Source organism: Pimephales promelas, chromosome 21, assembly GCF_988280905.1.
Source record: "Pimephales promelas chromosome 21, fPimPro1.hap1.1, whole genome shotgun sequence".
Classification (NCBI taxonomy): Eukaryota; Metazoa; Chordata; class Actinopteri; order Cypriniformes; family Leuciscidae; genus Pimephales; species Pimephales promelas.
Window position 1 is genome coordinate 7,509,648 of NC_142789.1, and position 72,089 is coordinate 7,581,736.

Sequence of the window (72,089 nt, forward strand, 5' to 3'; positions counted from 1 at the left end):
TGTTTGTTTGTAAAGTTTGACCAACTTTTCCACTTTAATGTCTAGCAAAAAAAAAAAAAAAAAAGTAGGCTACTCCCTATATTTTTTTTGTAGATGTTTAAGCCATTATGCTTCTTCAGAAGTCTATCCAAAATCAGTTTCATGCACAAACACTACCTGCAGTCATTGCGTGAGTGAGGCAAAAAGCCAGCTGCCTTAGCTTTCGAATGTAGACTTTTTTGTGTGTCTGGCATGTGCTCCCCTTGTCCCTCTCTCCCACGTTTCCTTTTTCCATGCACCCTCACTTAACCCTTGTCTAGTTCACAGTCTGTTAATTGCCAGCACCTGTTTCTTATGGTTTTCCCCCTATATTTATTGTGTTTTGTGCAATATGTCAAAATGTGCAATATGTCAAAGTGGATTGTGCCCTTTGCTCTTGTTCCTGTGTTGCTTCTAGTCCTCTTTTGTGTTTTGCCCCAGTTCTATACCCAGAAGGGCCTGCCTACTTGTTTCAGCTTTGTTTGACATTATTAAATATAGATTCAGATGTATTAACTCTGCACTTGGGTCGACATCAAACACATCAAAGGAGATAAATGTTTTTATTAGTCCATAATGCAGTACATAGAAAGTCCTTTTAGACAATCAGTTGTCAGAAAAAAAAGAAATATTTTGCTATTGATTGTAAAACGTATAGATGCTGACTGCAACTGGTTTTAAAACTTCTACATCATATAATTCAGTAATGTTTTAGTTTTTATAACATTTGGATTCTTTTCTCTCAAAAAAATAAATATATTGGAATTTTTGCACACATTTTAATAAGTACATCTCTATAGTGCTTAGATTTAAAAAGCATTTGTAAACTGGCGCTGAAGTTAATGTCTCTTGATAAAGTTTATCGAAGACACTCAAAACAACATGGAATATTCTTGAATAATCTGTAGTACTCCTCTTGAATCTGATGATAAAAGAGAAAACATATGCATTTAAAGGTGTAAAATCGTAAACATAACAATGAAAAATAAATGTAGATCTCTGGTTACATAGGTAACCCAGTTCCCTGATAAGGGAGATGAGACACTGCATTATGATGTTGACGATATGGGAACACCCTGTGCTGTTTAGACAGAGCTGCTGTCTAAAGCATGTGTGGAAACACAGCAATTTCATTGACCAAAGGTGAGGTCAGATGACAGTGTAATCACATCATCAAGACTATAAATAGGCACTTGAAATAAAATTCCTCAAATTCTAATTATCTGAAGGAAGATGCTGAGGCATGCATTAAATATGGCAAAGTGATGCAGTGTCGCATTCCTTTCATGGAACGTCTCAAAACCAGAGCCGTTCACTTTCGAGGGAATTCAACGCTGTTGTTGACGCTATGCGAATGTTTATACCCACATTGCCACACTGAAAAATGCTTGACCAGCAAGGTTGTGAAGTACTCTAAACAAACACCATGTGGTCCACTAAAAGGATTAACCCAAAAGGACTTGAATGCCATGAATCCAAACAGTAAAACCCTATGAATGTGTGCTGAAAGCACCACCCTACCACAGCATAAACATCTTGTAAAGTCGCAGCCATGAAAAGTCGCAGCCATTTGTCATGAAACTGCACATGGAACATGGAATAAGGTGATCCAAACGCAGGCTTTATTTAGAGGAGAATCCAGAGACAGGGACAGGGAAACATGCAGGGGTCAAAACCAGGTAAGCAATCCAGATCAGAAAACATACCATGCAGGGATTAGGCAAACGGAAAGACCAGATACAGGCAGGAAGTCCAGGAACCGTGAAACTAGAAAATACTCGAAAACACTAAGAAAACAGGAAACGGTAACACTTTACAATAAGGGTGCACTAATAAGCATTAATTCATGCTTAACTAATGCACAGATAATACTGAATTAATGTGTAAGTAATGATTATCTAAGCTATTCATTAATGATTACCACATTAGGAACTAATTAAAAGTCTGTAAGGTTAATGTATTAGTTCATACATGAATTGTTTTTAATTAAATATGTAATTGTGGATCAATTCCATAATAACTCATTTTTTTAACTAATAGTGTTAATTAATATGTTAATTACCAGAATGAGCCAAAGCCTTGTATTTCAACTTCCAGATAATATGACAGGTACACTAATATGCATTAATACATGATTACTTACTTAATTGTTAGTGCAAATTCATGTGAAAATTACTACAATTACTAAATAACTAGTTAATAATGATGTGCCTCAACAAGTAAAGTCATAACATAATGATACCTTTGCAAATCATTAGCTAATGATTAATTAAAGCAGACAACTGGAAGTTGAAGTGCATAGCTTTGACTAATTGTGGTAATTAACACATTAATGTACACTATTAGTTAATAAAATATGTTATTAAGGAATTAATACACAATGACACATTGAATTAATAGCTATTCATGTATTACTTAATCTATTAATCATATAGACTCTTTATTTGTTGCTGATGCAGTAATCGTTAATTAATGGTTTAATTCTTCATTAGTTATACATTAACTCATGATTATCGGTGTATTAGTTAAGCATGAATTAATGCATATTAGTGCACCCATATTGTAAAGTGTTACCCAGGAAACCGCTCAAATCAGTCAGACACTTACAATACTGAGCCCTGAACAAAGGGAAAACTCAGGCTTAAATCAGGGAGCTCAATCTAAAACAGGTGCAAAAAATAAACCATAATCAGTCCAGGGTAAAACATGAATGAAACATTAAACTAGGAAGGAGTGCCCCCCAGAGGCTCAAGCGGGCACTCAGCCGCAGATCGTCATTCTTAGATAATGCTTTAGAAGAGACCAGACTCCTGGTTGAGTGGGCCTTGATGCCAAGAGGTAAAGCCATTCCATGCACAACATACTGTAGGCAAAATAAATTGCATTACAACCTCGGTTGAGAGACTGGAATCTAAAAGTTGACACCCTTGGGGCCAAACCACAGATTCCAAACCTTGGGTCAGGGGTGGAGAATCCTGAGCCTAAGACTAAAGGTCCCTCCTGTTCGGAACTCCAGTGGAGAGCCTTCCAAAGAGATTTTGTGTCCAAACACTAGACTTGGGGTGGCCCGAAACAGAGCCACTAACAACAGGCAAACTCCGTTCTGGCGAACCCTTGCCTAGAAGTCCCGGGAGCAGAGTGATCTGGGGAAAATGCATATAGTAAAATGCATCCAGCCATAACGGAACTGGAGGTTTGATGGCAAACCAGAGGGGGACAGTGGGTTGACTCTGCTGAGCTAAACAGGTCCACTTCCGCTCTGTTATACCTCTGCCGAATTAACGTCTCCATTCCCAGGGCCTCAACACCTGCATGTCCCAAACGCAGCCCGCCCTTGTGATTACATAGGAGACTGCAGATGTGTTATCCATCTGGACTAACACATGGTAACCCCTCAGTATTTCCATGCTCCAAAAACAGCCCTCATCTCCAGACCATTCATGTGCCATTTGAGATGATGGCCTTCCCAGAGACTGTGAGCTGGACGGCCACCCAAGACTGTACTCCAGCCTGTTAGAGAGGCATCGGTAACACTTTACAATAAGGTTCATTTATTAAACATTAGTTAATGTATTAACTAACATGAACTAACCATGAGCAATACATTTGTTACTCTTTTTGTTAATCTTTGTTAACGTTAGTTAACACAAATCCAGCTGTTCATTGTTTGTTCATGTTAGTTCACAGTGCATTAACTAATGTTAACAAGATTTTAATAAAGTATTAGTAAATGTTAAAATTAACATTAACAAAGATTAACAAATGTTGTAGAAGTATTGTTCAGTCTTAGTTAATGTTAACTAATGTAGTTACTAATGAACCTTATTGTAAAGTGTTACCGAGGCATCCGATTGGCCAACCCGGTCTCATCCCAAGACATCATATAACTGACGTTTTGGGACGTCTTTTGACCATACGTCAATATTCGCCTTTTTAGGGCCCCCTTAAACGTCGGTAGATGAGGTTATGGGATCCTAACTCTACCCCAGACCTAAACCTAACCCTAAACCTAACCCGTCACCTAACTGACGTTAAAGGTAAAGCGTCAGTTGTATGACGGCCCGGGATCGCCATCTACTGACGTTTAAGGGAGCCCTAAAAAGGCGGATATTGACGTACGGTCAAAAAACGTCCCAAGACGTCAGTCATATGACTTTTTGGGATGAGACTGTGTTAGATTGGCAATAGCCTTGCGACCGCAACATTCCGTAAGCCATCACTTCCAAACAGAAAGGGTTAAAAAGCATTAGCATATAACCCTCATGACTCAAACATAACCCTGGTTTCCTAAAGCAAAGAAGCTGATGTTCTTTATTGCAGGTGCCTATTTATGGTCTTTATGACATGCTTACACTATGTCAGCTAACCTCAACCTCAACTGGTCAATAAACACTTTCCACACCTGCTTTGTGCACTTGCTCATTCAGGGGCATTTCCATAACATCAACGTCATGACGCAGTGCTGAGTTCCATCTAAACGGAATTGTAGAAGAGTGTGCACCTTACCCTTCTGGATAGAACGCAAAGGAAAATGAAAATGAACATCCCTTGGAACACATTGGCAAAGGTAAAGAGATACGCTGTCAGGGTGGTCTCATATAAGATGTGCATGACACCAAATGTCCAGGTAACTCCCAGAACAAAAAAAAGAGCAATAGCTCCTCTTGCACAAGACCTGTGGGATAATTATTGAATAGCAAAAGTAAAATAATTATTGAATAGCAAAAGTAAAAATAATGTTTGTAATATTTTTTCAGGCTGCTGTTTGATTATTAACTATTTAGTATTTAGCTACCCTGACATGAATAAAATAAAATGTAAAGGGATAATTCACCTCTGGAAAGATGAATGCATATTTAAAATGGGTCATTTATGTAGAATAAATGTGAAATTATTTGAATTTGGAGCTTTCTAGACTCAGAAAACCCAGAAAATGTATTTTTGGCTCATGTGGATTAAAAGACAACAACTCCCAGAATGCACTCGCTTCGCTGCCCTAGGAGGCCACGCCTACTGGTAACAGAGCGCAGTAGTTAAACAACAAGTCTTGGCTACTAGCGAGTCTCCGTGATGAGTTTCGAGATCGCCCAAAACAAATGTATTTCGAGATCGGCTTTTACGTTCTACAGTCGCCATTCATTATGTTTACTGTGGCGAGTAGGACAAGGCTATTTGGGCCGTGAGAGAACAGCGCGAGGCCCATCCCACCCTCTATGGGCGGGTTGAGAACATGCGTAACAGCCTCTACTACTGACTGTAGTCTTTAGCCTCTGGCCAAAAAACCCTCCGATGACGCAAAATGACAATTTTTGCGTCATTGGAGGATTTTTCCCGAAAAAAAATACATAAATCTCTTGTCTCAGGGGGATATGATGGTTGAAAGCATGGTAATTCGAAAATACTACAGGTTTTCCACTAATACAAAGCTTAATGCTTAATCCTGAAGTATTCTAAATGATGTACAATTTCTTTACCTGATATTTTCATAGTGACTGATTTCAGGGATCTTTACTGCAGTGTGACGATAAACCTTAAAGATGATCACAGCAAATGCCAGCAGATTAACCTGGGAGGGAATAAATGGCTTCAATGTAATATTTATTCAACAAAAAAAGTACAGTATGAACTAATTCATTTGATTAATTAAACAGCATATCATGTTATCAATTAAATATGTGTTTTTTATTATTATTATTTATACATTTATTGACAGCTCTAATGAAATCACATTTTGGATATTAGTTTATTTTGATTTACAATTTATTTAGATTTATTAGAAATACTGCATAGTTCGAATGAAAAGGGTTGTATTAGCGTAACTGAGATTTGTTGCTGAGTGTACATGAGTCCAGAGTAGTGTTCATGGCTAACAGACAGTCTTGTTACTGGATGTTACACTGACACAAGAAGAAATGCTCACCAGAATAATCAGACAAGCTGGTCCTATGAAACTCCAGATGAAGTTATTTTCAGTGCTCAGCCAACACCTTAATAAAATTAATAACATAAAATAGTAATTACAATTTATTTACATTGTTTGAAGCAAAAGTGGTGCAATCCACCTTATTTAGCAACATTAAATTTAAGCTATTTTTGTGAATGTATGAGAATTAAGATTTGTTAGCCGCTATACATTAAATAACTAGAAGAATAAAGTTCAATGAATGGTAACTATTTGAGCTACAAACCTGTGTTTATGATTATAGTACATAATTTAATATGAAAGCAATTACCACTTTTTAAATCAAGCAGCATAAAATACAATATTTGTACAGCTAAAATAACTGAAGATAACGGAAGCCTTGCACATTCAAAATAATATTGGTGGATCAAAATAAGGTGGATCACTCTTACGTTAAAAATAAGGGGGATTGCTCATTGTAACTAGTAGTCATACTTTCTTTTGTAAATACCACAAAATTGTAATTATTTACATTTGCATTTATTCATTTAGCTGACGCTTCTATCCAAAGCGACTTACAATATATGTCAGAGGTCGCAAGCCTCTGGAGCAACTAGGGGTTAAAGGGATACTCCTCCGTTTTTTTCATATTAAAGGGGTGATGAACTGAGAAATCAAATTTTCCTTGAGGTTTTGACATCTAAGAGGTCATCATATTATAAGAATATCCTAATAAGTTTCAGAACCGAAAATGTCCTTGTTAGTCCAATAAAAGCTTTTATTGACACCAGCCCCAGCAAACGACTCGTTTTTCAAAGTGGGGAAATATGACGTCAAAGAGGATAAAACCCCACCCCCGCAGCAGCTTCAACACGGCCGGTTTAGCCCCGCCCACTGATTCACGCATTACACACATAGCTAAATAACATAGGCCTACCTCGTGATGACAAACCGGATCGAGCTACCGAGCAATACAGAATATTGTGCACTGCCTGGTTGTGGAAGACAGTCGCTGCATACTCTGTATTCCAATTTGTATGTTAGAAGAAGTGCAAATTTGTATTGCAAGTTTGTGTCTGTCGTTGAATCTTTGTGGCTGGCATTTTACACATTTGTGACGAATTTTCTGCAGCTTCAGATTCAGAATACAGGTTTGTGACTATTGTCTGTGAGTGCAAATCTCAGCGTTCAAGTTCAGATTTTTATTTTACAGGTTTTCACATCAGAGCTGTGAGTGTAAATGTTGGCGTTCACAAACGAATATTTATTGTACAAGTTCTCAAATTCACATCTACGTGTTCTCGAGTATTGCTACTCTTTTACCTTCATAGAATACCACAGCAAGTGCTTGGGAGCACTTCGACTCGGTACGTGCAGTAATATCATCACTCGTGAAGAGTCTTCTCCCCCTCTCACTCTCTGGAGTGATGATATTACTGCGCCCAGTCCATAGATAGGCTATATATGCGCTGAGTCGAAGTGCTCCCAAGCAGTTGCTATGGTATTCCGCCATACAATATACTGTAGTTATCCACTTTACACGTTCAGAAAAGAGCAATGTTTGATTTTGTGTGTAACTGTATTTGAATGGGGAAAGCATGGAGGTGTTTAGTCGCTTCTCTGCATGGCCTATATTGAATGAACTGGGCTAATTAAGTTAAGTGCGATCAAAGAGTCTCGCGCGCCAGAGCAATTGAGTGGACGCACTGAGACGAGAGGGGTATGTATCAACTCGTCTTAGTTAAGGGAATTTAATATGAAAAAAGGCGGAGTATCCATTTAAGTGTCTTGCTCAGGAACACATTGGTGTCTCACAGTGGATTCGAACCCGGGTCTCTCACACCAAAGGCATGTGTCTTATCCATTGCGCCATCACCACCCCTATAATAACTTTATATTATATTTATTAAATTATAATAACTTACACAGTACTGGTGCCATAATATTTATAGCCAAGTGTTGCAGAAATTGCGACGACCACTGCGGGGCTCCCATAGCCAAATATGTAGAAGTTCCGGTGGAGGAAACCTTTGTTGTAGATGACACCAACAACAATGAGATACAAATGGATCCCCTCTATACACATCCAGGCAAATGCAGACAAGAAGAAATAGTGGAGCAGGCCAGCGATAATAGAACAGAACCACTGAAACACACAGTGAACAAGCATGAATCAACATTACATTGCACTACATTACTTAATAGAGTACTTTTGTTGCCATCTGACACATTAAAAAAGTCTAAGGAGAGAACCTTGTGTGCAATCTTGTTAATCCCGATGAGGAAGATGAACTGGGCCATGAAAAGGCTGCAGCACAGGTTCTTGTGGATCGTGGTTCTGGTGTTCTGAATGTCTCGGAAGAACCAGAATGTGAAGATACACAGGGACAGGCATATTATGGAGATCACCATTCCCAGATGCGTTATCCTCGTCAGAACATTATAATGCGCAAGCAACTACATAAAACACAGCAGGAAAAGGCATTTAGGATTGTTTACAACCAAATTGTGAATTCCGCTCTAACTGTACCATGTTCATAAATTGAGTCAATTGTTTTCACAATGTAATAATAGCATACATTGAAGAAAAGGTGACTGACGACATGTTACACTTTATTTTGAGGGTTACACTTTATTTCGATAGTCACTTTAGACGTTCTGCTAATTATAAGTAGTCGCCAAGTTACTTATAGTCAGTTGAATGTCTGTTGGGGGACCAACAAAATAAAGTGTTAGCAGATATTAAGCAGACAGTCTACTAATACTCTAATGAGAGTTAATTGACATGTAGTTGAAAAGTTACTTATAGTTAGTAGAATGTCTAAAGTGGACTATCGAAATAAAGTGTTACCATTTTGAGGTGCCATTGTTACAGTCTAATTATATATTTAAGTACAGAGAAATATTAAGCGACTACATGTACTTACTATAGGGTTAGGGTTGGATTAGGATTTGTTTGAGGGTTAGTCGCATGTAATTATGCACCATTTACTGCTATTATTATGGTATTAATATGTCACAAGGACACTGTAAAATAAAATGTTACATGGCTGTTTTGATGCCCTAACTGACTATGATATTTTAAATTCCTAGTTTAGGTTCCACATAAACCACATCATTTAATTTATCAAAGATCATTGTAGCACAAACAACATGTGATGCATTACATGCTGATGTTAAATATTTAGGGTTCGGAGTTTGTTCAAATTCTTAATGAGGCAGCATAATAGTGAGGTATATGACAGCAATCACCACTAATAAGATATACTGGACTGAACAAACATATAAATTGTATTCTGCACCTCTAAATGATTAAGGTAACTTCACTGTAACTTTAGAAGTGTACTTTAAAGATAACCTCAGTCTTTTCTATTAATTTAGAAGAAATGTAAAGTTTTTTTTTGTCAGGTTTATTAATATTTAATATGAGTTAATCAATCATATATATATATAATTTATTGCATCTTTGCTGAATAAAAGTAGTAATTTCTCAAAAACTACAAAAAAATATATATATAAAAAAAAAAAAAAAATTTGAATGTTTGACCCCAAACCTTTGAATGGTAATGTAAAATTGTTTAAAAGGTTCAGGTAAAAATAACAATAAATGTTTGTTGGTCCACCGTATTTTGTGAGGAGACCAGTAGGGGACAGCAGTAGTTCACTTACATTGGCATGAGCAGAGGACATGAGAATGGCAAAGTGTGTCAGGTGATTACAGGAACACGAAGTATGAGTTGAATTCACACGTGTGCGTGTACAGCCATCCAAACTCCACTGTCCCATCATGCTCTGGGAATACTCCCAGAATGCACACTTAGTCTCATCATGGGTGGGATCTATCTCCTTTATGAAAGAAGCAAAGCTTGTTCAATGCATATTAAAATGACATTCAAAGCAACAACTATTTCAAGTTAATTAATCAATCAGTCACACTGCACCTGTGTGTGTTTGAGAGTGAAGGTCACGTTGTCCAGTGCAAATGTCTTTGGATTGCTGATGGCTGCTGCTATTACTGGCGAATTAACTGTAATTTCACCCGCTGCTGCATAGCGAGAGTAATCGGCCACACCAGGGTCATCAGTTGGCTTTAAAAGATCGCCAATACTGTTATAGATTAGAAATACAATGGAGGTGCTTCCTACAGCAGAGACAGATGGAAGACATTTTGAATCATTTGGTGCATTTGTATTCAATTTACATATGAAGGTAAATGAAGGTAAGAATTAACATTATTACAAACCATTATTGCTTTTGTTTTTTGCATTCTTAGGGATCAGTGAAATGGAGTTTCCTTGGATGTTGGTTGAAACTGGATGCTTATGTGCTTGGTTGGGTTCAAATGTGTATAGTTTCATTTCTAGAAATCATTCAACACAACGATTAGAACCTTCATCAAAAGGTTAAACATTTATATTGAACTATCACAAGAAATAACAATAAAACTATAAAACATTTTACAATAATGTACTTTGATTTTATTGTATTTTCTAAAGATTTTTATACTCTTTATTTCCATTATTTCCCAAATAGTTATTTTTCAAACTATTTAAGTTAACTAAGGAGGATGTTTTTAAATTTTCAGTTCATTTTTAATAGTGTATCTTTTAATTGTTCTGTCATTCAAGTTTAAGATTTACAGTAAGAATAATGCACTGTAAGAAAAAAAAAGTATGGAAAATGGAGAATGTACTGGTAATTGTATGCCAGTACATTATCCATTAAGTTTTTAGACATTTCTTTTAAACCCTACACTCATAGATATAGGTTATTGCTGTCTATAGTTGTGCAGGCAGTCGTATTATTTAGTTAGTTAGTTAACCACTAACTAACTAACTAACTAACTAACTAACTAACTAACTAACTAACTAACTAACTAACTAACGCAGACAAACACAAAACTGTCTGTTGGGACCTTTATTTTTAAGTGTTTGGTTATATTTTAGCCCACAAAAAACTCACCTACTTCACCGGCATCCACCTGCATCTGCATAGTGTGTGTGTATCCAGCAGACAGGGCCAGTGTTTCCATCTCTGCTGTGTGAAGCAGTGTGGTGATGTAATACTTCCTCAAATCATCATTTATCCTTTCCCATTCCACCTTCTCATCCTTCTCGACTAAGTTATTCACACTAAAAACCAAATTCTATGGGAAAAATAAAGAAAACAAAGAACGTCTCAGGTTACGACTGTAACAGGCAGAAAAAGCAAATGACAGGGCGTGCAAGTCTCCTATCCTCTTAAGGGAAGCAATGATCAACATAAAAGCCATCTTTAATGTTGGTAACTTCTCTGAAATTGAGTCCAGAGGCTTGACGGTTGCCAGAGACAAACCTTCCAGAACCACTACCAAATCAGGCTGGAAGTCTTACATGGCAAAGTCCGACTAATATTATCTGCACTATAAAGTGAGGACAAGTGAAGGAGGAGACTGGGAGCTGCTACTTTTGGTAACACTTTATTTGAAGGGGTGTGCATAAGACTGAGATGACACTGTCATAAACATGACATAACACCTGTCATGAACATGAATGAGTCTTTATGAATGTTTATGACTGTTGTCATTAAGTGTCATTCAGTAAATTATGACACTTTTAATCCAAAATTGACATTGTTTAAAATGTCTTTGTTATGACAACTTGACATTAACAAAGACAAAAATGTCTTTGTTATGACAACTTGACATTAACAAAGACAAAAAATGTCTTTGTTATGACGACTTGACATTAACCAAGACAAAAATGTCTTTGTTATGACAACTTGACATTAACCAAGAAATCATTACCTGCCAACCTGTCACAAATATGTCATAACAGGTCTAATTATCAAACTTAAATAAGTTATTTAGCTTTGTGTTAACATTACATTACCCGGTCATATGTTATGGTTGGTTTTAACTTTGGTTGTCATGACACCATTATAACTGTGACATGAATATTTTACTTGTCCTCAAGTAAAGTGGAACATATCGTACTAGTTAAAAAGATGTCATTAAGGGTTATTACACTGTCAAATGCTTTAAAGACAGTGTTATTAATATTTCCCCTTACCTCAAGTAAAGTGGAGCACGTTGGACTAGTTATGATTTCTTGGTTAATGTCAAGTTGTCATAATCAAGACATTTTTGTCTTGGTTAATGTCAAGTTGTCATAACAAAGACATTTTAAACAATGTCAACTTTGCATTAAAAGTGTCATAATTTACCGAATGTCACTTAATGACAACAGTCATAAACATTCATGAAGACTCCTTCATGTTCATGACAGGTGTTATGTCATGTTCATGACAGTGTCATGTCAGTCTTATGCACACCCCTTCAAATAAAGTGTTACCCTACTTTCTTGTCAGTGCTGGATTATTATGATATTGCCGTATCTATCTGCAGGCACCCAAGCATTGTTTAAAGCTATTGGATTCAGTTCTTGGAGCTTTTATTACCAATTCAAAAGCCCTTACCCATCATTATTTACTGTACTCTTGGGTTGGATGGCCCGTTCTGTCAATCTATAGACTCAAGCATTGGTACATCTTTATATAAAACTTTCCTGGGTCTGCTTCCCTCTTGTTTACAGCATTCAAAATGCTATTCCTTGCTATTCTTGTTATTCCATTCAAAAAGGTGTAAAACTGTATGTCTTTGTTCACAAGAATATTATTTTTTGAACATCCTTATAGTCCATATCAAATGTGGGTAAAAGGGTGTTTAGTTATGCTGCTCTGTCTGAATGGAATCAGTTACAAGATACAAAATGCTTTAAAGAGTTGGCCTCTCCAAATTAATTTAAGAGTATTTTAAATAATTTGGTTACAGATTTATCTAATTCTTATTGTTTGAACTGATATTGTTTTAAAAAAAATCCATATGTAATTAATGTATTTGTTTTTATGTTTAATATTGTTTCATGTGTAACTACTGTAAGTGAGGTGCCTGTCTTGGCCTGCAGGACCCTCTTGTAAACGATTTTAAATCTCAAGAGTTTTTTTCCTGGTTGAATAGGACTCCTCAATTTAAGGTGTAAAGTTTCCAGGTGGATGGTCTCAGCAACCTCAGCTGAGAGACCATAGTTTAAGGTTTGACTCCCCTCAGGGGCCAAACTCATCTTGGATTTTTTTTTTCCCTAACAACAGCAGAAACAACTTAAAATACTTTTAAAATACATCAGAATAAACTCTAAAGGGTCTACTTAAATTCACAACTGCAAGAAAATGTTTTGTTTAATTTGTTTAATATAGAAAACAAAGAGGAAGCGCTTTGTGTCATCTCGGTCTCCGTGAATTGGAGCACATCTAAAAAAAATGAATCGAAACTAATCTTATAGACTACTTGTATGTAAAGCTTGAAATGTCTAACCAATTTTAACCAGTTTAAAGCAAGAACTACTCTCTGCTTATGTAACCAGCATGAAAGTTACATTGGTAACACTTTACAATAAGGTTCATTAGTTAACATTAGTAAATGCATTAACTAATGATGAGCAATGCATTAGTTACAGTGTTTATTAATCTTTGTTAATGTTAGTTAATATAAATACAGCAGTTCGTTGTGCGTTCATGTTAGTTCACAGCGCATTAACTAATGTTAACTAATACAACCTTTGATTTTAATAATGTATTAGTAAATGTTGGAATTAATATTAACTAAGATTAATAAATGCTGAATAAGTATTGTTCATTCTTAATACATGTTAACTATTGAACCTTATTGTAAAGTGTTACCGTTACATTTCTCTCTATAGGGCTCATTTATAGTTTCTTGTAGGTTTTTGGGGGTTAAATTTTAAACTTGGGTGTAAACCGTTCAGGCTTATTAAAACTGACTGGTGTGTTTCTGTCTTAAATGATGTTCTGTATGTGGAATAGTATATAAATTACCGTGATCGTTTCATTGATTTCTTCCTCAGGATATTCAGGCTCATCTCCATTGCCTGGTTTATGGCTGGCCATGGCCTCAATGTATGATATGAGGAGAACAGGAGAGAGTTCAGCTGATGTTTGATGTCTTATCTCTTTCAGACGCTCTGGAGTTGACAGATTAATCATCTACAACCCCGAGAGAGGTAAACAGATTTAATATTCACTCAAATATACAATATCATTAACGATCATTATTTAAAAGATCATAAATTACAGGGAATTTTCAGACAACACACGTGTTCAAACATGCTTATATCAGAGGCCTTAATCAGCAAACATTTCTGCACATGTATAAACTTCCACAGACACATGTGTTTATAGCATGATTAGTCTTTTGTATTTTATAAAGTTAAAAAACTTCTAACAAGGCTAATACCAACCAGACATTAAGCAAATGGAATCAGTTTAAAGGGTGTTTAAATGAGATTCTAATTTTCTTGGGACAGATCTGCAACTTTGCCAGAAGGGGACGCCATTTTCTCACACTTACAGTACATTGTGATTATAGACTGAATGCTGCAAGGACCTAACAGCAGATGTGTTTTATCATGAGATTTTTGTCATACAGCATTCAGGATGAACAGAGTAATTTAGGAAATGTCCTCAATATTTCAAGAATGGTGTGAGAGGCCACACAGGAACATTAAGATATTATTAAATGTATTTTGTTTTAGTAAAAAGGGCAAACAAATCTTTACATCATGCTTCATATTTCACATTCAGGAAATGTATGAAAATATTAAAACTAACAAGAAAATACTATGATATAAATTGTTTCAGTTATTAACGTAGCCTTGGTTGCCTGTTTTAACGGGAACGAGCATTGCATCAGTATTTAAAGTCCCTGTAAAGGCAATTCTAAAACCAAATTCTAAACATTATAAATATTAGAAATGTATTGCTAAAACACATTACAAATACTGTGACCTGTGAAGTACTGAACTGTGGAGTTAGACCATTAAACAGTTTTGCATCATTGCTGTGTTCAGGATATTTTGGGGAGGGGTCAGCCTCAGTGGCTCGAATGCATCTTTCGACAGAGTCTTGCGATGACAGGATGCTCCCAACACTGGGATTTGGAAAAGGAACCAAGATTTCTTCCACATGACCAAGGAACAAAGGCATCTACACGTAACCTTGATCATGCGAAACAGGTTGCCCTTCTGGGGAAAAAAAAACCCTTGTCCACTCCTGAGCCACTACTACAAGGGTATGTACACAGCAGGCCAAAATGTATTATGTTGGATGCAGGTGCCATAAGTCCTAATATACTAAAACTTTTTCACAGTGATGAGCTGGCTTAGCTTGACTGTGGTTACTGCTGCCAGAATTGAAACTAAGTGTGCAGGAGACAATCGTGCATGCATTGTGACCGAGTCCCATACAATTCCTGGAATAGTAATTCTCTGAAATGGAGAAAGCATATTCTTCTTGGAGATGAGTCTTAACCCCAAGCACTTTATGTGGTCAAGCACAACATCTCAAAGCCGAGCCACCATCTCCTGTGACTGGGCTGCATTAACAAGTAATCCATGTAATTAAGAATAATGATGCCTGTGAGTCTCAGAGGAGGCAGAGTTGCATACATTTTGGTGATAACGGTAGGCCGAATTGAAGAACCCGATATTGGTGACCTCCGTCCCCAAAAGCGTACTTCAGAAACTTCCTGTGTTGTGGAAGGATGGAAATATGAAAGTGTATCATCTAGATCAGGGGTCTCAAACTCAAATTAACTGGGGGCCGCTGGAGATAGAGTCTGGGTCAGGCCGGGCCGCATCAAGTATTCGAACGCGTTCTCATCCCAAAGCGCCATATAGGACGCTTTTGCAAAAGCGTAAATATCCAACGCACATGGCACCCTTTAACGTCTAATGAGACGCTTCGGTTATGGTTAAGTTTAGGTAAGGTGTAGGGTAAGGGTTAGACCACTAGGGGGCGCCTTCTGCCCAAATATATCTGCGTCCCATTTCACGTTAAAGGGTGCCATGTGCGTTGGATATTTACGCTTTTGCAAAAGCGTCCTATATGGCGCTTTGGGATGAGAACGGGCTCAGTATTCCAAAAAAAATATATATATATTTAAGTATTCCAAAAATGGAGCACAACTGATCCAATCTTCTCAATCTTTATTATTAATGTTTCTTCTGAACTGTTCCTCTGAATTTGAACATTCCTTTCTGTACTTGATTGGTTCTTCATGAGCTGTCCTTCTGACAGTTGACAGTTTTACAAACTTTTTTTGTCTTTTTCTTATACACAACATCTTTGTTGTGATGATAGTCATATTTGATTTTTATTTTCTTTATACAACACTATTATATTGATTTTTTTTTTCCAAAAGGCACATTTCCTTTTATTATACTTAGAAAAACAATTACTGCTTTTGAAATACAAATAATTCTTTCTACACATGTATAGTGTCTCAGGCAAATTACTGACTTTGCACATATCAAAGCAAACCTTCTTATCAACCATTACATGAACTAGTTCAAGGTTCAATTCACAAATTTTAAAATGAACTTCTTTTTCCCCATATGTTGCTGCGAGCTTCTTTTTTTATTATTAAGCTATTATTATTGCCACAACCCATATACAACCACAGATAACAATCATTTTATCGACGGGCAAAGTTTGCACAGACATGTAAGATTTTCCCATCCTCACCGACCTCATAAAAGCCTTTTAAATGATCTTACGACGGCTCCTCGGTTCACAACCACTTGAATGAACGACTTCACTGTAACGTTCATCAGGCAGTAATACAGTAGGCTACGTTCAGTCAGTGTTGGGGAAGCTACTCTAAAACTGTAGTTTGACAAGCTACAAGCTACTCATAAGTTAAAGTAGTTAAACTACGGACAAGCTACCCGTTTGGAAAAGTAGTTAGCTACACAACAAGTTACTATCAAAAAGTAGCTAGCTACATTGAATTTGAAACTACTTTTGCTTTTTTGAACAACGAATATTATAAATAACTGAATAAGTGTCTGAGGAATGTTTTAAGTAAAATATTTAGTGTTCAAAATAATGCAATACAATTATGATTTTAAAGAGTATTGTTTTATTACACACAACACTCAAATATCTCAGATTGTTTGTCTAAAGTGCAAAATTGCTACAAATAGCCTACGACATTGCAAGAACAAAATATACATCCAAAGTAAATTGCATGTAGAACATTTTCTCAAAAATACCGATTGAACTTGGACAAATAAGGCCATGGGTAATAATTAACGTTAGTTGTTTCTCCATTCTCCAAATCTGCCGTCACGTCTTGCTCCATCATGGATAATCATAATATGGGTGTGTCAACACACTTCTGCACGTCAGTGAACCGTTAGCCGCAAGACGCGTGATTAAACAGCAGGTGGCGGTAATGCCAAAAAATGAGTTTGTAATCTAACAAGAAGAAGAATATCCTTGTATCGCGCTGATTTGCGCAGGCTGGAGAAACGCGATGCTCGCGCTACACCGCTACTTGATGCAAAAAGTAATTAGCTACTGGAAAAGCTACACTGTTTAAAAGCAACTGAGCTACTGCCAAGCTACTGAAAAATGTAGTTAAGTTAGTAGCGTCGCTACTTGTAGTTAACTACTCCCCAACACTGCGTTCAGTTCACCCAAAATGAACGAGTTCATTAACTATCGTTCATTGAACGCGTTCAGACACAACACATATTACAAGCTCAAAATGATTATTCATTATTCTCTCATTGTTTTAGAGCAGGGGTATCCAACACGTCGCTCGCGAGCTATCAGTAGCTGTGGCCTGATTTGGTGGTGGTAGCTCGCCTGTTCACATATCGCGCTCACATATTTTGCACGCTCAAGTACGTTTCAAATGTAGGCGCGCATCAAGTAATTGAAGCGCGCTCATAATTGAAGTGACGCGCTCATTTTTTCCAGGCGCAGTATATTTGAAGAGTTCAGATGCAAAAGCCTCTAAATGCCATTTGAAATTTTCTTTTTAAAATGATGATTTTTTATCAAACTTGTATTTTAAGTTCAGTAATTTCACTTAAATAACAATTAATAGGTAATTATCATTGCCATTTAAGTGAAATCACTGAACTTAAATATACAAGTTTGATAAAAATCATCATTAAAGAAGAAAATTTCAAATGGCATTTATTTAGAGGCTTTTGCATCTGAACTCTTCATTTGTACTTCGTGGTTGTCTATGACAACTATTGACAACAAACCCACGGTAAGCTGTCACAAGACTATGGTAGCCCATAAGGGATAAAAATATAATAATAATTTAAAAAAAACGCGGCAAACGCAACGGCGGGCCGCACTAACATTAAACTTTAATATCAAGTAGGGGGCCACAAAATATCATCGGCCCGCGGGCCGCGAGTTTGAGACCTCTGATCTAGATGATCTTTTGGATCGATCATGACATACCAGCCCTCTGATTTGATTTGAGTCACGATAAGAGGAATCGTCAGCATCTTGAATGGGAATCTCCTCAGAGAATGGTTCAAGTGATGTAAATTTATAATGGGAAGCAACCCACCATGAAATACCGGCTGTAGAACCTGGCATTTCTCTCTGAAGGAGGAATACATTATATGGCCTCCTTCGCCAAAAAAGAATGAACTTCCTGTTCCATCACTCGAGCCTGCTCGGGGCCCACTACCGTAGATGATTTCTGGGTGGACAACATCCCAACTGGATTCTGTAGCCCTGCATGAACATGACATTTTGCAACAAACGTTGCTTAAAATTAGCTCTTTTAAGTGGAATTTGCTCTTAATGAGTCACCGGATAGCTGCAGGGGAGAAGAGCTGAGTCAGCTGCAGTCACTAAATTGTTTCAATAGAGAGCAGAAAGGCTTCATCCTCTAGATCTTCTATCTTTTTGATATGATCTTCGCTCTTGAAGGAGAAAATATCTGACCCAAATGGCAATCAGCACAGCTTAAACATGCAGTCAGCCCTGTCTGTTTTTGCCAGGCTGATTTGCCAAATGCAGTTGTACGTGAACCATTTAGGCTTCAGCCAGGATTCGGAGAAAAAAATAGTTCTCCATATAAGCGTCAGTTACTGACACAATGCGGGTGAACCAAATTGAAAGGGAAGTTAGCTTATATATTAAAAAATATACAAAAAATAGCTTAGCATTACAGTGTTATACTATAATTTATAATATTTTTTAGTATTATAATGTCTTAGAGTATTACAGTTGTTAATTTTAATATTTTCATACATTTATTGAATGTGAAGCACTGTAACGGTCCCCAGCTGCAGTGCCCTTGAGAGACACCAGAGGGCACTCCACACCGGACGATCATGTTTCACTCACAAACTACATTTCCCATAACTTACCGCCCAGACTCATCAGCACTCATCTCATTCCCCTGTTTCTCATTATGTTGTTTAGTTCACACCATAAATACCTGGTGTTCACATTCACTTATTGTGAAGTCTACTGTGTGTCTGCGTTTCTGAGCGGTTTGCCGTATTTGTTTTTCTGTTTTCGACTTCGGATTGTTCTTGGACTCTGATTATTGCTGCCTGCCCTGACCTCTGCCTGTTCCTATATGATTAATCTTGAATAAAGCTGCATTTGGATTTTCATCTTCATGTCTTGGAACAGTTCGTAACAAGCACAATGTAAACATGTATTTGACCTTTTTACTAACAACAAAATAAAATGAATCTCTGAATGGTCCTGTCTCAACCCATTCCTGAAATATTGATGACATTTCCTAAAATATCTGTCCATCCTTATTGCTATATGATAAAAAAAAAAATGTCATGACAAAACCTCCAGAACAGCTGTTTCCTGAGCAAGAGCTGTGCCAGCAAGGTGAGAGGATAAACATCTGAGAGAGATGTGACTGAATTCCAGTCACAAGATTTCCAGTTATCACTGAGAGTACAAGCACTGACCTATTACACACATACAACTTTAAAAATGAAGATAGAAAGAATAGCCGTCACATTCTACATGTTAAAAACTTGAAACCCATGTACATAATGAATCAAATGTTTTCTTAATGTTCCCATTTTATCTTCTATAAATTTTTTTGTAACCAGTTACTGTACATTACCTTGAAAATATTTGGACACTGATGTCACATTTAAAATCCACAAAAATACATTGCCAGTTGGTAAAAATAACATAGAAGTAAAATTTCAAAATATCTTGTTTTTTTGTTGTATTTTGGGTCAAATAAATGCTGCCTTGGTGAGTAGAAGGGACTTTAAAAATGTTTAAAAGATTCTTACTGATCTTGAACTTTTGATTGGTAGAGTATATATACAATATGTGCACTAGATCAAATAATTATTTTAAAAGTTAATATTTAGTAGAAAGAGACACTTAATACAAAATAGGAACCTTTTTTAATTTAATTTGCTGAATAATTGCAAAATAAGTAGCTGTATTGTTTCCCCAGCGAATTGCGATTTAATAATAATAATAATAATAATAATAATAATAATAATAATAATAATAATAATAAGGTTTATAATATGGAATTGTTTTTTGAAACCAATACTTAATAATGTAAATAATGTCACTCACTTTTTGCAGTGTGTTGCTTATAGCCACTTTAATACATGTGTAGTCTTGATGGCAGTGCTTCTCTGGGTTTTCTGACACAAAAACAGAAACACAAAATGAGGGTGAAAGAAGATCAAGAAGATGAAAAAATGCATATTTTTCAAAGGTTTACCTTTTAAATTTCATTCAGTGTTAAATGTTTTTAAATATTTCAAAATGCATGTGGCATTTGTGGGAGAAAATAAAATGATTATCCACTTTATACTGAGAGTTGAGTGACTTTTCTCACCTGTGCAATCCGTGCCGGTTTTAGGCTTGAACCAGGGCCCGGCTGGGGACGTATAACCTCTCAGACATGAGCAGATGAATGAGCCGTTTATGTTGTGGCATTTAGAGGAGGGTCCACATCTATCAGCATCAACCTCACACTCATCAATATCTACAATTGTACAGATGTAGATATGTTCGCAATTTTGTAAAAAAATTGTATGCTATGATTGTCATTTTGGCATCTTGATTGTCATATATATATATATATATATATATATATAAAGAAGAGCCTTGCTCATAATCATTATAAAGTCAATTGTGTACTCTTCTTGTCATTCATGCATTTTTACGTAGTGTCCAAATATCTTTTGGAGCCATTCCTACCTGTGCATTTGGTCCCATCATTAGTTTGAAATTCCTGCTTTCCATTTGATTTAAATCCAGACAAGCAGGTACAGTAGTAATTTCCAATAGTGTTGGTGCAGTTGGCATGTGGGCCACATATTCCAGGTACTTTCTCACACTCATTGTCATCTGAAAGGGGTCAGATAAACAGATTCATTAAACCAAGATGCTGCAGATATGCATCTGATAAACCAAGTGTTTTATCCGAGTGTTTTAGCAAGACGAGAATATTCAAAAGACTAAGAGAGTAAATGAAAGAATTAAAAATTCCAATATATTAGGAATGATGATAGAACATTTTAAAGGGGTGTTGACTGCGATTTCACTTTTTTAATTTTAAATAGTGTGTAATGTTGCTGTTGGTGCATGAACAGTATCTGCAAAGTTGCAGCGCTGAAAGTTCAGTGTAAGCAGAGATATCGTCTTTTAAAAATCAGGAAGTATAATTGCCTACACAAACGACTCGGTTGGGACTAAAGCTGGGTTTTAGATGTCACTAACCCACACATTTGCATCAACCCCTCCCTCCGGAAAATGCAAAAAAGGGCATGCATATTACAGCAGCTCCAGCTCGTCGAGTGTGTTGTTCACGCAGCTGTCAGGTCTTCTGTGTTCGAGGTGCCCATGGATGCTGTACTTCGTCAACAATGGATACAATTTATGTTTGATTATGTTTCTGAAAATGACGATCGTAATCTAGCTCTCTGCGCTGCGCATTTTACAGAACACAGCTTTCAGAATCTCCACGAGTTCAATGCTGGATTCAACAAGAAACTGTTACTAAAACTGTTACGACTTTAAAACCAGAGGCAGCAGTTGTTGGGCCACAACCTGTAAGTAGGCTGAGACTTCATCATTTTAAATGTATTTGCATGTATAATCCTTGTGTTTTAATTTTTTCAAATGCCAGCGCTGGCTTTATGGCAATTAAAAACAGGCTACTAGTTATGCTATTTTGTGTCTACGAAAAACGCTTACAAACATGAATTTTGTATAAGTACTAATGTTGTAAATGTATTTTTCATGTTTTATGACGTTATTTTCGATTGGATGAAGAACGCAAACTTGCCAATGCTGTTTGAGTATAACATTAGTAGCCAGTCAGTTGCTATTGTTGTCAGTCAGATGCTATTGTGTAAATCAAACGTGTATAAAGTTCAAAAATAAATAATAATAATAATAATAATAATAATACATCACACTTGTATAGCGCTTTTTTTTGGACACTCAGAGACGCTTCACATGGGACAAAGACAAAATAAAGAAAATAAAAATAAATTAATAAAGGTGTTCTAAGGAAATGCTAGTTTGAACAGGTGGGTTTTGAGTGCTGCTTTGAAATTTGATAGTGAAACAGAGTTTCTAATGCATTTAGGGAGTGAGTTCCAAAGGGTGGGGGCAGCAATGGCAAAAGATCGATCCCCCAATGTCCGGCGATTTGTGCGGGTGATCTGAGTAAGGCGGTTTGTGCCATATGAGCGCAGGTGACGGGTGGGTTGGTGTTGTACCAGGAGTTCAGTGAGGTAGGACGGGGCCAAGTTATGGAGGGACTTGTAGGTGAGGAGGAGGAGCTTATATTGAATACGATAGCGTACAGGAAGCCAGTGGAGCTGCTGAAGAACGGGGGTGATGTGTTCCCGGGACTTGGTGTGGGTGAGCAAGCGGGCGGCTGAGTTCTGGATGTATTGTAGCTTTTGTAATTGATTAGTAGGTAGTCCATAGAGAAGGCTATTGCAGTAGTCGAGTCTTGAAGTTATGAAGGCATGGATGAGGATTTCAGCTGTTGACAGGGTTAGGGAGGGGCGAAGACGGGCGATGTTGCGGAGGTGGAAAAAGGATAGTTTAGTGACATGATTGATGTGTGTTCGGTAAGAGAGGGTGGAGTCCAGTATGATACGTGATAGATTGGAGATGGGTCTGAAGTTGTCCAGATTGTCAGGGTCCAGGCCCGGTTTTTTCAGGAGGGGTGTGATGGACGCAAGTTTTAGTGGGGATGGAACAGATCCAGACATGAAGGAAGTGTTAATGATGTTGGTGATAAGAGGGATGAGGATTGGTTGACAGGCTTTAAAGAGCTGTGAGGGGATCGGGTCAAGCTGGTAGTTGGAGAATTTCATAGTTGAAAGGAGTTTGGAGGTGTCAGAGGGAGACAGAGGAGAGAAAGAGGAAAAACTGTCAAGTGTGAGGGGAGTAAGTTGATGTTCAGAGAGCGGAGAAACGGAGGACGTTGATGTTAATGAACAATGTATGGTGTGGATTTTGGTATGGTAGGATGACAGGAAGTTGTTACATTTGTCTGTAGTGAAAGTGGAGGTTATACTATCCTTAGGTTTGGTCAGTTTTGCAAATGTGGAGAATAGGGTGCGAGCGTTGGAAGAATTTGAATGGATGAGTTGTGAGTAGTAATTAGCCCGGGCATTTTTGAGAGCAGAATTGTATGTGGTTATGGCGTGCTTATAGGCTTGGGCATGAACAGTGAGACCGGATTTTTTATGGATCCTTTCAAGTTGTCTTTTTTGTCTTTTGAGAATGTGAAGATCCGGGCTGTACCAGGGTGCAGAGTTGGAGAAGGAGACTGAGGCAGTTTTGAGCGGGGCTATTTGGTTGAGGCAGGTGGAGAGTGAGTGGTTGTAAAAGTTGACTAGATCGGAGGCAGTTGGAGCAGAGGGAAGCGAAGAAGTTGAGATGGCATGGGATATGGAGGAGGTAAGGGCGAAGGGACTAATGGATTTCAGGTTTCGAAATGTAATTGTTCTGGTGTGTTTGGCAGTAGGACAGGGGGTGATGATATCCAAAGTGATAGCCAGATGATCAGAGATTGTAAGGTCAGTCAGTGAAAGGTTATGTATAGTGAGAGAGGGTGTGGAACAGACCAGGTCAAGGATATGTCCGTGTTTATGTGTAGGCGAAGTGACATGCTGAGTGAGGTTGAGGCAGTTTAAAATGTCCAAAAAGTCAGATGTGAATTTTGCTTCCGGAGAGTCGATATGAATGTTAAAGTCACCAATGAGGAGGACGGACGGTGAAATAGAGGACAGCTGAGTTACAAAATCAGTGAAATCGGAAAGAAATGATGAGCAAGTTTTGGGAGGGCGGTAGATGACTGCAGCAATGAGTGATTGGGAACCAGGAAGTCTGAAAGCCAAATGTTCGAATGAGGATACAACCGGGATGGGGCGGATCGAAATAATGCTGCGGTAAATGACTGCAATGCCACCACCTCGCCGGTCCAGATGGGGATTATCAATGAAAGAGTATCCAGGTGGAGTGGTCTGATTTAATGCAATATAGTCCATGGGTTTGTGCCAGGTTTCAGTAAGACAGAGAAAATCCAATTTATTGTCAGTGATGAATTCACAGAGGAGCAGGCTTTTATTGTTGAGTGATCTTGTATTGTATAGCGCTGTCTTGAGAGGCTTTTGTTTTGAAATCCAAGTGGCGGAAGTTGAGACGGGCAGGAGGTTAGATGAAGTCACGTGATGAGTGCACGGATGACGTATGCGGATGTTGTTGTTGCGCCGGTTTCCAGGCGGGAGTGAACTACGGCTGGACCAGAGAGAAGGAATACTGTTTTCGGCGTTGAAGTAGTAGGAAAGATTGCGACGGGAGCCTCGGTGGATATAAGGGCGACGACGGAGAAGACAATGTTGTTGCAAAGTAGAGATGATGTCCAATGAAGGAGGTGCGTAGTAGTTGAATCCGAGGAGCTGTGAGGACGTGAATCGAAGCGCCATGGTCAGAGCCGTAGATGATGAAATCCACAGAGAGGCCAGCAAAAAGGTCGACAGTAGCCGCATAGCTGACAGGCTGCTCTGGAGTGCGAGCCGGCCAGTAGTCAGGCTATGTTGCTGTAATCCACTGCAGAAAACAGCGGGGATGTGCCGAAGGCGAGAGCTGGCTAGTTGGTGGTCACAGCAGAATCACAACGTGACAAGCAGCAGATACGGCGACCAGGCAGAGATACAATCCAGATTTTGAGGCAGGAACAAATACCATCGGTACCAACAAGGTCAGTAGGTAGAACCGTTATGTTGCAGACAAACGTTTCGTCCAGAGTGAGAAGCGGCATCCAAAACGCGCCAGCGTCCTCTCACATCCGGTGATGTAAATGTAGCAAAAAATGTAGCAAATTATCATTCAGAAACATTTAGTAAGAGCCGTGTGTGGTGAGTTTCTGCTTGACTCTCTTCATCGGTGCTTTCTCGGTCTGATTCTGCCTCAAACTGATACTGCAGTTCAACACATATTTACATCTGGACCGGAGTTCGTGACATGCACGTTTCGCCCGTAAAGGTAATGGGTGTTAACCTTCCGGACAACGTGAGCGACAGTTTAGCCAATCACAACACACCGGACCAAACTAACCAATCTGAGCCCACTGCCCCTTTCTGAGGAAGTGGTTTCATAGACTCAGGAAGTCAACCGCTCGTTCGAGGACAGAGGAGAGCGCGGCTGACAATAAAGGTGAAGTTTATGAAAAATAAGACTTTTAAAAAAAGAAAACCCACAAATAGATGAAGAGTTCAGATGCAAAAGCCTCTAAGTGCCATTTGAAATTTTCTTCTAAAATGATCATTTTTATCAAGCTTGTATATTTAAGTTAAGTAATTTCACTTAAATGGCAATGAAGATTACCTATTAATTGTCATTTAAGTGAAATTACTGAACTTAAATATACGAGTTTGATAAAAATGGTCATTTTAGAAGAAAATTTCAAATGGCATTTAGAGGCTTTTGCATCTGAACTCTTCAGATGTTATATTGCACTCCATAAACACAATCATGCAAAGAAAAAAAGCAGTCAAACCCCCCTTTAAATGTTGACTTCGCAAAGCCTTTTCTGAAAGTGTCTTATGTAGTTTGAATAATTGGGAATTTGAAGTTTGAAAGGCAGCTGCTGGATTTTGTCTTGGGAGAGAGGTTAGCAATTTTTCAGTCACATTTGCAGACCACTATTAGTTATTATAACCTTGTTTTTCTCAGCCAAAAAAATAGTCAAAATGGTCAACGTGTCTTAACAATACACAGTAGTGCTGTTTCGTACCTGTAATGATTAAGTCCACTGAAAGAAAGTTGAGGTGAGAACGTCTCAGTTACATATGTAACCCTCGGAACGGAGACGTGTCGTCGGGGAGTTCCCTGACGAATTGGGATCACGCTAGGGAGCCTAATTACCTCTGATAGAATTAAAAACTAGCCAATGACAACTGGCATGCAATCTTTGCATTCCGCGAGCCGCCTACATGCACGGATATAAAAGCGGAAGTAAAACATTGCATAGACGCTTTTCGCTGAGGAGCCGAACAGAGTCCAGACCACCGTGAAGGTACAGCAACATGGCGAAGGGACGACACGTCTCCCTTCCCTGTACTCAGGGAACAAGGGTTACATACGTAACCGAGACGTTCCCTTTCATCCTGGGAACTCCAACGTGTCGTTGGGGAGTTCCCTGACGAATTGGGATCCCTAATAAAACGCCATGGTGCTAGCCCCTTCCCGCGCCCAGCGACGCTACCCACGCAGTTTCAGAAATAACGGTAGCTAGCTAGGGAGTCACACTGCTGTTCCGCAAAACCCAATCAGGGGACATTGGATAACACTGGGAAAGCGTGCCCAACCCGAAGAAAGGGAAGGGAACGCTGCGGAAGCCAGCTGCCTGATGAAGGCCTGGAATACACATATGTAGTAGCCCAGGGGGATAGTGAAACATATGGCAGTCCCTGAGGTAGTCCCAATCCAAAGGGAAGTGGGAGCGTACTCAACAGGGACGACAGAACGAGTCTGTCAAGGGGAAGACACGGCTGGACTGCATGTGGCATAATGGGTCAGCGAAGAGACCAATGGACATAACACCCAGTCTACACAACAACTGGTCCAACAACAGAGGTAGTAGACCTGGCGCCTGGCGGTCCGCCACGCCTGGCACCGGAGGGGTGATGGAGGGATTCACGAGGCTAACCAACGTAGGGTGCCAACGGAACAGAAAGACACACGTATCCGGCTGAGGCACGGAGTGGCGTAGCAAGCCGACACAACCTATTCCCTCGCACCACTTGCCAGTGAGTACTCGTGAGTACTCGAGTGAGTACTCAGGAGGAAACAGGTTCCACACGTAGGCTATAGAATCTAGCGAACCTGTTCGGTGTTGCCCAGTCCGCAGCTCTACAGATGTCTGTCAGCGAGGCGCCTTGAGCCAAAGCCCAGGAGGCGGCAACACCTCTCGTGGAGTGAGCATGCAACCTGGGAGGACAAGGCTCACCCGTAGCTTCATACACTTGGGTGATAGCATCCACTAACCAGTGAGACGACTGTGATGAGACGACTCAACGCCTGCGATATGTTATGGCGCCGTTTGATTCATAAACAATATTTATATTTAATATTTATATTTAAACAATATGAATGTAAGCCAGAGGAGAACTGGCCCCCGACTGAGCCTGGGTTCTCCCAAGGTTTTTTCTCTATCCAATCTGATGGAGATTGGTTCCTTGCCACTGTCACCTTGCTTTTGGCTTGCTTTGAGCTTGCTCAGTTGGGGTTATTTAATGTTTAGCAATGTTGTTGATCTGTGTTGTGCTACTTTCATGTTATCACTGTGAAGCTGCTTTGATACAATCTGTATTGTGAAAAGCGCTATATAAATAAATGTGACTTGACTTGACTTGACTTGAGCTAACCTCTGCTTGGAGACAGCCATCCCCTTCTGCTGGCCTGCTCCCTGCTCCTCCTGGGGCAGTGCTTGTAGGTTCACTACCTGGTCCGCGAAGGGAGTGGTAGGAATATTGGGCACATATCCGGGGCGGGATCTCAATATAACACCAGAAAGGCCCGGCCCGGCCCGAACTCTAGGCACGATTCGTCATCCGAAAAACCCTGCAGATCCCAGACCCTCTTGAAAGAGGCCAATGTCAACAGGAGCGCTGTCTTAATGGACAGGATATTCATCTCTACTGTCAGCAAAGGCTCAAAGGGAGGACTTTGGAGAGCTCTCAATACCAGAGCCAGGTCCCAAGAGGGTACAGGGTGCAAAACACAAGGCAGATTTAACCTCCTAGCACCCTTAAGGAATCTGATGACCAGGTCGTGCTTCCCCACGGACTTACGTTCTACTACATCATGATGTACAGCTATTGCTGCGACATACACTTTGAGGGTGGAAGGGGACAGCCTACGCTTCAACCCATCTTGTAGGAAAGAAAGCACGACTCTGATCGGGCAAGTTCAGGGGTCCTCCTGGCGGGAGTAACACCACTCGTCGAACAGGTTCCACTTCAAGGCATGAAGTACGAGACACCTCGTAAAGTTGGCTCTAGCAGACCTAGAAACCTAGCATCACATAGAAACTCCACATCCCGTCCAGGGACCAGACATGGATTTTCCAGAGGTCTGGACACAGGTGCCATAGAGTGCCGTCTCTGAGAATGAAGGTCCTTCCTCAGAGGAATCGGCCGAGGACGGGCTGTCGCAAGGAGCATGAGTTCCGTGAACCAAGTCCTGGTGGGCCAAAAACAATAATAGTGGTGGGCGCCACTAACAGGACCTGCTCCTCGTCCTCCCTGACCTTGCACAGAGTCTGTGCAAGAAGGCTCACTGGGGGAGACGCATACTTGTGCAGGTCCCAGGGCCCGCTGTGAGCCAGGGCGTCCGTGCCGAGGGTCCCCTCGGACAAGAAGTAAAACCACTGGCAGTGGGTCATGTCCGGAGAAGCAAACAGGTCTACCTGTGCGACTCCGAAAACACTCCAGATCAGCTGAACCACCTGGGGGTGGAGTCGCCATTCTCCTGGCAGGGGAGACAACCGTGAAAGCTCGTCTGCCACACGGTTGAGCTCCCCTGGAACATGAGTGGCACGAAGCGACCTCAGATGCTTCTGACTCCACAGGAGGAGGTGGGTGGCGAGAATCGAGAACGTGAAAGTATGCATCCTTCAGGTCGATTGCTGCAAACCAATCCTGGGGACGGATGCATTCGAAAAAGCGCTTCTGCGTGAGCATGTTTAACGGGAGTTTGTGCAGGGTCCGATTCAAAACTCGCAGGTCCAGAATTGGCCGTAACCCACCGCCTTTCTTGGGTACAATGAAGTAGGGGCTGTAGAACCCAGACCTCATCTCGGCAGGAGGGACTGGCTCGATCGCGTCCTTCGCCAGCAGTTCGCGGCTAGATGATTGATGTCTTGGGGCGGGTCGTGCTGTTGCCCCACGACCTGATCCAGTCCCTTTCTTTCCCGAGATGCATGAGGAGTTGAGGAAGTCTTGGTCGACACCCCTGGCGTTCAGGTGGAGGCAACCTCGCTCCTCCTTCCTAACAACTCTGGACAGCGGGGCGGCGCACGGTACGAGGGAATCCCCCCGGTGGAGCGGTCTATCGCAATGCAACTGTGTCCGAGGACCGCTTCTGCTTGGCGGGGTGCCCCTTCACTCTCTCTCCCGCGCCTGTGGATTTTCCTCTGGGCTAACCAGGGATGCCTACAGTGCGTGTGGAGACGATGCTTCCGCCCGGCATGCCATGGCGCTTTTGCAAGTACATCAAGCGAAGCATCCACTGCCGTTCGGACCCTCTTGGGTGGAGGAGACTGTGTGCCCACCAGTCTTGACCAAAGATGACCTGAAGAAGGAGGAAAATGCTCTACTATAGATATTTTGGGTACCGCTGACCGGGTGGTCAACTGCGGAACAGCCAAAAGGATTTTCCGCCCGGCCCTCCCCCGGGGGAAGGAGGTGTGCAGAGGCACCCCCCTGTAGAGCAGATTCCTGGACCTCCCTCAGATCGCCCGAGTCAGGAAAGCTTCCCTCCCTTCCTCTTAAGGGAAGGGGCCGGGGCATCTGAGCTGGCTGGGCCGTAAACCTACAACCAGACTTCCGGCCTCCAGAGCTGGAGGGGGAGCTGGTGCCGGAGGATGGCCTCGGCGACGGGGAGCAGCCGGAGCTTGTACGGCCACAGGAGACGGGCCCGCAGCAGCGCGCCCCCTGTGCAGGACATGCCGCACAGCCTCCGACTGCTTCTGGGTGGCGGAAAACTCCTGGGCTAAAATCTCTACCGCGTCGCCGAAGAGGCCCCCTGGGATATGGGGAAGTTGAGAAGTTTGCTCTTCTCTGCTTCCCTCATATCAACCAGGGTCAGCCAAAGGTGGCGCTCCTGGACCACTAATGTGGACATCGTCCGACCCAGCGAACGTGCGGTGACTTTCGTCGCCCGGAGGGCGAAGTCCGTCGCCACACGCAGCTCCTGCAGCAGAGCCGGCTCAGGACCACCCGCCTGCATGCCATGGAGCGCCTTCGCTTGATGTACTTGCAAAAGCGCCATGGCATGCCGGGCAGAAGCATCGTCTCCACACGCACTGTAGGCATCCCTGGTTAGCCCAGAGGAAAACCCACAGGCGCGGGAGGGGAGTGAAGGGGCCCCCCGCCAAGCAGAAGCGGTCCTCGGACACAGTTGCATTGCGATAGACCGCTCCACCGAGGGGATTCCCTCGTACCCGTGCACCGCCACGCTGTCCAGAGTTGTGAGGAAGGAGGAGCGAGGTTGCCTCCGCCTGAACGCCAGGGGCGTCGACCAGGCCCGGATTGGCTAATCGGGAGCACCGGGAGAATTCCCGGTGGGCCGGTCTGTTTTATTGGCTAGGAGGGCCGGCGTTGTCACGGCACTGGGTGAATGTTTTCCCTAACAGGCTCCAGTCACAGCGCAGCCCCACTATTTTTATTATTATTTTCTCGCAGCCCCACAAAAAAAGTCAGTTGGTAGAGATGTGGGAACAAAAAAAATAAGAGATACGAAACATGGACAATAGTAGCGCTTACGAGTCAGGGCCATACCCACCACCATTGCAACGAGAACCGACCTCATCATTAGCACCAGATCAGCACTCAAACGCCGCTCGCCGGCAATGGCAAAAAATTTGAGATGACCGATCAAAGCAGGATTTATTTCCACAGAGGCGCGAGCCACGCACCACGAATCCCAACGCGACGCTTCCCAAGATAATAAGATGCAAGTGGCTAAACTAAACAGCTGTTTTACGATAGAAGTTTTAAACGACCGACATTAATCAGATTGCAAAGACTATCAATCAAAGCTCAACTTCGGGAAGGGGAGATTTACAGGTAAAGATAAAGAGACTGAGAGAAGAAGAACGAGAGAAGGAGAAGCAGGAAGAGCAATTGCCTATTGCATACTGTGCCCAGAATGAGAATAACTTTATTACAATGGATTCCTATTGAACACAGATGTGAGGTCACCTAGGTTCGGACCTCGGTCATTTTTTTACATTCAAAAATAAAATTTCATGCTCTTTGAATGATTAATTAGGCATGTTTAAACCATCTTACATGAGTGTTTCCAATTCATGTTGCTGTGAGAAGCTAGCGCAGTGAACAGCGCGTTGTAAATGAGAGAGTGCAGCACCGTGTTGCCAGATCCACCTAATGGAAAGGTGCAGTAATCTCCTGGACATGTTTTTCTGATTTAACGTGACACTTTTAAAAGTTATTAAAGTGGAAACTTGCATGTTAGGGTTATTGATATATTCATCTTATTTCCAAAACACAAGCTATTAGCTAATTTCGGATTATTATTATAATGTTGTTTTGTTTTGCTTGTTTTTCGCAGCAATATCTGGCAACACTTTACTGTCAGCGTTAATAAAAAATAAACAAAAGCTTATAGACAAACTGCAATTGCATAAAGCTACCACATTCGGTAAGACAAACGCAATGATCATCGTGATTTTCTGTAAGAAATGTAGGCTATAACACTATCAAAAACAATAGCATTATACAGATCTGTATGTTACAGAATGAAATTTGCCAAATAACCTTACTGACCAGCTGCAGAGGCTCATGCTGTTTAGTTAACATTTCTCAAAGTCATTATACTGTAAATACAATTAAAGCAGTGTTTCTCAGCTAGCAATCTATTCAACCAGAATATTTGTGTTTATTCTGTGTGACTTGCAGAAATATAAGACGTTGCTAGACCTACTTTTATTCTATATTTCTTTGCACAAAACTTCAAAACTTAAAAAAAAAAAAAAAAATCCTGGGGGAGCATACCCGGCTATTGCACTGAATAGAAAATAATATTTTTGAAAAATACAATGAATTACAAGGCTGTACAGAACACTATTGCTTATATACTGAGGTTTTAATTACATTATTTTAATATAGTCAGTCGGGAACTAAAGTGGGCCGGTCTAAGGCATGAAACTCCATGGGCTGAAAATGAGTCCCAATCCGGCCCTGGCGTCGACCAAGACTTCCTCAACTCCTCATGCATCTCGGGAAAGAAAGGGACTGGATCAGGTCGTGGGGCAACAGCACGACCCGCCCCAAGACATCAATCATCTAGCCGCGAACGTTTGGGACCCAGTGGAGGATTACATCCGAGTCCGACATTCGCGGCCGCCGCTCGAGCATAGCGTCCTTTTCCGGATCTGACTCAACTGGGACTACCACACCCGAAGGGGGCAGCGCCACCGAGTCATCGCCAGAGGACCGCTCTTCCTCCGATGCAGCGATAGACATCTGATCCTCAGGTCGCGTGCCAAAGGAGACAACCGGAACCGCCCGTGGGGGCTCCGGCCGCTCCACCGGAAGCACCGATGGCAGCGTGCAGCTAGAGGCGTGAGACACCCGACAGGAACTTTCACCAGTCGCGTTTCTCACAGTAATCCTCATTCACTCACAAACAGGAATCACAGAAGTAGCTGTCTGCCGAACTGAACCGGCAGAGAAACTAGATCGGAGATTATCTGAAGGGACTGCCCCTTTAAGGGTTCTCATATTCCTTTAAGGGTTCTCAGAGTCATATTACCGCAATGAGAGCATGACTCATCCACAAACGTGCGCTAAGCCCAGACACGTGAGGCAGTGTTTGTGGCCATCAGCCTGAGGGAGAAGTCGACCGCATCCAGAAACGCACTGGCGAGTCGACATCCTGAAAAGGACGCGAACGCACCGTGGAGCTCTTTTAGAAGGAAAATAAAATAAAAAGAAGAAGAAGCATTTTGAAGCGCCGAAGCACCAAGGGATCAGCGCGGCAGACACTTCCGGGTGAAACTGCAAGCCCTTGTGCTGCTCTCAGTCGCGTTGATCACACAAGCGCCGTCACACCAGCAGCCGTCAAAGAGTCTTCTTTCTCCAGCTCGTTTCTCTTCAAAAGGTAAGGAACAGCAGCACACAGACACTACTGAGAGGCAGAGGTGGGAGTAAGGCCGTGTGTCCACCAAAGCGTTTTTCCACGCGCCTGGCGTATATTTTCAATTGTTTTCAATGGGAGCGCCGCGTTTTTTAAACGCCATGAGCGTACCGAGGCGCTGAGCATTTTTTTCACGCTGAAGCGCTGAGCGCCCAGCGCTTTTTACTGGTCACTGGGAGTTGAAAAATGTTCAACTTCGGACAAAACGCAGCGCTCATCACTGTCACTTTTTACCCAGCCGTCCAATCACAATGGAGGAGGGGCGGGACTAATACCACACCGACCAACTGTCACAACATTCAAGTGCTGTGGATATTCTGTATCATAGCAACGAAATGTCTCAACGAAAAAATGCTGCGCTGCCAAAATGCTCTCAAGCGCCCAAAGCACGGCGTCTTCAGCAGAGTGTCTAGCGTTTTCAGCTGGCTAAAAACGCTTTGGTGGACACACGGCCTAAGTCACTAAATGCAAGTCTCAAGTCATGTCCAAGTCTTAACATTGCAAGTCAAAGTCAAGTCATTCTGTTGTAAGGGTCAAGTCAAGTCAAGTCATGCTCTTTGTCAAGTCAAGTCGCAACTTGGTCATCAAGTCATACCAAGTCGCACACAGGCTAGTTTTACACATTTTTTAACTCTGGGACTTTACTTTATTTAGACACAGAGGGCTGATGGGTTACACAAATCATTAAATTAACTTGTGTGTAATAAATAAAATATCATTAAGAAGCACTTTAAATGCTCCAAAATAAAAATAAATGAAATTAACACATAAACAAGAATTAATACAACTTTTCCCATCTTAAAAAGAATTTTTAGTATTGTAAAATATATTTTAGTATTTTTTAGTATACTAATTTAGTATTGTGTGCCAAAGTTTGTGTGTTCTCTCTAAATATCCAGGTGATTTGATCCCATAACACAAATTATTATATGGAAAATAAGAAAACAAATCTAATCATTAGTGTTGTCACGATACCAAAATTATTGTTTCAATACCGAAACCAAGAATCGCGATTTTAGATACTTTTTCGATACTTTTCCTGAAAAGGAAAGTATTTCTTACAGAGCATTTCACATGCACCTCCTTTGCGCATATGTCCTTCTTAAATGCTGTAATAACCTAATCTAAATAAATCACTGACAAACATGTTCTGATTATAATCATATAGCCTATAGATCATTTTAGCTGATGTTTTGTATGCTGTATTTTAGCAGCTTGCAAATTAGTTATGCTATCTATGAAAGATTGTGTGAAAGTGTACAGCTAATACAAAAATAAATAAAACATCTCCAGTTAAATAGCATATAATTAATTTATTTCGCCATTAAATAAGAGATCTAGCGCTAAAATCTGTTGTTTTTTTAAAACAAGCGGAACGCTTTTTTTCGCTGCTATTAGTTGTATGGTCTTTTGCGGCTTGCGCACCGTCTTCATTCGGACGCGCTCTTCATTCTATCACCGTTGTAGTGTACAGGCCGCCGGATTGTGTTGCTAAGAACTTGCAAAGTATAACTATCAGACTGGTCCTCGCGGCCTCGAAACACTACCGGCCCACCGGGGAAAGTCCTGAATCGCCGGATTGCCACTCCGCTACTGACCGGCGGCCACAGTATCATCATTAAAATGATTTAAACCCAGCTATTTTTTAAAACATGGGTCGTTGTGACTGACGTTCTCAAATTTCTATATTACTTTCTCCCGCCGCAACATTTGTTTCGTCCCGCGGTGAGGGAAGTCTATCGTAAATGCTTCTGATTGGCCATTGCATTCAAGAAAACAACACACATGTCTTTGATTGGCTACATCGCTCAACGCTTCATTCTCCCTCAACCCGCACACACACAGGGTGCTTCTCAATATCCCTCCTCGTCTCCTCGCTCCTCCGTCCTCCCTCCTATGACCCGGAAACCGATCGAGCTCAGCCATCTTGAAGGACATCTCAATTCTCTAATTGCACCGTGAGGAGTCGAGGATTGAGGAGATAGGAGGCTTCCTGAGGAGTCATAAGCGAGGATACACAGGTGCATCCTACGCGGAACTGTTATATTGACTAAACGTGACGCACGTGTCAATTCTCCTCCCCCTTCACATCGGTCACAATCATTTTAATTTATACTTTACCTTTGCAGTTTATATAAACCACACATCTCAAATATTTCAACAGTATAGCCTATCTTTATTATTATTTATTATGAATTTATTAAATAACCAAACTTCAACATCATAAGGGCAGATCCTTTTAGCGCTGCTGATGACACTGTGGAGTGACGCTCGAGTGATCAAGTATTCCAATGGATATAAAAAAGCTTTTATTCGATTCCTCTGTCCTCCTTTCCTTTCCTCGCTTCCTTCCCTCGCGTCCTACAGGGGGTGGAGCTGAGACGCAAGGAAAGGAAGCAAGGAAAGGAAACGAGGATGCACAAATAAGAAATGAGAAGCACCCACAGAGTGCATTTACCGTCTGCGCTCTGTGCTCTCTCTTATGACGCAGTCGGACTACAGTTCTTTCGGTTTGAACTTGTTGCTTTGTTGTTCTTACACTAAAAATTTTACCATTTTGTATTCATTTAATAAATAAATTGCAAACCTTGGCAATTGCGGGATCCATCACCAGTGAACCCTTGTTTGCAGTAGCAGGCATTTTTGGAATCAGTAGGCTTGCAGGTGGCATTCTGGTGACAGAACTGGCAAATGTCAGCAAATCTGCATGGATCCAGCACACTTGAAAACCAAGCTATAGAACAAACAAACAAACAAATAAATAAATATAAATACAATTATTTTCAAAGATGGATGCTCATAAATTACAAACCTTCATGAGTATGTTTGAGACATGTTATTTGTCACATGGTTAATACAATTTAGCATAAAACATCCTACACAAATGCTTGTTTTTTCTTCCTGTGGTTTTGTAGCTTGGTTTCAGAAACCAAGTCTGATACTTTCTTAAATTACAATTTCTTTCTTTTTTTCTTTTTTTTAAATCTGTCTTCTAGATTAAAAAAAAAATAATGTTACCATCATGCAGTGTTGTAGTACTCGAGACTCGGACTCGTCTCGGACTCGGTCTTGAGACCATATTTTAATGGTCTTGGTCTTGTCATGGACTCGTGTGCATTTGGACTCGGAATTGACTCGTACTCGAACATTTTTTTTTTTAGGACTCATTCTTTAGGACTTATTTCCGAGTCCACTCGAGTTCAATTCAAAATATTTTTCATGATTATTAATGTATGTTAATAAAATATTTCTTTAAATTGATTGACACGCCCAGTGATTGGTGATTTTCTAGTGCGCAACAAATTGTAATAAAATTACTTTTAACACCACCTACTATGTGGCCTTTTTACCCTAAACTGATCATATTTTTTTAAACTCTAAGTAAATTCAGTAAAATAAAAAAAGGATTTCTCTAAGTAAATAAAAGTAAATTAGGTAATCAACCCTCACTGGTCTCGGTCTTGACTCGGACTCGACCGTCTCTGGTCTCGGACTCGACTTGGACTTGACTCTCTATGGACTCGGTCTTGACTCGGACTCGACTCTCTCTGGTCTCAGTCTCGACTCGGACTCGAGTGAGGTGGTCTCGACTACAACACTGCCATCATGTTTCTGCAATAGCTGTTGTGTAATCAAATGAACACAATAAAATCACTCTGACATTAGCTTAAAGAATACCTGTATAATGAACGCAGAGTTTTACTGAAAGATTAAAGGATTGTGTTCTCAGTACAAGGATAATTTTCATAAGTGTCAAAAAATAAAAATAAAAATAAAAAATAAGACATTGGGTATGTTGTCACATTAATGCTGACATTGTCTGAAAAGCAAATAAATAACTTATAATACATTTAATACATAAATATGTATCAGTTTTTCTTTATTTAAGTTCGCATCTCAAATCTGTCAATAAACAGTGGGTCCCCATTTTTACAAATCACAGAATACAACGCACATAGCGACATGCTCCACTACAGCCATCAACATATGATCAATAGCTATACTCTTCAATACTGTATGTACATAGGTATGTAGCTACATAATCTTACTGTCAAGAATAAATATATCTTGGAAAACAGTATTAACTTGACTAAAAAGTGAGAGAACTACTGACGAAAATCACACACACACACACACACACACACACACACACACACACACGCACGCACACACACACACACACATATATATATATATATACACACACACAAACATAAAATTATTAAAATAATAGATCATAGGAGGTGATCAAAGTGACTTACCAGCGAAAAGCAAGAGTTTCATTGGAGAACTGTGGAAAAACTTCATTTCAGAGGGGAGGCTGGAATGTCTTTAAGCAGTGAATATCTGTGTGACGCACAATACTTCCTTATGTCAGCTTCCTGTTTCTCTAATCCTGACCCTTCCTGCCCAGCTCAGTCAACTCACAAAAAACACAGAGGGACAAGACAGCTCATCCTCACACACAAAACACTATTGTACACAATAATAGAAACAATTTACTGATGATTCAAGCATATCTGAACTCTAAATGTTTAGAACCAGAATAGAAAATGCTTGGGCATCATCTCCAATGAGTTTGCATCTCCAATGTACTTCAATGAAAAGTAAGTATACAAAGAGGTCCGTGGTCAGTGGTCAGTGTCAGTGTCACACATTTGCTTATGTGATTGTCATTGAAGTATCATTGCTTGTTATTTGGTTACAAAATAGCACACAGCACACACTTCTTGCAGCCAAAAACTTTACACTTTACAGAAATTTCTATCAACAGAGTCTAGGTATCAGAGTTGGGTGGAGGTATATTTTTAACCACTGACCTCTTTGTTGTAGACGTCTGCAAGAAATGTGTGTTAAAAGATAACAAACAAAACCACTGAGGACTGGCTGAACCACAACACCCACTATTATTTCACAAGCCAGGACATAAGGGGGGAAAGCTGAAGACAAACTTTGACCTTGGTTTCAGGATTGCTCAATACTATCCCTTTATTTCTTGGACACTAGATGCCAGCGGTCTCAAAAAGTATTGTTGACACTTAAACAGTCTGAATATCATTAGATAACAAAATGTCAAACCAAGCTGCATCTGAAAAGTAATTAATTTAAAGATTTTCTCTCACAATGTGCATCACATTAGAGCAATTGCTTTGATTTTTGTGTTAACAAAATACCCTGGATTTTCTTCTGGTTTGAAGTTTACTCAAAAAAAAAAAAAAAAAAAAAGTTTAATATTGTTTCAGGGGGTGGTGATGGCACGTGGATAAGACACATACCTTTGGTGTGAGAGACCCGGGTTCGAATCCACTGTGAGACACTAATGTGTCCCTGAGCAAGACACTTAACCCCTAGTTGCTCCAGAGACATGCGACCTCTGACATATATAGCAATTGTAAGTCGCATTGGATAAAATGAATAAATGTAAATGTAATGTAAAGGTTTCATCATTAAAACTGCAGTCTGGCATTTTTCTTCTTTTTGCCATCTCTGTTCGAAATCTGCAATTGCAGTCATGTGTGGAATTATCGGTAACACTTTATAATAACTGCACGCTATTAATCATTAGTTAAGCATGAGTAAACAGTTAATACATCATTTATAAAACATTAATAGACATTAATATGCAGTTTATAAATATAGCTATACATGCTTTTTTCTTGATTTATAAGCATATCTATAATGTGTTTAATGATTGTATTTTCATATTTTGTTAATGATCAATTAATAATTTCTAAATGAAGTATAACATTATTTGCAAACCAGTTGTTTAAGAGTTGTCATTCATTCATAAGACCACTTAGAAAGTGTAAGTAAATGTAGTAAATACAGGTAGTTATAAAGCATTTAGTAGTGGTCAGTTAACTATTTTTGTGAGCTAATCTAAAGTGAGGACTATTCGTGCTTTGTAAAGCATTTATAAAGGTGATTTAAAGACTCGTCAATCTTCTAAACAGTAAAATGTAGCAAACACAACGCAGTGATACAGAACATGGAAATATTTAACAGCCTTTAAAAAATGCTTTACAAGGCATGAATAGTCCTCACTTTAGATTAGGTCACAAAAATAGTTAACTGACCACTACTAAATGCTTTCTAACTACCCAAATTAATCCTTAATTACAGCATTAATACATGTTAATAAATCATTTATTAACACATTAAGTAACCATCACTATATGTCTGAATAATAAGATGTATGAATGTACATTTAAATAGTTTATTAATCATTTACTTACTCGCTCTAAGTAATCGTATGAACCACGGACAACTCTTAAATAACTGGTTTATAAAAAATGCAATTCTTCATTTAGAAATGATAAATTGATCATTAATAAAGGATGAAAATACAATTATTAAACAAATTATAGATATGCCTTTAAATCAAGAAGAAAGCATTTATAGCTGTATTTATGAACTGCTTATTAATGTCTATTAATGCTTTATGAATGATGAAGTAATGGTTTACTCATGCTTAACTAATGATTATTAGCGTGTAGTTATTATAAAGTGTTACCGAATTATCAACTTTACGTGAGTTGTACTTCAACACCCTCGACACGGCACAGCGCGGATGAACACAATGTTTGAAGAGACTATGAGGCTGTCAATCACCCCGCCGGTTTGGATACTGGCATTCAGAATCACAGATTATTCTTTATGGAAGTATGACCAACATATGAATTTTCACCGGGAAATGTCATCTGAACAAGTAAGAAAAATCCACTTTTGTTCTGGTTCTGACATTGCAGTAAATCACGCTGATTAAATCTAACAATCGCTTTATAAGTTATTAGATCACACAAAACTGAGAAAATTATGCTTTGTTCTCAAATTGTTAATGTTAACAACGGAAGCAAGCATTGCATGATGTACACAACTATGTTGGCATTTGTGGAACTGCATTAGCATGGTTTAAATCATACTTATCTGACCATTATCATTTTGTAGCAGTAAATGAAGAGATGTCTTATCGATCACAAGTTCAGTATGGTGTACTGCAAGGCTCAGTACTAGGACCACTGCTATTCACTCTGTACATGCTACCATTAGGAGATATCATTAGGAAACATGGAATTAGCTTTCACTGTTATGCTGATGATACCCAGCTGTATATTTCCTCAAAACCTAACGAAACTTACCATCTCACAAAATTAACGGCATGCATTGCTGATATAACAAATTGGATGACTAGTAATTTCCTACTACTAAATTCTGGAAAAAACAGAAATTCTAATGATTCTAAAGACAAAAAACATACACACGTAACAGCCTAGAATACTCTAACACTTGCGGCTGCTCTGTTAAGTCTTCGTCGTCGGTTAAGAACCTGGGTGTGCTCTTTGATACTAATCTCTCATTTGAAAGTCGCGTGTCTAGTATCTGTAGAACCACATTTTTCCATCTTAAAAATATATCTAAATTACGACAAATGCGGAACAATTAGTTCATGGGTTCATGACATTCTTAATGCGTTCATGAAATCATTCATGATGCGCTCATGACATTTAATGAACAAACTTCAGATATTCCAAAATGCAGCCGCTGGAGTTCTTACCAGAACCAGGAAGTATGACCATATTAGCCCGGTTCTGTCAACCCTGCATTGGCTGCCTATTAAACATCGTATACATTTTAAAATATTGCTGATTACTTATAAAGCACTGAATGGTTTAGCTCCGCAGTACTTGAGTGAGCTCTTAACACATTATAGTCCTTCACGTCTATTGCGATCTCAATACTCCGGCCAGTTGATAATACCTAGAATATCAAAATCGACTGCTGGTGGTAGATCCTTTTCCTATTTAGCACCAAAACTCTGGAACAATCTTCCAAACATTGTCCGGGAAGCAGACACAATCTGTCAGTTCAAATCTAGACTAAAAAACACATCTCTTTGGCCTAGCATACACATAACACACTATAGACTTCCTAAATTCAAATTAGGCTGCATAGTTTAGATCAGCCGGAACTGGGAACACGTCCCGTAAATCCTGATGTACTTGGTACATCAAAAGAAGGATGGCATCTACTCTAATATCAGTTTCTGTGTTTAACCCGAGGGACCCTCAATGGTGGACCTGCGCCTGGACACATCCCGACTCATCCTTAAGTGTCGGCCTCTTCAACACGACAGCCATTGGCACTGATCCCCAACATCTCGTCTCCAAAACCGGCGTGATTACTTCGACTCCCAAATGGATGAAAATGGACAATTCTCTTAATGTTTCGATCAAATTTGTTTTGTAATCACTGTTCCTTCATTGGCCAGAGGAGAACTGGCTCCCGAATGAGCCTGAGTTCTCCCAAGGTTTTTTTCTCCATTCAATCACCTGATGGAGTTTTGGTTCCTTGCCACTGTTGCCTTGCTTTTGGCTTGCTTAGTTGGGGACATTTAATATTCAACAATATTATTGATCAATATTATTGATCTGTGTTGTATTACTTTCATGTTATCACTGTGAAGCTGCTTTGATACAATCTGTATTGTAAAAAGTGCTATATAAATAAATGTTACTTGACTTTACTTGACATGAAATGTCCTTCCGATATGTATCCTTATTTTCGCATGGGCCGGTTGCTGTCTTTTTTTTTTCTTCTGTAGCCACTCCGAAGTCCGAACGGAGTCTTTTGCATTTTACAACGGGTGAATCTGTTGTCACTGGTGATTGTCGTTTGAACCTTTCTGGATCCGCCATCAAATTGATAAATTTAAATATATCAAGTGCTGTGAGAAAAGGCTATAAATCTCCACTTCCAGCATCCTCTCATGCAATATAGCTGAGACTCTTCTTTATGTGTACAGATGTGATGTGTAGACGCAAAGACACTCGAATCTCCCACAGAAATCCACCAGTGCCACTGGAATTGAAAACAAACCAACTTACCACTTTGAATAGAGCTAAGGCAAGCAGAGCATTTTGAACACTGGACAGTTATGTATTTTCTCAAATATGTATTTTGGATCATTTTTAACCCAAAAAGCTATGGACTGCAGCTTTAAAACAAGCTTTTACAGTTATTTGGGTTACTTCGAAAAAAGTGTGCTTATGATAGAGACTTACATATTTTTAAGTTCTGACAGCTGAGATCTTTTAAGTACTTGCCACTTATTAATATATATATATATATATATATATATATATATATATATATATATATATATATATATATGTGTGTGTGTGTGTGTATATAGAATAAATAAAGATGACAATAACATGAACACAGATCCATTACAGTGTCCTTAGTCTGATTGTAACTTTTACCCTAGTGTGACCCCTGACAGCATAACAGAGGGTGCGGCTTTTCCTTCTGCTTTCAAACAATAAGACGGGACCTTCTGCCCCCAAATTTCCGCTCTGTACTGGGATGGTGTTTACTGTAAGCACTGAATAAGTTGTCACACAATTTATCTTGACTGCCCTCTTGTGGCCAGTAATTAATAAGCCAACATCCTTTGATAAAAATGGTTAAAACCTGCAGTTCAAGAATTTGCTCTTTCTTATTGTAAAATGCAAAACATGTCACAACCTATAAATAAATAAATAAATAAATAAATAAATGTTGTTCTTTTCTTTCTATTCATCCAAAAATCCTGAACAAAGATGTAATGGTTTCCACAAAAATATTAAGCAGTGCAACTTTTTATCAATTACATTGACAATAACATTCTATATTTCTTGAGCTCCAAATCAGTATTTCAGAATGAATTCTGAATGATTGTGTGACACCAAAGGCTGCAGCAATGGCTGCTGAAAGATTCATTTGTCATCGCAGGAATAAATTACATTTAAAAAATATAAACATAGAAAACTATTGTATTATTGTTATTAAATTGTAATAATATTTCACAATAGTATGCTTTTACAATCAATGTAACCTTGGTATTGTACTTTATGTATCGACACCCTGAGTTAAGTCAAATGTCGAAACAGCAAGATACATTTTTTTTCCATTTAAACTAAAATTATCATCATATATAATCATCATATTTTTGCAACTGGGTTACAAGTGTACAATTAGGCCACGCTGGCATACAATCAGGCAACAATCGAAGGTAGAAACGTGTTGTCAGAGGCAGGCTGTCACAGCTGACAAAACAATGATTTGTCATTTTTGCATGTTACCTTTAGTGTTTTCCCTAATCCCAAAACTGGACTTCAAATATTAAACTATGAAAATACATTACAAAATATGTTTTTTTTTTTTTTTTTTTTTTACATGTTTAACATAAAGGGGAAAACAAGAAGTAAAATAAACAATCCATTTCACGTTTGGTACAGTGAGTCTGTATTTATGGCTGTCTTTGTTCATGTCCTCTATCTCGCCTTCACCAATAAAGCATCCTTTCAACTTTGGCGCTTGAACCTAAATTATACAATCACGGGGAAACAGTCTGCTGACGCTATACTGAAGTCTGGACCATCTTTGAAGATAAAATTGATGGTCGTGAAACTCTAAACAAATTAAAATGTATCTTGCGATTTTCTCTGGGACTGAAGTTTCAAGATGAGTAAGCACTCAAAGACCAGTCCTTATAAAGCACTGCCTCTCCTGCCTCAAAAGCTCATAAATATATTTGTCTTGCCAGTCTTTGCCTGAGATTCACCACAGTTGACTGAACTAATCCATATTTCCTACAGTTTAAGGGCAGTATTTCCATTTTGAGAACCACTTTTCTTACGAATTTGCACATGCCTCATGGGCAGCAAGTGTGGACAAATGCATCATTTGCTCTCCTGTGACGTGTAGCTCATTTTAAACCTGAAAGCAAGAAGCGAGGAAGACACTTTTTGAGCCCGCAAGAGGATGTGTTCCACTTGCCAGTGTGCACATACGTATGAGACAGACAGCACATTCTGATGAAAAGATAGGTGAATTGTTGGAGAGCAAAGGAATTGTTTTGGATGAATTTTAAAACTCTGTTTTATACTTGGGGTTGAGAGTAAAACAGGGACTTAATTATTTGACTTTGCTTTTAGTTTTCAGTTACTGATATAAATTCCAAATAGTATTAATGCAATTTTATTTTTATGTTGTACAAGTAAAGCTTGTATCAGCTGACTCTCAGATGATGCCCGTCTACCTACTGGAATACAACGTCCATCACAGCATCCCTATATACAAGGACCATTCAGTACTATCAGCAGCTTTTTTTGTGTTGCTCAGGACCCAATTAAATGATAAATTCACCGGGAAAAAAACACATCATATCAATAGAAATTTGCTCAATCTGAAAGTTAGCCAGCGGAATTGTTCCCCATGTGATTTCACCTCAATTTCAAGTATGTGAACTTGAACACATAAATTTGCTGCATTGATCATAAGCTGCTTGATTTTGAAATGACCTGAGTTAGCATTGTTTCAGGCATCGCACATTATTGACATGGACTCGCTGAAGTTATACTAATGTGACTGCCTCAAGAACAAAGTTTAATAAAGATTTTCACTCCACACATGATGGATATCATGCATTCACATCACAGCTGGCTAGATTTCACTTTCCATTCATCTCTGAAAGGGTTAGTTGACCCAAAAATGAAAATTATGTCATTAATGACTCACCCTCATGGTGTTCCAAGCCCGTAAGACCTCCATTCATCTTTGGAACACAGTTTAAGATATTTTAGATTTAGTCTGAGAGTTTTCTGTCCCTCCTTTGAAAATATATGTACGGTATACTATCCTTGTCCAGAAAGGAAATACAGACACCATCAAAGTAGTCAATGTGACATCAGTGGGTTAGCATGTTTTGAAGCATCGAAAATACATTGTGGTCCAAAAATAACAAAAACTATGACTTTATTAAAGGGACACTTCACCCATTTGCATTAAGCTTTGCATCTTTAGAAACCCAGTCATATTTTTGAATGGTCATGGTTTATTCCCTTATTTTCCCCTGAGATGGGATAAATAAGGATTTAAGTGTTTTACTTCCTGCTTATTATGATGCAAATATCGTCATTTTGCGTCATAATAAGCTGAAAGTCACATTTCATTAGAAAGTGGAGAAACTCCAAACATTAAATCATTATTATTCAAGGGTGTGGGACCCACTCACCCTACAGGCCTATTACAGATCAGTGGGTGGGACTTCACTTGCAGATACTGAATCAATATCAGCCATCTTGTTTGGAAGCTAACTAACAAGTGCTGTGGAGACGTGCTGAGGCACGGAGTGGCGTAGCAAGCTGACACAACCTATTCCCTCGCACCACTGGCCGTAGCGAGTACTCGGGAGGAAATAGGTTCCACACATAGGCTATAGAATCTAGCAAACTTGCTCGGTGTCACCCAGCCTGCAGCTCTACAAATGTCTGTCAGCGAGACACCTTGAGCCAACGCCCAGGAGGCGGCAACACCTCTAGTAGAGTGAGCACGCAACCTGGGAGAACAAGGCTCACCCGTAACTCATTACGCTTGGGTGATAGCATACACTAATCAGTGAGCTAACCTCTGCTTGGAGAGTGCAAAACACAAGGTGGATTTAACCTCCTAGCACCCTTAAGGAATCTGATGATCTGGTCGAGCTTCCCCACGGACTTACCTTCTACTACATCGTGATGTGGAGCTATCGCAGCAACATACACTTTGAGGGTGGAGGGAGACAGCCTTCGCTCCAACCCATCTTGTAGGAAGGAAAGCACAACTCGTATCGGGCAAGTTCGGGGGTTCTCCCGGCGGGAGGAACACCACTCGACGAATAGGTTCCACTTCAAGGCATAGAGGTGCCTCGTAGAGGGGGTTCTAGCAGAAGTGATGGTGTTTACCACAGCCTGTGGTAGATCACCTAGAACCTCCGTGTCCCGTCCGCCCGAGGTTGCTCCGACCGCTCCACCGGAAGAACAAATATCAACAAGCTAGTAGAGGCGTGAGAAGCCCGATAGATGCCTTTCACCAGTCGAAACATTCTTCACAGTAACCCTCAACCCTCATAGAGTGCCCCGTCTCTGAGAAAGGAGGTCCTTCCTCAGAGAAATGGGCCAAGAAGGGGCTGTTGCAAGGAGCATGAATTCCGTGAACCAAGTCCTGGTCGGCCAAATACGGCGCCACTAACAGGACCTGCTCCCTGACCTTGCACAGGGTCTGTGGAAGAATGGTCACTGGGGGAAACGCATACTTGCGCAGGTCCCGGGGCCATCTGTGAGCCAGGGCATTCGTGCCGAGGGTCCCCTTGGACAGGGTGTAAAAGCATTGGCAATGGGCCGTGTCCGGAGAGGCAAACAGGTCCACCTATGCGACTCCGAAAACACTCCCGATCAGCTGAATTGCCTGGGGATGGAGTCATCATTCTTCTGGCAGGGGAGGCAACTGTGAAAGCTCATCTGCCACACGGTTGAGCTCCCCTGGAACATAAGTTGTGCAAAGCAACCTCAGATGCTTCTGACTCCATAGGAGGCGGTGGGAGGCGAGTCGCGACATGCAGTGGGAGCGTAGACCACCTTGTCGGTTGATGTACGTAACGGTCACAGTGCTCCGTACGGACCAGTACGTGCTTGTCTTTGAGAAGCTCTTTGAGGCGGCACAAAGCCAAGCGTACTGCTTGCAGCTCTAGGCAGTTGATGTGCCAATGCAGCTGGTGCACCGTCCATAGGCCCGAGACTGCATGCCCTTTGTACATGCCCCCCCACCCCATGGAAGAAGCATCTGTGAAAACCATAGCATGCCTGGAAACCTGGACTAGGGGCACTCCTGCCGGTGGAAATGCAGGATCTGACCACGGGAGAAGATTTGGTGACAGTGTGGGTTTAATTTGACCCGGAGCGTGTCGCTCTGCCACACCTACTACGGGACTCGATTGCGAAGCCAATGCTGGAGCGGTCTCATATATAACAGGCCGAGCGGTGTTACTGTGGCTGCCATTTTCCCCAGGAGCCTCTGCAATTTTTCAGTGGAACCACTGTCCTGCCTCGAAAGGACCTGAGGCAGGTGAGCACTGACTGGACATGTTCCTCCGTGAGGCACGCTGTCTGGGCCACCGAGTCCAACTCTATACCGAGATAAGAGATCCTCTGCACGGGGCAGAGTTTGCTCTTATCGCTGTTGACCTGAAGCCTCAACCGGCTGAGGTGCCGTAGCACCATGTCCCTGTGATCGCACCACCCGAGTGAGCCAGAATGAGCCAGTCATCGAGATAGTTGAGGATGCGAACGCCTTGTTCTCTCATGGGAACAAGGGCGGCCTCTTTGTACTGATACGCTCGACCCTATAAAGCATGGTCTGTGTTGAGGAAGAATCGAGACGTGAAATTATGTGTCCTTCAGGTCGATTGCTGCGAACCAATCCTGGGGACAGATGCATTTGAAAATGCGCTTCTGCGTCAGCATCTTAAATGGGAGTTTGTGCAGGGCCTTATTCAAAACTCGCAGGTCCAGGATCAGCCGTAACCAACCGCCTTTCTTGGGTACAACGAAGTAGGGGCTGTAGAACCCGGACCTCATCTCGGCAGGAGGGGCCGGCTAGGTTGCGTCCTTCACCAGCAGGACACCGATCTCTTTCCACAGGACAGGGGCATCAACTGATCGCACACGGTTGAAGTGGACGCCCCTGAACCTGGGAGGCCGGCTTGCAAACTGAATCGCATAGCCGAACCAAATGGTGTGGATGAGCCATCGGGACGGATACGAAAGCGCTAGCCAGGCCTCCAGGTACCGAGCCAGTAAGCCCACCTTAACCACCGGCGTACCCACGGAGGGGCAGCGAGGTCAAAGAACGTATATTGACAAGAAGTGAAAGCCAATAGAACATTCCATTGCAACACCAGTGCCCAGCAGCAGCCCTACGCTTCCGCCATTTCGGGGTGAAAGCGACTCGGCAGTCATATAATATACATATATTTAGTACAGTGCAAAGATCATTTTTAGGTTGAAATAATTAGACTGGGTGATTATTTAACTCACAACAGTCAACTTTATAGCAGTTAAAAAAGAAGTTGCTACTTAACCGGGCTTTTACCCCCATAACTTGAGACAGGGAAGTTTGAGGATTTAATTCATTATATTACTCTCCACATTAAGTGTGACAGGTAAGAATAAAGTGATATCAGTTCATAAAGTTATAATAACATAGACCGTTTCCTGGGAGGTACACATAATGTTACTTACAAAAATACTGTAAGTTATCAATGAAATAAATTCAGCAAATGAATGTTGTACTAAAAATGTAAATGTTTGACAATAAATATATAACAGCAATAGAACAGCTTTACAGTAAACAGGTTTTTTTTTTTTTTTTTTGCAGTACTAGCCTATCTTATATTAATGACGCAAGACCATGTAAACAAACAAAAAAACACAGCCAATGTCCAAAGTGGCAATTAGTTATAGGATAACGGACACAGCGCATCAATGATCATCATGTTTGTAGCATGATCCAGGGGATTAAAACGTCCAAAATATAATATGGTGTTACTCATGGGTTCTTGTGTGGTTATTCATTAACGAAGGAACTGTATTCTAAAGTGTTACCAAATTTTGGGTTTTCATGAGCTGTATGCCAAAATTATCAGTATTAAAACAATAAAAGACCTGAAATATTTCAGTTGGTGTGCAATGAATCTAAATCTATGAAAGTTTAATTTTTATCATTACATTATGGAAAATAATGAACTTTATCACAATATGCTATTTTTTTAGAAGGACCTGTATATATATATATATATATATATATATATATATATATAATCAAAATATTAAAACATTCATTTTTAGTCATACCTGGAAACAAATACTGGTCAAATAGGTTATATAGGCCATTTTGTAGAATTGGTTCAAAGTTAGAGTTACCACCAGCCAAACTGCAGTACACGAGTAAGTCGCGCTCGCGCCAGCTTGTGTGTACTTGAACCTGACGTCAGTCGTGTGGAAAATACAGCCCACTACTACATTTCAGTTCAGGGAAGAGTTAAAAAAAAATGATTGGTCGATATTATGCATGAGGAATACATTTTGGTAAGTTGTAGCATACTGTATCTTTCAACAGTGTTCGTGTTCTTTTACCATTAGCTAGTAGAGATGATCGGTTCACGTGCGCTAGGGATCTGTCGTGTAAAGCGCCAATACTGTATTTATTGTTTGAATTGCGTAATAAAATGAACAGAATCTGAGAGCTGACATCGGTCTCCGTGTCCTTTTCTGTGCATGACAAAAATGTGTGGCGTGAAAGTGTGTGAAAAGTGTTGTGAGAGTTGGCAGCTCTGAAAGACGCTAGCTTGGTCCACATCAGGGAATTGCTGTCTGTCAAATTAATTCAAACTAATGATAAAAATGTAATATGAACAAATCGAATATCATAAAACTAGAAATAATAGCCTGGGCTTTAATTTTCCCATATCGTCGAAATGCACCGACTTGTCTATGAGACGGCCCTTATAATTTAGTATTGAGATGTTGTTCATTAAGTCTCTAATCTCTGAAAATCTCCAAATGCTCCACGTGAAACTGCGGTCTTCCAACCTTTTACTATCGCGTCAATTGATTTGATTAATATGCACGAGGGAGACAGAGCAACACAGCACTCGCCCATATTGTTTGAAGACATGAGAGAGCGCGTGGCCGTGGAGGTATTTCTGGAGGTATACTGCCCCCATCTGGTATGGAACATGTTGTATGATTTGATTTTAAATCCCATTTGGCACCTTTAAGGATTTATTATTTTGATATGTGCATTGCATTAGCTTGCATTGGATAACAGGCGATTAGTTTATTTTTGACAAAACATACTTATATTTAACATATGTGCTTACTAAAGCTTATTTGATGTCTATTTTATAGTAAAAACTTTATCATCTATTTTGTCTGTAGCAGTAGGCTATGCATCTGTGCGTTCGTTCGTTCACACACCCAGACACCCGATTCATATTTAAACCATCAAAGTTAAATGATTGTTTATTCCTTATGAATATTTTCTTTAGCGGGGGTTTCAAACTTTTTAATGGCAATGTTTGTTTGTCTATTGACAGACAAACAAACATTGCCATTAAAAAGTTTGAAACCCGCACAAAGGGCAAATAAATCCATTCTGAGTTTGTCATTCTCAGTTTGTCTTGTTTGAACAACATTTCCATTCAATACACCACTTTCATCATCTTCATCATCCGTTTTTACCTCATCATCTGAAACATACATCAAAATAAGCATAGAACTTTTTTCCTTGGTAGGATTAGGCTACGTCTAGTTACGAATGGACCTGCAGTGAAATCTGCAACTGGCGTCTCATTCAAACCCCTTCTCAATACTGGTAAATCATCATCAAGGTTATCTATTTTTACCGTTTGAGTAATTATCTCCTCCTCGATATTCATGTCTCCCTCCATAACTATGGACATACAAGAAAAAAATATATTCCCTGTACGGGCCACCACTATGTAATGCTCTGCTGCTATTTAAACAACTGCATGTTCACCATAAGTAGGAACGACTGTTTGTACACTGTTTAGTCCACAAACAAAACACGGATTCTCCGTTACCTTACTCCTCTCGGCTTTCCACCAGCTCAGTGCGGATCCCTTCAGAACCGTGCTCAAGGTGCCTACCAGTTCCACACTGGGAAGGGGCCTGATGTCGAGATAGTTCTCGCACTGCACAATGAAGTTGAGCACCTCCGAAGTCTCACAGGACTCCCCAAAAGAAAGAAACTCCAACCGAATCGGTGGCCGACCAAAGAAGGATGAGATTTTGGGCACCACTGTAAAGGTGGTTGGAACAGACCTTCCTGGAGTTATATCATATGTAGCATTGCTTGTCTTAGAAGGAGGAAATTTGACTCTATAGCCGCTTTCCGACCAAATAGGAACTTAGTTATGGGAACTGTCCACTTCTAAACAGTTCCAAGAACTACTCTCCCCCAAACTCGGTTTTGCTGCTTGTGTTCGCACTGGCCAAGTGGCTATATGAACTGGTAGGACGCAAGCACGGCGACGGTCTTTGTAGCGTCGTCACTAGATGTAGCGTTCCTAGACGTGTTCCTGGTTCTGTTCTGCCTTGCTGGGACCTTAATAACGGAGAACGAACGGCGGCGTTTAAAGATTATGCTTGAGTTCTGTACAGAGAAACACAGAAGACGATGGCTCCAGCGTAATATGATATTAAGTAATTTGATGGAAGAAGATAAAAGAGCAGAGTGCAGGAGGCAAACAAAACGACGGGTAAGTTTAGCTATTATTAGCTATCAGCTGGTTGAATGCGTTCTGTTTGTCTTAATCCTCATTGTAATGTTTTGCAAAAACACACAGCGTATGGCAGACAGCGCGCTACAAGTTCCGTGTTGACAGTGGGCATGACTTATAAGTTGAACCAATCAACGTAGACCTAGGGAAAGGGAACTAAAAAAGTCCTCGCTCTAGACTAGGTACTAAAAGAGTTATAGGAACTACGGTCTGAGGACTTAAAAAATCCCCAATTTAGTCCGGTCGGAACACGAGAAAAAAAGGGTTATAGGAACGTTAGGTTCTAGGAACTGCAAAAGTCCCTCCGGTCAGAAAGCGGCTTATGTCATCATGGGAGTTCTATAATCATGAACAGAAATTACGGAGTTGGCTGGGGTGTTGGACTGTAGTCTAGAAAGTGAAGGGCTGCTGGTGAATTGCAATTTTTTCATTTGAGTCTCCCATCTTGCATCTCTTCTCAGGAAACAGTCAGCCCCCACTCTCTTCAACTTTTCTATTGATCGATTATTTTCTAAATCTGCCAAACCAGCATCCACTGCCTCACGGAAACTTGTCTCATCATTAAGTGTCCTTTCAACTGACTGTTTAAAATCATGTTTGTTTGTCTTTACTTTAGCACAAAGGGCCAATAAATCCACTCTGAGTTTGTCATTCTCAGTTTGTATTGTTTGAACAACATTTCCATTCAATACACCACTTCATCATCTTCATCATCTGTCTTTACCTCATCATCTGAAATATACATCGAACTAAGCATAGAACTTTTTTCCTTGGTAGGATTGCATCTAGGTACGAATGGACCTGCATTGAAATCTGTAACTGGTGTCTCATTCAAACCCCTTCTCAATACCGGTACATCATCATCAAGGTTATCTGTATTTACCGTCTGAGTATTTCTCTCCTCCTCGACATTCATATCTCCTCCATAAATGTGGACAAACAAGAAAACAATATATCACAATAAAACAGTAAGTTCCCCGTATGGGCCACCACTATTTAAACAACTGCGTGTTCACCATAAGTAGGAATGACTGTTTGTACACTGTTTAGTACACAAACTAAACACAGATTCTCAAGAGAACAAAAAGATTTTGAGACTTACAAAGAGATTAAGATTTGCAAACCACCACAGTATATCCACAGTATATTTAAAGTCACATTCCCAACATATGATGTTTTAGGTCAAGGTCCGGGAGGAGAAGGTGCAAATTATTTAGCCAATCAGTACAAGTGGGGATCAATCAGTAATCGACAAGATAAATAACAGCATAACGCACCTTTGTTCCTTGTCAGTTTATCAGCATCCTACCTCCACCCCATCTCCTCACTTTTAGTTCCATCTCTAGTTCCATCTACTCTTACCAATGGGGGGAGTACTCTCTAGGTTCGGGCAGAAATTCCAAGATCTGAGCCCCCAACCCAGACAGCACGCCAGGTAGGTCTGGGGGGTTAGTGCGCGTGCACATGAAGGGTGTGTGTGTGTGAAGGAGAGCAGCGAAGCATCAGAGGGAAGTTTGAAAAATTACCGACACACGACCAAAGAGACGTCCTTCTGAGGAACAAATTAAAAAGAAGAAGGAGTCGGATAAAGATCGTGCAAAGTTCCGAATTTACATCGGTAGCAAAGCTTTTGAACGATGGCGAGAACTCCGCCGGCAGAAGGGCTTCCAGTCCGACATTCAGGTTGCTCTGTTTTTGCTGGACAGGTGGGTAACGTTAAATTGTTTTTTTTTCTTCTAAATTGACGCTTATGTTCGCCAAACCCACACAAGGATATAATTAGCTAGAACTATGCACGTTCACAATTATTTCAGGAAGCACGGAAGGGAGGGGGAGGAGATGAGATGAGGAGGAGGGAGGGTCTAGCTCCGATTTGTTTGAAAATATTCGAACGTCAACACCCAGGATCGCTTTGAGAACCTTTAACTAGGTAAAACCCACGTGAAGAGAAGACATGCGCAAATCTTGCATGTCGTATAATGAGGTTTCCAATACACAATAGGAAGAGCATAAATATCACACAGCGGGAAGACAAGGAAATACATAAAGTGCCACAACATACTTAACTATAGGGCACTAACCTTATATAAAACATCCCCTTATGTGGCTGCGGAACATGACGATCTCATTTCCAGCCAATCCAGCCAATCAGAGCCCCCTAATAGACTTTATGTAGCCCCGCCCCTTTTCAGCATTGCGCTCGTTGTCTTTTGACTTCCGGTCTGTATTTCCACAGTGATCTTGCATAGAATGAACTGCTCGTAAATAATTTCTCGGTCGACATTTGTTAAGACATCTGCTTTACAATACTTATGATAAACATTACAATGCTCATGATAACTTTTGTTAACTCTACAATAAGTATATCCACTGCACCAGCTAATTGCTCCTCGACAGCGATGCCATAGAAATATACAGAGCAACCGCAAAAATGGAAGTTCAAAGACAATATTCTGAAGATGACGGCGCCCACGTTTCTCTGGTGCATAAGGTCCACACAACGGGTCCTGGGGCTTCAGCCCCACCTAGCCCTTATGTTAATCCGGCCTTGCCTGTGAGACGCACCGGTGTCACATCTCTCACGGAAGAGCAGAAGCATAAAAAGAGGAGCGACTGCACTGAAGATCGAGAGGTGACATTCATTAACAGTTACGCCACTGGCCTCGTGCCGTTCTCTGACATCCCTTTCCACATAGCCAAGGCACGGAGACACCGTGACCCTGATCTTACGGAATGGGTTTCCCCTCGGGGAGAACCCCTTGGTTCTGAGCCACCACTGCAGTGGTCTCGTGTACAGCAGGCCGCAATGTATAACGTTGGACGTTGCCAGCTTTGCCTGTTTGACGGCTAAGAGAATCGAAGTTATACGAGCAGGAGACAGACGTGCCTGCATTGTCCCAAACCACATCCAGAAAAGTGTTCCTCTGTGCTGGAATAAACCACACTCTTCTTGGTGTTGAGCCTCAACCCCAACTTTTTGATATGGGAGAGAACGACATCTTGATGCCGAATCGCCTGATACTCCGATTGAGCCAGAATCATCCAATCGTCAATATAGTTTAAAATGTTAGTCTGCAGTCGATAGTCTGCAGGACCCACTGAAGATATATTTGGAAGGCTTTTCTACTTCGCCAAAAATTATACTAAGGGTACCAATCTCTCGAGACTGGCCTCTGGAATATTTTGAGTGGCAGACACAGTGCCCTGTAACGGCACACCGGCAGGGAACAACTGGTCTAACCGCTCTACACCGCTCCTCGGAGCGAGCGAGCGTCCCTCGGGAAAGCGTTCGCTGGGACCGTCTACGCCCCGGCACGCAGACGGGGTCGGCTGAACAGGCCCCTGAGGTCACATTGGTGGGGCTACTCGACAGCTGGGGCTGCTCCCTCCCAGCAGCCCTGGGGACATGCACCCTGAGGGGGAGGAACTTCTGCAGCGCTGCCGCCTGCTTTTTTTCTTCCTGAAACGGAACCTCTCGATGACCGTATTTACGGAGTCACCGAAGAGGCCAGCAATCGACAGCGGGGCATCCAGAAGGAAGGATTTTTCTTTTTCCTTTACACTTTCTGAACTGCTGTTCGCTCGCCATCATAATATGGTCTATTTTCTTTATAGTTTTTTTTTATATGTGAAAAACTCCTGCCGAGATAATACTAAGGACAGACAAAAACACTTTGAGACACAGACAGATATATATTTTTTACACACAGACCACTTGCTGAAGACACAGAAGCTGATGCGCTTGTGTTTTTGGGGTGCTTTATAGTTTCCTGGTCGATGACATCACCCCGACTATGACGTTACGTCTCACCATTGGACTGATTTCATACGTGCTTCGTGACGCACTCACAGAGGGGCGTTCCCACAGAGTTTACACGCAGCTCAAAGTTCCCTGATAGGGAACTTATATTTTATACAATTACAAATTTAAAGTTACACTTTCATAGTGCTGCCACAAAGTTTATGGCAAGAAAAAAATCGAATTGAGGGCAGCATATGTAGTGCTATGCACTGTTTAATTAACATGCGTTCCCCTCATTAACTTCCCAGTGTGGATTAATTTAATGCAGATGTGATTTAATATGCTGAAGCTCCTTTAAATAGAGAGACAACAAACTTAAATATTTTTATAAATCATGTTAAAAGCATTTATTTTTTCAAAGTTCTATCCATTTCTTTGTTTTGAATGAGGTAAATATTCGGAGAGAGTGTACGCCTACATTTATCAGAACAGACTGTTTCTTTATAATGGATTTTGTCCTGACCTAATGGTTTTCTGTTCCTGATGCAAGATGAAATGATTCAACAAACACTGGTGAAATAACAGTTGAGGAAAGTCTGCAAATTATATTTTGAAAAACAATGCTGTAATTAACAGGAATGTCTTTCCATACTCCCAAAAGCAGGTGTTAATGCGAGTTTTGTCTAAATACTAAATGGATGTGACTTTAATGGATTCTACCAGTTTGAATGTCATCAATTCTCTCTTGCCTGAGGGATACATCTGTTCTAAATGTCCTTGATGAAGATCCAGTAAGTCAACAACTGTCACTTAGTATACAATGTCCAATGACTTTTAACATCATACTATGAAATGATTTGAATTAGTTAATTAAATATATGTTTAATTATAATTATTAATATATTTATTCATTTAAATTTAATTTTTTTTTTAGTTTACATTTTTTTTGTATATGTATATGAATGGATGCACTGATTAGTGAGGATTGAGACATTTTACTGAATGACACAGGATGCCAGTGGAGTGATTTGATGATGGGGGTGGTTTGTTCATATTTGAACAACCTCATCAGGATCCTAGCGGTGCTGTTCTGGATGTACTGCAGCTTTTGGAGGCTTTTCCCAGAATCCAGATGAGTCCACCCTGGAGGAGACAAAAGCTTGGCAATCTTTTCCACATCTGCACGACAGAGTTTGGAAGAAGGAGGTCTTGCACAGATTTTTGATTTGAGCCTCAAGGGTCAGATACGAGTCCATTCTTACACACAGGTTGGTGGCTGATGTTGAAAGTGGAATATCCTGGCCAGAAAAGGTAATGCTGACAAATTTCCCAACCTGGTATGAGGTGCCGGCTAGGATGGCTTCCGTTTTAGAGCTGTTTAGCAGTAGGAAGTGTTTCTTCATCAACACCTTTATCTCCTTGATGATGGCAGGGCAGCAGAGGGTGTTGAGTTGGTCCTGAGGTCCTGAGGGGCGTCTAGAGGATAAGTAGGGTGGGGCCAAGCACTGAGCCTTGAGGAACACCACAGGTGACTTTGTATGTCAAAGATTTAGCCTCTGCCAAGGCGACATGCTCAGTTCTCCTGGTGAGGTAGGATGAAAACCAATTTTAGACAGAGTCAGAGAGACCAATGGTGTAGTGTAGACGATGAAGGAGCATGTTTGGATCCACAGTGTCGAACGCTGCAGTCAAGTCAAGGAGGATGAGAAGAGATTGGGAGCCAACACCTGCCACCATCCGCAGTTCATTTGTGATTCTGGCCAGAGCTGTTTCTGTGCAGTTGCCAGGGTGGAAACCAGACTGGAATTTCCCAAACAGGTTATTTTTTAAATGAACCTGAATATGTGCAGCAAATACTTTTTCCTGCAAAGTTGTAAAGTAATATAAGGTTGGAGACGTGTTTGGAGATAGCAAGGATTTCTGTGTCTAAGGTGGGTTTTATGACAAGTGGTCTGATGGCAGCTGTTTTCTACTGTAGATGGAACAAGGCCAGCCTGGAGGGAGTGGTTGTTGACCTTTGTAATCGACCCTCAACCTCTCACTACTAGATGCCAGAGAAAGAGAGGTTGGGGAGTCCTAGGCTGTGGGTCGACAGTTGGAACAGGCTAATGCAAGGGGCTGGATATAAAGGAGCAGATGTTGTCAACTTTTTCCCTGAAAAAAGTGCTTAAGTTGTTGCACCTCTCCTCTGTGGCCTCTGAATGAGGGTGAGTTTGTGGTTTGAGGATATGATTAATAGTAAAGAAAAGTTGAGTGTAGTTGCCAGGGCTATTGTTGATGCTATTGGAGAAGAAATGTTGACCATTCATCTCTCAAGGACCCTACATAAGCCATCTGATGCTCTCTGTAGGCTTGCCTGTGAACAGTGAGTCCTAAGACCTTGAGGTACCACTCAAGGACACGCTCAGCTGTCTTTATAATTTGCAGTTCGCAAGTGTACCAAGGGGTTTTGACAGGGGCGTGGGGATCTCTTGTAGAGATCGGTTGTAGAAGTCATCTGACTCAGTGACTGAGAAGAAATCAGCAGAGGAGAGATGTTGGATGTCTATGGTCAAGGTGGCTATGTTTATCTTTTTTCAGGACCCTGAAGCAGATTTGACACTTTTCTCTGGTGTGACAAATAAGTGGCTGCTCCTTTGATATGGCCTTGTGGTCAGACTCATAGACCAGAAGGTTGCCAATGGGGGCGGAGTTTGAGATGACCAGGTCCAGTGTGTGCCCCCTGGGTTGTGAGGGGACATCAACACATCGTTGGAGGTTGTGAGTGTCTAATGGTTGCAGACACTCAGCTGAAGAGTGGCAGAAGGGGGTGTCTACATGAATATTAAAATCTACAAGTATTATAATGTTGGCAAAGTACCCCACTTCTTACAGTGGAGTGTTGTAAGAAGGTCGTGAATCTCTGACTTGGGGCACCGGTAGATGAGGAGTATTTTCATAGGAAGGGGGTTTACATTTGAATGCAAGGCATTGAAATGAGCACAGTGCAGACAGAGGGAGTTGGGTCAGCTCCAATTTCTGTTTTACAGCTGGGCCACGACCACGACCAGTGTTGCAGGCCTTCTCCAGGTAGCTGTAACCAGGGGGACAGACAGCAAGAAGATATTCCATACTGTAGCATGGCAGAGCTGTGCATGAGTCATGGAGGACTAACTGGAAGCATCTGACAACTAGCTAGCAACTGCGGGTAGTGGTCTTTGGCTCAAGGACAAACCGCACCAGGACAGCGGAGTGGCTGCCCCAGAAGTACACTTCGCAGTCACTGCACTGAATGATGGAAAAGTCCAGGTTAAGTCCAGGTGTTCATTTTTCGCCCCAATATTTTTACAGCATACCCAATGGCATGCAACAGAATTTTACACATACAATACAGGTCACATATACTGTATGAATTTTATTTTATACACATTTTTACATGCAGACACATTTGTTTTATACTTTTTACACACACACATTAAACATGCTGTGTCCACGTTCGGAGTGTCAGTCATGAAAACAACACACAAGGTGAAAGGGAGCATACGGTCCAGACCAGAAGATTCCAGACCATCTGCTTGAAGTGACCGATGGTTTTTGAAGCCACAAAACATCAGAAGCTAGTGTGTCATATCTTAAGTGAAAGTCACATGAGAAGAGCCAAAAAAAAATAAAAATAAAAATGCCTATGTCACTGTCAAGAAAACATGGTACAAATTGGTGTCCTATGACTTTAAGTATTTTTGGCATATTTATATATATATATATATATATATATATATATATATATATATATGTATATATATATATATATATTTTAAATTGCAGGGCATCACAGGGCTTCCAGAAGTAAACCACTCCCTGGCAGCACCCTTTGCAGACTGATCTCATGAAGTAGCGTGTGTATGACACGCCAATTCGTATTTCCATTTTTGGCGTGCTATCAAGACGCATAATCGCCTTTCAGCGTGTTTATGAACGCCGTTGACTTAACGTTATATAAATATATGACCTACCTCAACCCCGTCCCTAAACCTAACCGTCACTGGGGTTAATGGCATTTATGACTGTTCCCTTACCATCCTAGGTAAAAAAAAAGATATGACTTCCCTCAACCCCATCCCTGAACTTAACCGTCACTGGGGTTAATGGCATTTTTGACTGAAGATTTGACTGCGTGTACAGACAAGCGGAATGACGTGGAGGTTAATGACATATACGCATACACGCGGATACACGCGGATAGCTCAAAATGCGTAGAGGTAACACGCCACCTGACTCGAAAGTGGCGTATATGTTTACGCAAAAGTCATGATGTCATATTGCCCTTTGAGTTCTAAAACAAAGGTGGGGGATGAATTTTTTAAATGCGGCTGACTGTCGCATTGCCTCTTGAAACCTTTCGATGACAGTATTGATGCCCATCGTGTGCAAACATGCACCAGCTTGACTCGCCACCATATATGCATTGCCTACAAATGCAGATGTTGTGCTGCAGGGTTTGGTGGGTATCACCGGAACCTTGAGGGATGGTGCTAGTGTCTCTTCAACATGTGGCATCACCCCATAGCCGTTCTCTTTCGGGCACAGAATGAAGGAATAATAATGGACAGTTTGATAATTACAATTATGGACTTGATAATCTTGATGAGAAAGGGAAATGTTAGCTCAAAGGGGAAATATGAAACTTGTTATGATTAATTATGAATATTTGGGTCAGTTAATTGTATTAATTTGATGTAGCTAAATTACTATTACAATCAATTAATCAGTTTGTCTAACAAACTCTTTTCTTCATATTATTCTATGAAAAAGCTTTTCTTTCATGGCCACAGAAAAAATATTTTTTCCACACCAAATACGTACTGTGCACAATATTCATTAACGAAATCACAAACAAAACTAAACTAAACAAACAAACATGCATATTCATGAATATGCATAGGTAAAATAGTGAGTGACAGAATGAAACCGGAAGCAGGAAATGGATATTGTTTCCAATATTTGGACCAGCATATTATTTTCAGAGCATACTTGCATGGCTTTTGCAGTGGATACAGTTCTTAAAGTTGGATCCATTAGTCTCAATCGATTCTTCGGTGTTGAATGAATAAATGTTTATTAAATCTGTTGTCTTCAACCTGGTTGAAGGTTTTTTCTCTCTCCATGAGCACACTGACTGACCACATGCAGATTGTGGCCTACCGGCCCTGGGCCCGAGAGGCCACGCAGGCAACCAAGGAGTGAGCAAGTCAGAAGAGTTGATGTTCAATGATGGTAAAGTTGCAGTTTTCTTCTGAGTTGGATTAAAGAAAATACAGTCTGACTCTGTTGGGAGAGTGAAGGCATAGTAGGCTGTGGTCACTGGGGTCATCACAGACATCAACCCGAAGAAGCAGCAGTAGAGGCCAGAAGAGAGAGGGTGTGTCACTGTGAATTTGTCTCCAATAAAGCCTGAGTAAAGCCCCTCTCTGGGTTTGCTTGACCAATGAGAAGGGTGGAATTTCTAAGCTTTTTTGTTGATTTATGGGTCTTTATTTTAAGCGTGGTCATTTGCATGTGCAGCTGGATTGGTTGCTGATGAATAAACTATGAAAGATTCTTTTAGTACTAATATGTTGCGCAGCTATCGTCATCATGTACACAATCGCTTCAATCTTCAAAGTACCAATTTATAGAGATCAGACATGGTATGGGTGAGGAATGGATATATTAACCCTTGGTTCTATCATAAAATACACAGTGTCAACAATAAAAACAATAAAGGGATTAAAAGACACTACACAAGAGTAAATCATTCACACAATGTTATGGGATGCATGTTTTAACAGCAATGAAACAAACTTATCTGATCGTAGTCATGGTAACCAAGACACTTCTTGCCCTTTTTGGGGGGAATGGGACCATACATCCCAGAGTGAGTTTTAAAGAATATTTGTTAAATTTGTGTTATGCGTGAAGATTGTGACCGAGGCTCTCAAGATTGCTTTTTATTTGCGCTTTCTGCTTTTCTTATGGTCGATCAATGTTTAATTTGGCAACTGCTCTAGCGACAACCTCAAGCATCTCCTCAAAAACAGGGGAATGAGGTAGTTAGTCCTCTAATTCTCCTGCCTTAATGCTTAGATCTAAATCCAGGGTTTCATCCAGAGTGGAAGAAGCAGCTGAGTGGGCTTCTGACACCTGAGTGGGAACAATAGAGCTGGCTGCTGAGAGCTGATAAGGTCCGAATCCGTCTCAAATTCGTCAGGCAGCTTTAATTGAGATCCACATGGCAGCAGCTCACATTTCGCACAGAGAGCTTCCTCAAGAGCCACCTGTGCATGCTCCTCTATGAGGTAGATAACACATTTTAATATCACATTACACCAGTCAAGATTGTACTACCGTAAAACTTCAAATAATAGCCCGGGCTTTTATTTTCCCAAATCGTCAAACTGCTTGTATTTGAGACAGGCGTCTATATGAGATTGGCCTTTATAATTTCTTGTTGAGATGTTCGTGTTTGAGTCTTTATTCTCTAAAAATCTCCAAATGCTTCATGTTAAACTGAGGTCTTCCAATCGTTTATTGTTTCAATTGATTTGATTAATATGCTCAAGGGAGAGAGAGCAAGACAGCGCTCATGTTGTTTGAAGACATGAGAGTGCGCGTATGCGTGGCCGGGGGAAAAATTTGCTTTGGAAACTGCCAAAAAGCAGACTGATGGTTTTAGGAGATTAACAACCAGAAACTAAAAAACAGACCTCTATTTGAGACCGTCTTTTATTTACCCAAATCTGCAGACACACCAGGCCGTCTATTTGGGACTCGGCTATTATCTGAAGTTTTACGGTGGTTCTACAGGTCCTTCAGACACTATTATGCTGGAGGCGTTCCCCAAAGTGTCGTCTTTGATGACAAAGGGAACTCTCATTTTGTTCTCAATTTTCATATAAATTGTATTGTTGGAACTGCAGTTCAACCCTGAGACCTGATGAATTGTAAGAATGTTTTTTATTTGAGTTCGTTGAAAATCAGATACTATAAACCAACAATATTTCCAAATATATTACCCCCAGTAGGGTTAGCCCCTATTGAGTTACAACATAATTTAGGGTAAATCTGCAAACTTGTTGCACATATTTTATTTTTCTGTTATTTGATTTCATGTTTGTTAATACAGAATTACAAAATCATACAGGTGCAGACTGTATTTAGAGATTGAAAAAATATAGATTAAAGGTTTGCAAAACGTATACTTTTAATATTCAGTTTGACCGGGTGTCACAGTTGATTGTGGCAAGGAGAGTTGAGAGGCAGGATCTAATAGAGCAGTCATTTAGTTAACTTTATAAACAAGATAACAGAAACACTAACATGAGAATGGACAGGAATGGACAGAAAGTCGGGGCTATATATATATATATATATATATATATATATATATATATATATATACCCTATATATATATATATATATATATATAGGGTAAACAAAATGAAGCTTAATGAAACACAGGTGAAACTAATCAGTAACTATGGAAACAAGCTGGCACTTACTGGCAAAGTATAGGTCAATAGCTATAGCCAATGTTCTTCGAGTACTATTTAACGAGACAAATGGAATTGGCATGCGTGATTCGCATCACACACTCTGCCCCGCAGCGGGGGTATAAATAGGGAAGTGAATGCACGCACTAGTTGCTTTTTCGCTGAGGAGCCGAGCGTAACCCGGAGTCAGCGGTGGTCCAGCGGTACTGGCAAGGGGACTATGTCCTTTGTTCCCTCTTTCAGGGAACAGAGGGTTGCATACGCAACCAGGACATCCTTTCAGTGCATAACGTCGGACGTAGTCGATGGTCGACTGAATGGGGGTAACCTTTGAAAACGCCACTAAAGCTGCCACCTTCTAGTGCCTCGACAAAAGCCTCCTGATTCCCCAGCAATTTTAAGGTAAGATGGAGAATAAATACAGTATATGAACTGGGCAGATGACCGGGCAGTACGACATATGGAATGTCACTGGGGTGGCTCCAGGCTATGACAGGGTGGACACTCACCGGACAGTGACAGTAGAGCACACTCTGCCGAGGGAAGACAAAGGCTCACCGTAGGGAGCCGTATTGTAGAAGAGAACATATACGGGGTCACCGCAGGGACCGCAACATATGGACCCAGACTAATACAAGTTCTACACTTGCTTACGAGTGGTAAAGTTGCCTTACACCATATGTTCCACACGTCCGATGTCAGAGGGGTGTAAGGAACTCAACAAAGTTCGATTTAAGGGAACTCAACTGGAGTAGAAGGCGCACATATCCAGTCCACATATCCAGGGTCTCAGTTTGTGAGAGTAGCCAGCGTGAACACCAGGCACAATTTGTTGACCGAAAGCGAGCAAGTTCCTACCCTCTAGTAGAGACCATGTGAACAGGAGACCTGTATACACAGAATTTTTAACTCACTGCAGGCTCAGGGGTGGTCTCTGCAGTGCACTTGCACCAGAGATAAGGTCTCAAGAGGATAAAGAGGTTTGCAAGGTTACATTTTCCTTAGCTCCCTCAGGAACCTGACAATCAGGACGTGCTTTCCATGCGTGTGCATCATGATGTGCACCAAGACAGCGTCAACATCTTTTTTGGGGTGGAGGAACAGCCTACTCCACCCAACTTGCAGAAATGACCGAAAGCTTTCAGGATCTCCACACAGAGAAAAGACTAACTCAACGAATAGGTTCCACTTCCAGTGTAGGACCGGCCCGATATCCAGGGGTCAGAACGTGGGTGCCATCATGCCCCGACCCTGAAAATGTGTACAGGGGAAGCCAGGAAGGCTGTTGAGGGGAGCAAGGTCTGGTTGGGCCAAAAAGGGGCAACTATCAAGACCTGCTTCACTCCTGACCTGGCACAGTGGCAGTGGCTGCCAGACACAGATATACCTATGTTATGACAGAACGCTACAATGGAGGGACACCTCACAGCCCTTCACTGTTCCTTCATAAAGGGTAGTGAGGGGGAAAGGCTATTAAGGCAGTTTCTGGCGAAGAAAGGTGCCGATCACCACCTGATAAGCTCTCACTGGGGCTCTCACTGGGGCACTGGGGTGGTGAGCTGAGAACCAGCGCGGACAGCTCCGAGATACCAATCCTCCAACCGAGACTAAACGGGACATGCTGGAGTTTCCACTCGAGCCTGGCAGCCTTGGTGGCCCGTTTCAGCATAGCTGACATTTCAGGATCTGGCTTGGGCAATGTTAGACTCCCAGCTCCCAGAGGGGAGATACAGCTGACTTCAGCCGAGAACACAGCTGAGTCGTCAACTCCAGAGACCAGCTAACACTCGAATTAACGTTGAACCAACGTCAGACGCGGCATTCTTCAAAGCTAAATGAAAATCGAAAATTGGTTTGCTTTCATAACATTGAAACAACGCGTTGATTTCAAGTTGATTTTCCGTTAGTTTTGAAAGAATGACGCGTCTGACGTTGGTTCAACGTTAATTCGATGAGCAAAACAATGTCAGATCAATGTTGTTTCGATGTCATATTTCCACGTTGATTCAATGTCAGCCTGCTATCTGGCTCAGTCGTTTTTTAGGATTTAATCTTGTAAAAGAAATGTACAAAAACAAGCAGTGTGTGGACAATGCACAGTAAACGTGTACAGCGTGTGTGAAGCTTTCATCATACGATACATACATTTAATTAACTTTTTTTTTCAATTCTGCAATTTGCGCCCCGTCCAGCAGATGGCGCCCCAGGCGGCCGCCTGTGTCGCCTGTCGGCAAAGCCGGCCCTGGTCCTTGGTGTTAAAAAAAGACATACAAACATGTAACTATTACAAGACAAAAATAAAACATTGAGCACAAATCATCCAAAGCAAAAACATTCTAAAAACATAAGACACAAGAATAATCAACTCTAATTAAAAAGATTGGCTACTCTATTCCATAAAAAAGCCTTAACTTGATGTCTAAAAGCCCCTCTAGTATTTACATTTTTGAGTGAAAGCGGTAAATCATTGCACAATTTTATTCCTGTGTAAAAAAAAGAACTTCTGGCTGCAAAATTGACACTGGGCACTTTACAAGACCGTACACTGGCCCTAGTGTTATGATTATGCTGGGAATTTACCATTATTACATGGGAGTTTAAATATTTAGGTGCAGAAACATTGATGACTTTATACATGAGATTCAGCTTTAACTGCTCCACTCTGATATATACTGGTAGCAGACCTACCTTTTTAAAAGCATCTTTACCAATATGAGTCCGGGGAGGTGCATTTAACAGGTAACAGATAGCATTATTTTGTAACACTTGCAGACTGTTTTTAAGTTTTACTGATAATCCACAGTACCAAGCAGAACAAGCGTAATCAAGATGACATTGAATCAATGATACAACCAGTAATTTATTGATGTAAAAGTCTAAATGCCTTGTTTTGCGATACAGGAATTTTAGTCTACCTGCACACTTGGATAATATTTTATCAGCAATAGATTTACTGGTTAAAGACTGCTCCATAGTTAACCCCAAATATGTAATACTTTTCTGTGATACTATTTCAGTGCCATTGCATGTGACCCTGAGTACATTTGTTCTAGACAACTTCCTTTTAGTTGCAAATAAAATGGACTCAGTTTTACCCAGATGTATTGAAAGTCTGTTGTCTACAAGCCACCTGCTAACACTGTTTAATTCGTTACCTAGCGTCTTCTCAATCAGGCTAACATCATTCCCAGGGACCAAAAGTGCAGAGCATATAGAAGCAGCTTACAATTCACAGCAGAGGGCATATCATTGTTGTACACTAAAAATAAAAGGGGACCAAGGATTGAACCTTGGGGCACCCCACAAGAGATATCCTGAGGTTCTGAAAAGGTCCCATCGACATCACATACCTGAGTTCTTCCAGTGAGATAAGAGGTGAACCATTTCACAGCAGAGTTTTTAAAGACGTAAGTGAGCTGTGAGAGGACGCTGGCATGTCTGTCGCCACTTCTCATGCTCACAAACAAAAATAACGCACTACTCCAGCTACTCTGCGATTCTTCTCCTGTTGCTTTATCAAAGCCGCACTACACTTCATGCTACTAGTTGGATTAACTTTCTCACATTCTGCAACTTTTTCGCTGTGTGCTTTGGTTATGCTACAGGATCTGTTAAACAGCTATAATTACCTCTGTCAATGGCTTGATCCTCCACAATATTCTCTGTTGAAACTTGGTCATGATGATCTGCGGCTTGTAAGCTGCTAGCTAGTGTTGGGCAAGCTAGCGTTTTCCTCTGGCATCATGGCATTCCTAAGATACTGCGCTCTGGAACTCTGGACTGGATTTTATGTGGATTTCAACAGGAAACTGGATTTTATGTGTCTAACTGAAACCTGGCAGAACCAAATGGACTTTCTTGCGCCTAATCAAGCTACCCCCCAAGGCTATAGTTACATTCAAAAGCCACGTAGTTCTGGACGGGGTGGGGGACTGGCTGTCATACATCATGCAGATTTCCAGTACCCAACTCTTCTTTTGAGTGCATTCATTTGCTCTGTCTGGGCCACTGCAGCTACAAGTGGTCCTTGTCTATCGTCCGCCTAAGGCATCTGCTAGTTTCCTGCCGGAGCTCCCTGACTCTAATCTCTAATCTCTCCCACCTCTCCAGTTACCATTATACTTGGTGACAGTAACATCCATGTTGATTCCAGTAATGTTTACACTGCAGAATTTTTGTCACTAATGGACTGTTTTAATTTTTCACAAGATGTCAATGGCCCAACCCATGCTAAAGGTCATACACTGGATCTGGTATGCTCCTCGGGTATAACCCCAACCCATCTACAAACTATCGACCTAGCTATTTCTGATCACCTTGCCGTTATGTTCTCTGTTTCTGTACACACACACAGCAAGTGTGTGAAAAGGACCATTGCATATTGAAACATCAAACAAAAAATGCAAAAGTGTGCATACATAAATTATCATACACTCTTCCAGGCCATCTTATCAGCTGTCCTCCAACCTGTACAGTTGATGACTTGGTTAGTCACTATCACATAGTCTGGACTCTGTTGCCCCCCTCATCACTTGATCCATCTCATTCTCCTCTCCTGCTCCCTGGTTCACTGCTGAACTCCGCGCCATGAAGGCTACAGGGCAGAGGCTGGAAAGGTACTATGAAAAATCTAGCCTGACTGTCCACCAGCAAGCCTACAACAACCACGTTAAGAGCTATAAAGATGCTCTATCCAAGGCAAAAAATAACTACTACTCCACACTCATTGGCAACCAACAACACCATCCTAAACAGCTTTTTTCCACTATCAACCGCCTACTCTGCCCACCTGACCCTCCTCAACCTTCTGATGCTGCTGGCCTATGCTCTAGATTCCTGGTTCATTTCCAGAAAAAGATAGAAACCATCCACCAACAACTGCAGCTGTCCAGCTTATCTCAATCAACCACACGCCTGACACAAACTCTTCAACTGCTCAACAGAGCTCAAGTTCTTGAGCTAGTGTCAAACGCAAAGGCCACAACCAGCAAACAGGATCCTATGCCGACAGCCTTGGTTAAGGCATGTCTTCCAACTTTGCGTCCAACACTGGTCAACATCATTAACACCTCGCTGTCATCAACTTATTAACTGCCTGAAGGACATAAATCAATGGCTGGACAGTAACCTTCTCAAACTGAACAAAGACAAAACAGAACTCATGGTGTTTGCCATGAGAACTCATTGTGTTTGCTCAACTTAAAAATGTTGATGACATCATACTGGATGTGGATGGCTGCTCAATCTCTGCAAGTACGCAACCTGGGCGTCATCATGGACTTCACTCTCTCCTTCCAACAACACATCAAAAACGTCACTAAAATTGCTTTCTATCATCTTAAGAACATCTCCAGACTCTGACAGTGCCTCTCCAACTCTGTAGCTGAGACCCTCATACACTCATTCATCACCTCCCGACTTGACTATTGTAATGGCATCCTGTTCGATCTACCCAGCAAAGTCACTGACAGACTCCAGTATGTGCAGAACTCTGCGGCTAGGATGCTCACACACAAAACTTGGTTTTCACATTACTCCCATCCTCATGAAGCATCATTGGCTGCCAGTTAAGTCCTGCATCAAATATACAATCCTCCTCCTGACGTACAAGTCCCTCCATGGACTTGCACCCCAGTACATTACTGATCTTATCCATCCCTACACTCAGTCACGGTCTCTGCGTTCCTCTGACAAGGACCTGCTTGCTGTTCCTAAGTTCAGGCTTAAGACATTTGTTGATAGAGCTCTCTGTGTTGGTGCTCCGTCACTTTGGAATAAGTTTCTCCATGAGATCCTCCTCACTCTCAACCTTTAAAAGCCAGTTTAAAACTAGGGGTGCAACGGATCAAAAAACTCACGGATCGGATCGTTTCTCGGATCAGGGTCACGGATCGGATCATTTTTCGGATCAGCAAAAAAAAAAATAAAAATTTCCCCCAAAATAACTGTAATAGCCTACTGACAAATTCTTTAATAATAAATAGACTTAGCATTATGATATTCTGTTTTATTTTAACTTCACAGGGTTCCAGACTGAAAGTTGAGGGCAGCATCACCTCAAATGAGAACTCACAGCGAGTTCTACAAAAAAAAAAAAAAAATTCTGGTAGCACTGGGGCTGACAATAAATCACTAAGCTTAATTTAGGGTGTAGATGAAATTAACTTAGTTATTATCATTTATAATGTCTTAATATCAATTAATAAAAGTAGTGAAAATATCATCGTACTTTTTTCATTTTAGGACAATCTTTAAAGGATAAACAAAAAATGTGTTGGTAATCAAAAAAATAAAACATTTATTTATGATATTATTGAAGTGCTGGGAAAAGATGTGTAGTAGGCTACTTGTAAGCATTTGACTATTTCTTACACATTATCATATATAGGGTGATTTGTGGACTGAAAGCCTTCTATAAGTGTTTTTCCTGGTTTCCACGTCAGCTCTGTTTGATCTGATATGGTTTATAACAGAAACCTGCGCCGAATCGGAGTGTTTCTCACTGGATCTCGTGGTGTTGATGTTATTAATTCTGAGGCGAATTCAATGGATCTCCTAGTAACAGTGTTGCGTGAGCGAGATCGGCCCGCGACTGTCAAGTTCGGGGCTTTATTTTGTCAATGGATCGCTGCTGCTGCTCCGACCACGGTCCTAATCATAAATGAGTAGCGTATTTTCGTTCCACTTTCATTTTGTTTGCATTCGCTGCTAGGTAACGACTAACGAGTCGATAGATCGCTGATTGCTCAGACGCACATCAGGTTGTGATATTTGTCTCCGTCTCCCTCCCACAGATGTTTACGCGCGCTATTCTTGTCACGGATTCATTGACGCGCCGCTTTACCATGCGTTTAACGTGTGGCAAATTTACTGGTCTCACATGTGCGACTGGATGTAAAATTCAGTCGCACACTCTCAAATTTTGGTCGCAGTCTGGTCTAGAGCCCTGAAATGTTGCGGGGCGTTCAAGCTTCTCCGTTCCTCCGCTCGCTATGACGAAGCTGTGCGTTGACTGAACAACATGCGCACGTTTTTTTTGTTTGTTTTTTTTTCATAATCAATCCGCGGATCACGTGTGTGCCGAACCGAATACATTGATCCGAACGGATCACGGATCAGTGATGATCCGTTGCACCACTATTTAAAACACACCTCTTCACTGAGGCCTTTGGGCTCTAGCTCCCCTGGCCTCTTGCCTCTATCTTATTTCCCCCTTCCCTTTCTCATGTTGTTTGTTAAGCATCCTTGGGTACTTTGAAAGGCGCTATATAAATTAAAGTTTTTATTATTATTATTATTGTTACATGCCTTTGGTGTGAGAGACCCGGGTTTGAATCCTCTACGAGACATGAGCAAGACACTTAACCCCTAGTTGCTCCAGAGGCGTGCGACCTCTGACATATATAGCAATTGTAAGTCGCTTTGGATAAAAGTGTCAGCTAAATGAATAAATTTAAATGTAAATTTAATGTAATGTAATGCTCCGGCACTGGTGATGGGTCCTATTTCCTGAAAGAGCAACACGGGTGCGTTTGCGTCTTTTTCAAGATGTCCTTCCACCTGTGTGTTTCTGGATGCGGTTGTTCCCTTTTCCTCTCTGAGGGTCACAATAGTAGATATGCATCTCACACTCTGCCCCGCGGCGCGGGTATAAACACGGAAGTAGATGCACACACCATTTGCTTTTCGCTGAGGAGCCGAGCGCACTCGGAGTCAGCGGTGGTACAGCGGTAGTGGCAAGGGGACTACGTCCTCCGTTCCCTCCTTCAGGGAACGGTGGGTTGCATACGCAACCAGGACGTTCCCTTTCAGTCGATAACATTGGACATAGTCGACGGTCAACTGAAATGGGATCCAACTTTTGAAAAACCCACTAACTTGTTCTGTTAGTGCTTCACTAACTAACTAACTCGCCACCTTCCAGTGCCTTGATAATAGCCTCCTAATCCTCCCGACATGAGCGGAAGAGGATAGGGCTTAGGCCAGGAAGTCCCTGCTGTTCCACAAGACCCACTCAGTAAGACTTAGAACACTGGGAAAGCTTAGCCTGTACATTGGAAGGAAGGGACGCTGCGGAAGCCACATCCAACCCGGAGGGAAGTAACGTGGAGAATACACACATGAACTGGGCGGGAGACCGGGCAGTCTGATATATGGAATGTCACTGGGGTGGCTCCAGCCAAGAAGGGAGGAGACAACACCATCATCATCATAGCTGCCCATCGTTTCCGATGATGACGCTTGCTTCGGGGTTAGGGAGGGGATCAACGACGTTGCCGTTGGTGCCACTTCTCATGGGCATGGAGGCCGATTCTTGAGCCGCACACTCGTCCACAGATGGAGCAGGGGAAACCAAAGGACAGAGGAGCCCCAGCCACCCTCTGGTGTCTTTGTTTGCATCTCTCGGCTTTCCGCTGTTGGTCTTTCTCATGGATTTGTGAAACTACTCGGGCACAGGTGACCTGCCAAGCTGATCTGTCCTGTGCCAGAGCTTCAAGTTGCGTGGGGTTGATGTTGGAATGCTTTAAAAGTCCCTTGATGTTGTCCTTATAGCGCTTCTTTTGTCCACCAGCTGCTCGTTTGGCACCTTGTAGTTGGCCATAGAGAACTTGGCGAGGCAAGCGGTGGTCCGTCATACGGATAGTATGTCCTATCCATCGTAGATGTTTCTTAGCCACAGCAACTTCCATGCAGATAGAATTGGTGCTCTGTAAGATTTCCGCATGTTGGACTCGGTCCATCCAGGAGAGGCCGAGGATCTTCTGGAGACAACAGATGCATTATAAACGGCAACCTTGGTGCTGACCCTCAAATTTCTGTTTTCAAAAACCCTAACAAGAAGGCGACCAAATGATTTATATTTCCTTGTCAAGGGAACAGCAAGAGGACAGAGTTGAACCGAGGTAGGTAAACTGATCTACATTCCTAAGCTGGATGCCGTTTATATTTGTAGTGTTCCTTTGTCTTCGTCGTGTAGTGCATTTACTAAGCTACCGACACATAAGGATATATTTCCAAACTGTTCGTTTATTACAAACACTAGCAGCGTGTGCTGCTCACTAGCAGGTGGAAGTAACACACAATCACTGCTTCATGGTAACCCACATATATAACACAAGGTTGCCCTCCAGTGGACTAAACATGGAATTACACCATCACTATTTAACTACATCACTACATCCCCTTTTTTCTCGGGAAAACAATACTAGCTACACATAGGACACAAAACACTAAATATAGCTCTTAAAGTCCACATAACAGGAACATTGACTTTTTTTTTTGTATCATACATTTTGTCAGATAAGCACAAGGCAAACTTATAGCAAGAGGGATGTGCCAGGTCATCAGCCTCTCATTAATGTCGACAGGAGATTCAGGGATAAACTGTAGCAGTTTGGTCTTCACTGCAAAACCAACTCCATGGGTCCGGCGAATGCCTTCAGGGACCCCCTTCCAGAAGA

General features: G+C 41.1%; 1 protein-coding gene across 1 annotated transcript; it reads right to left on the bottom strand.

The window, feature by feature from the left end:
• Positions 1 to 562: 562 nt before the first annotated feature.
• Positions 563 to 37,600, bottom strand: adgrl4 (adhesion G protein-coupled receptor L4). Its single transcript, XM_039653615.2, has 16 exons — positions 37,477 to 37,600; positions 35,802 to 35,948; positions 21,002 to 21,151; positions 20,637 to 20,786; positions 20,369 to 20,439; positions 13,793 to 13,960; positions 10,883 to 11,066; positions 10,164 to 10,280; positions 9,862 to 10,061; positions 9,590 to 9,766; positions 8,174 to 8,377; positions 7,846 to 8,066; positions 5,939 to 6,005; positions 5,493 to 5,584; positions 4,525 to 4,693; positions 563 to 940 (listed from the first exon to the last, which is right to left on the bottom strand). The coding sequence occupies exons 1-16, from the start codon at positions 37,520 to 37,522 to the stop codon at positions 878 to 880; spliced, it is 2,226 nt and encodes a 741-aa protein (XP_039509549.2). The 5' UTR covers positions 37,523 to 37,600; the 3' UTR covers positions 563 to 877.
• Positions 37,601 to 72,089: the final 34,489 nt, after the last annotated feature.

Coding starts and splice junctions, on each gene's coding strand:
- adgrl4 (XM_039653615.2), bottom strand. CDS start 37,522: ATGAAGTTTTTCCACAGTTCTCCAATGAAACTCTTGCTTTTCGCTG. Junction 35,949..37,476: donor GAAACTCTTGCTTTTCGCTG/GTAAGTCACTTT, acceptor TTTGTTCTATAG/CTTGGTTTTCAAGTGTGCTG. Junction 20,440..20,636: donor AACCGGCACGGATTGCACAG/GTGAGAAAAGTC, acceptor TTTTTGTGTCAG/AAAACCCAGAGAAGCACTGC.